We start from the raw sequence: 56,333 nt of genomic DNA on the forward strand, positions 1-56,333 counted from the left end.
TAAGGAACTCGAGGCTGAAAATGGTTCAAAAAATAAGGAATTGTTAAGGAACTGCTCAGGCTGAGAATAAGTGGATTTGAAAATAATGTACCTTATTGGGACTAATTTGACCAAATTTTGATCTTTCAAGGGGCAAAAAGTTCAAAATTTCCTATGTAGTAAGGAACTTTGAGACTGAAATTCTCTGTAAAAATAAGGAACTCCAGGCTCAGAGCAAAGTTAAGGTTCCTTATAAAAAAAAACGTGTATTGAATTTTGCTAATATCAAATCTATTTGTCATAGTGAGGTGTAACCTATTATAGCTTTGTTCCGCTTCAGTACATTGTATTAAAGAATTTCAAATCTAATACAGTGTGTTCCGCAAAAAAATATACTCAAAAAGTAAAGCGTAGCTCTGAAAAAACTATCTATATATTAAGCTTAATTTTTAAACCAGTTAAAAGCATAACCATCAAGCTTTTTGTGGTCAAAAATTCATTGCAAAAGAAAAGAATTCAAGAGATATCAAGTCATAAGTAAGCAAAGGTGTAGATTTAAAACATCGGAGATCAAGTAAATTTTTTCATAATTACTTCAGTAAAAAATAACGTTAATTTCAAATTGGAAGAATGATAAAAAAATTGCATTTTTAATGCAAAGAAAAGAAATCATTCTTCTTTCCACTGCTGAAAGAATTCCTTCGGAAAAGACTTTTGTTAATGAGATAATTAATTTCCAAGCTGCAAAGGTCAATCTTTCAAAATGCAGAGTTTCATCAAATTGACAAAAAAAACAGACCTGTCAATCAAAAATTAATTAACTCTTTGGTAGTAAAAATGATGCATCTCGACTTTTTTTAAACTCCAACAGGGTGCAGTAAAAAGCGTCATATCTCACTAAAGAAGAATTGTTCGAAATGTAATTTGGACAGTAGAAAGTTGAATAGCTGCGCTTTCAGTAGTTTTAAAAATCATTCAAAACAGATCATCATTTATTTTAAAAGTTGACTTTATTTATTTGAGTATACTTTTTTGCGGAACACACTGTAAAGAAATCCAGTTGTCAAGCAAATTTATCCTGTATATGATCAATAGCTCAGGTGAGTTAAGGCAAGTTTCAAACATATTTTGCGTGACGCACACCGCTTCCCATTGGTCCTTAACTTTCGTATATAGCTCAAAAGAAGCGTATTAAGGAGAGGATTTCGGAAAGTGCTGGGCCGAAAATTTAAATTAAGCCAATCTCAAGATATCGGCCAAAAACTGATTTTTACGTTAGGAAATACGTCGAAAAAACAAGTTAAATGACGTCATATTTAAAAATAGCGATAACTTCGATTACATTACTACAATTTACACTAAATTTTGACTGGAGACGTTGATTGTTAATTCTGAAATATTGCATGCAAAAAATTTAAAAATTTTTGATGACGTCATCATTATTTGACGTATTTTAATTTTTACCGACAGTAAATGACGTAATCAAAAAATTTTGAAAATTTCTCTGCAAATATTTTAGAATCGTTATTCCGGCCTTATAGATACCCCGGCTAGCTACGCAGAAACTTGCGTAGCGAGAAAACAATTTATCAAGCAACAGCAAACTCAAAATAAACTCAAATGAAAAACTTTTAGCACAGAAAACCACACACATTTTCTTTTTCAAGCATTTCTTTTGAGCGGGAAAAAAGTATAATTGCAATATTGGCACTTTTCTTTCGTTTGGAGTTAGTGCACAAAGGTTTCTAGACGACTAAAATTCTTCCCTCGATATTTCTACGATGTCTGAATTAGTTGTCCGGCTTGCTTGACTATTGAGTCTCCAAATCGAACCCGCTCGGGGAACGCAAATTTGTTCGAATAGCCATAGGCTAAGGTTTATAAGACATTATTAACTGAAGGGACGAGCGACAAGACAGACATTTGGAGAGACAATGAGTTATAGAGGTTCGATACTGTGATTTATTGCTTTTTGCTTTTAGTTGAAGATCCATTACATCAAGTGACACGAATATGTAGACGTCAAGGAAAAGTTATCAATTGTAATTTCTACAAACAGTAAGCCTGTTCCTTGGGAAGTTGGTATAGGTTTCTGCTCATCCTGTAGCGAAAAAGTTTCTTATAGAGGCTGCTTAATACTCGGTAGATCCTTTTTCCCAGAAAATGCCGCTTTTTGCCGAATTTCGGTGAATAACTTTTTTTAGCTGGCGAGTGCTTATAATGAAGTTTGTGGAGGAACTCTCCCCGTTACGCTTTAGATTTTTCATAGCCTGTGACAAACTAATAACAAATATTTTCATTATTGATACCTATATTGAAAATTGCACGTCTTAGCTTGATACAGGCTAGCAAGTTGGGTACTGGAATTTCAGAATAAAGATCGTTGTTTTTTACCACAAATTACAAAGTTTTTGACTTTTCGAAAGAAAAGAATAGAACTTATTATTGTATGAGTAGTCTCAACTGAAATCTTAATACTTAGGTTACACAAGTTACCGTGCAAAATCACTTACTCGGGTTGTGGAAGACCGAACCGTTCCTCATGCAAGACAACCGGTAATCGACGATCTTGTCTCCTCCGCACCAAATGTGAAAAAGTTTGCCGTAAGAGATGCAAACTTGGGTCAAAAGGCTGCAAAATGAATGTCTTCTTTGTCAGAAGACATAATTTTTTTACATTTATTTAATAATTTTGGCTTATTGAACTATTGTAAAAAAATATTTAAGAATATAAACGTTCACGCGTTATGAAAATATAAATGTTTTGAAATAAAATGAAGCCTTTCTATCGATTAAAACATGTTGTCAGTCAGAAAATAAGCCAATAAAACGCGATTTTATTTTATTTTAAAAAATTTTCATAACGTTTGAATATGGGAGAAAAATTACATCCAATGTATCTTAGTGAAATGTTCTGAGAGTTAAAGGTTTTGTTTTTACATACACGCTTTTTTTAATAAGAATATCTTCTATAAGAATATCAGGGTGAAAATTGGCCGAATCGTAAAAATACCCTAAGAACACTCTTTAGGGTGAGTTTCACAGAATCTGATAAGAATACAGTGATTTTGTATTTGGTTATCAAAATAAATAAGCTGCTTCCTTTGTTAGACTTGAATTTAAACTTTGAGGCCTAAATGTAATTTTAGCTCCAAATGTTCATTCAAAAGTCCAAAACACTCAAATTGATTATTTTTCATGTTTTTGTAAAAAGTCAAGTCTAAAAAAGTAAGAATACGTTTTTAGCAATTTATTAAGAATACTCGACCCTCATCAAAAGTACACTATTCTTATAAAAAAAAAAGCATGTAAGTGTTCCCGTTCATATCAGACACATATTTCAAATCAGGACACTGTCTACCTATTATTATATTATGCTTATATAAACAAAAAAATGGTTATTTTTCCCTCTTTCTGAATAATCTTATTCCACATCCGTGTCAATCCAATGTGAAAAGGCTTGTGAAATAAAATAGATGAGTAAGCAGACTATCACTCTTACAAAACCTTTATTATACGAGATCTATCTTCCATTATTTCAAAAAAACAATCTGTAAATTTTTGATACCCAAGCCATCTCAGGTTTTTGATGTTCCTGACATTCAAAGAGTGATTTTTTTAATCAACTTCGGGTTTGTTTCGGCAATCTCAACGAGCATAAATTTAGGCGGCGTGGCTTTTGTGGTTTTTTATCTTTGAAGCGAGCTTCGTTGCCGCCTGTATTTCAAATTTGGAATAAAAAACCCGACTTTATTCCGTCATAATTTTATTTCTTTAAATTACTTAGATAAAAAGATTGATAGAGCTTGAACATTACTCGTAATTCACATAAAAAAATTATTCTCCAATTTTTTTATAAATTTGTAATATATTTTAAAAGTATTTTTCAATGCTCAAGTGCAGAATTTCAACTGCGTGTATACTTTTGAATCTCTTTTATCGCTGGAATAAATATTTCTAAAGCTTAAAAAAAATGGCATGTTAAAGTTCAGAGCCTGTGTTATAAGAAAATCTTTATGTGTTATGTGAATCCCAATTCTCTCTAAAATTATTTCATACTTTTGAGACGAAATTTCAAAATATTAGCCGGAGTTTTAACAAATTGACGTAGTATTTTGCCTCTCTTACCTTCCTCACAATGTAAATTAAAGAGTTGTAAAGAGTTGGACCATTGAGGTTTTTGTCGAAGTTTTGTCGTCGTTAGCAAAGTATTCCCCTGAGGTATATCATGAAAATCTATTGTTTTATTTTATGATTTTAACGAGGCGGGAGTAGGAACCACAGCGCAAGCAGGCATTGCAACCCTGCAAATGTGAGCTGCCGAGCCATGGTGTATACCACGCCACTCGAAGTACACGGGAGAACGGATGTCCTCGCAGGTGTAGAACCTCCTAAGTGTCTCAGCACACCACAATGTCTGGAATATCTACACATCTACCCATACTCTTGTATCAGAGTTATGATACCCGATTCCCCTCACACGGCATGGGTTAACCTGGGCGAAGGAGCATTCACTTGCCAAGTGAATCGTAGTGCCACGGTGGGTATCGAACTCGAGCCTCCTGGACAGAAGTCAAGCACGATAACCACTATACCACTATGCCACTACGATGATAGGTATTCCACTTGTTTAAATAAGATTATGTAGTCGAATTAATGCTGGTCATCAACCATCATCAACCAGTGTCATCATTTTTCGCTATCGTACTCGCTTTTTTTTATAAGAATATCTTCTATAAGAATATCAGGGTGAAAATTGGCCAAATCGTAAGAATACCCTAAGAATACTCTCTAAGGGTGTGAATTTCACAGAATTTGATAAGAATACAGTCATTTTGTATTTGGTTAACAAAAAAACTGCTTCTTTGTTAAACTTGAATTGAAACTTTGAGGCTGAAGCATAATTCTAGCTCCCAATCTGCACTCAAAAGTACAAAAATCTCAAATTGATCATTTCTCATGTTTGTAAAAAAGTCAAGTCTAAAAAAGTAAAAATGCGTTAATAATATTTCACTCTCAATTTTAGCAATTTATTAAGATTACTCGACCCTCATCCAAAGTACACTATTCTTATAAAAAAACGTGTATTCAAAGTGAATGAAAGAAGAAAGAAAGCAAAAGAAAAGTCTACAAACTATTTCAAATTAACTGGCAGTGTTTTTTCAAACCTTAATAACTTTTGATAGAATTTGAATTAGTTAGCGGTTTTGTGCTCGTTAAAAAGATAATCCAGGGTGGAACATTACCAAAAAAGAAAACAATTCAAAGTATGGAAAAACGAAGATGAAAAATGAAGAAGAAGAAAATCAGCGTGTTTAAGGCTTATTTTCAAATCACCGTACGTGAAATGGATTTCTCAAAAATCTTAAAATTTGGATTTCATTTTTCTTTTCGTTCGAATTAAGTGCCGTATTGGAGTAGCTCAAGAAAAATTAGGTTTTGGATTTTGATAAAAATTTTATTTTTAAATCAGTGCAGTCTTGAAGTAGCTCGAGAGAAATCAGGTTTATAATTTTGATCAAGTTTTTATTTTCGAATCACCGTACGTGAAATAGATTTCTCAAAAATTTCAAAATTTAGATTTCATTTTTTTTTTCGTTCGAATTAAGTGCCGTCTTGGAGTAGCTCAAGAAAAATTAGGTTTTGGATTTTGATAAAAATTTTATTTTCAAATCAGTGCAGTCCTGAAGTAGCTGAAGAAAAATCAGGCTTTAGATTTTGAAAAACATTTTACTTTCAAATCAGTGCAGTCTTGAAGAATCTCGAGATAAATCAGGTTTTAGGTTTTGATCAAATTTTTATTTTCAAATCAGTGCAGTCTTGAAGTAGCTCAAGAAAAATCGGGGTTCGGATTTTGAAAATTTTTTATTTTCAAATCACCGTACGTGAAATGGATTTCTCAAAAATCTCAAAATTTGGATTTCATTTTTCTTTTCGTTCGAATTAAGTGCCGTCTTGGAGTAGCTCAAGAAAAATTAGGTTTTGGATTTTGATAAAAATTTTATTTTTAAATCAGTGCAGTCTTGAAGTAGCTCGAGAGAAATCAGGTTTATAATTTTGATCAAGTTTTTATTTTCGAATCACCGTACGTGAAATAGATTTCTCAAAAATCTCAAAATTTAGATTTCATTTTTTTTTTCGTTCGAATTAAGTGCCGTCTTGGAGTAGCTCAAGAAAAATTAGGTTTTGGATTTTGATAAAAATTTTATTTTCAAATCAGTGCAGTCCTGAAGTAGCTGAAGAAAAATCAGGCTTTAGATTTTGAAAAAATTTTATTTTCAAATCACCGTACGTAAAATGGATTTCTCAAAAATCTCAAAATTTGGATTTCATTTTTCTTTTCGTTCGAATTAAGTGCCGTCTTGGAGTAGCTCAAGAAAAATTAGGTTTTGGATTTTGATAAAAATTTTATTTTCAAATAAGTGCAGTCTTGAAGTAGCTGAAGAAAAATCAGGTTTTGGATTTTGAAAAACATTTTATTTTCAAATCAGTGCAGTCTTGAAGTAGCTGAAGAAAAATCGGGCATTGGATTTTGAAAAAATTTTATTTTCAATTCGCCGTACGTTAAATGGATTTCTCAAAATTTGGATTTCATTTTCCTTTTCGTTCGAATTAAGTGCCGTCTTGGAGTAGCTCAAGAAAATGAGGTTTTGGATTTTGATCAAATTTTTATTTTCAAATCAGTGCAGTCTTCAAGTAGCTCAAGAAAAATTAGGTTTTGGATTTTGAAAAAAAAAGATGTTTTCAAATCAGTGCAGTCTTGAAGTAGCTCGAGAAAAATTAGGTTTTGGATTTTGAAAAAAAATTTATTATTAAATCAGTGCAGTCCTGAAGTAGCTGAAGAAAAATCAGGCTTTAGATTTTGAAAAACATTTTACTTTCAAATCAGTGCAGTCTTGAAGAATCTCGAGATAAATCAGGTTTTAGGTTTTGATCAAATTTTTATTTTCAAATCAGTGCAGTCTTGAAGTAGCTCAAGAAAAATCGGGGTTCGGATTTTGAAAATTTTTTATTTTCAAATTACCGTACGTGAAATGGATTTCTCAAAAATCTCAAAATTTGGATTTCATTTTTCTTTTCGTTCGAATTAAGTGCCGTCTTGGAGTAGCTCAAGAAAAATTAGGTTTTGGATTTTGATAAAAATTTTATTTTTAAATCAGTGCAGTCTTGAAGTAGCTCGAGAGAAATCAGGTTTATAATTTTGATCAAGTTTTTATTTTCGAATCACCGTACGTGAAATAGATTTCTCAAAAATCTCAAAATTTAGATTTCATTTTTTTTTTCGTTCGAATTAAGTGCCGTCTTGGAGTAGCTCAAGAAAAATTAGGTTTTGGATTTTGATAAAAATTTTATTTTCAAATCAGTGCAGTCCTGAAGTAGCTGAAGAAAAATCAGGCTTTAGATTTTGAAAAAATTTTATTTTCAAATCACCGTACGTAAAATGGATTTCTCAAAAATCTCAAAATTTGGATTTCATTTTTCTTTTCGTTCGAATTAAGTGCCGTCTTGGAGTAGCTCAAGAAAAATTAGGTTTTGGATTTTGATAAAAATTTTATTTTCAAATAAGTGCAGTCTTGAAGTAGCTGAAGAAAAATCAGGTTTTGGATTTTGAAAAACATTTTATTTTCAAATCAGTGCAGTCTTGAAGTAGCTGAAGAAAAATCGGGCATTGGATTTTGAAAAAATTTTATTTTCAATTCGCCGTACGTTAAATGGATTTCTCAAAATTTGGATTTCATTTTCCTTTTCGTTCGAATTAAGTGCCGTCTTGGAGTAGCTCAAGAAAATGAGGTTTTGGATTTTGATCAAATTTTTATTTTCAAATCAGTGCAGTCTTCAAGTAGCTCAAGAAAAATCTTGTTTTTGATTTGATAAAAATTTTATTTTCAAATCAGTGCAGTCTTGAAGTAGCTCAAGAAAAATCTTGTTTTGAATTTTGATAATTTTATTTTCAAATCAGTGCAGTCTTGAAGTAGCTCAAGAAAAATCTTGTTTTGGATTTTGAAAAACATTTTATTTTGAAATCAGTGCAGTCTTGAAGTAGCTGAAGAAAAATCAGGATTTGGATTTTGAAAAAATTTATTTTCAAATCAGTGCAGTCTTGAAGTAGCTGAAGAAAAATCAGGTTTTGGATTTTGAAAAACATTTTATTTTCAAATCAGTGCAGTCTTGAAGTAGCTGAAGAAAAATCAGGCTTTGGATTTTGAAAAAAAATTTATTTTCAAATCAGTGCAGTCTTGAATTAGCTGAAGAAAAATTAGGTTTTGGATTTTGAAATACATTTTATTTTCAAATCAGTGCAGTCTTGAAGTAGCTGAAGAAAAATCAGGCTTTTGATTTTGAAAAAATTTTAATTTCAATTAGCCGTACGTTAAATGGATTTCTCAAAAATCTCAAAATTTGGATTTCATTTTTCTTTTCGTTCGAATTAAGTGCCGTCTTGGAGTGGCTCAAGAAAATGAGGTTTTGGATTTTGATCAAATTTTTATTTTCAAATCAGTGCAGTCTTCAAGTAGCTCAAACAAAATCTTGTTTTGGATTTGATAAAAATTTTATTTTCAAATCAGTGCAGTCTTGAAGTAGCTCAAGAAAAATCTTTTTTTGAATTTTGATAAAAATTTTATTTTCAAATCAGTGCAGTCTTAAAGTAGCTCGAGAAAAATCAGGTTTTGGATTTTGAAAAACATTTTATTTTCAAATCAGTGCAGTCTTGAAGTAGCTAAAGAAAAATCAGGTTTTGAATTTTGAAAAAAAAAGATGTTTCCAAATCAGTGCAGTCTTGAAGTAGCTCGAGAAAAATTATGTTTTGGATTTTGAAAAAAAAGTTATTATTAAATCAGTGCAGTCTTGAGGAATCTCGAGATAAATCAGGTTTTAGGTTTTGATCAAATTTTTATTTTCAAATCAGTGCAATCTTGAAGAAGCTAAAGAAAAATAGGGTTTAAGATTATGATCAAATTTTATTTTCAAATCAGTGCAGTCTTGAAGTAGCTCAAGAAAAATCGGGGTTCGGATTTTGAAAATATTTTATTTTCAAATCACCGTACGTGAAATGGATTTCTCAAAAATCTCAAAATTTGGATTTCATTTTTCTTTTCGTTCGAATTAAGTGCCGTCTTGGAGTAGCTCAAGAAAAATTAGGTTTTGGATTTTTGTTAAAAATTTTATTTTCAAATCAGTGCAGTCTTGAAGTAGCTCGAGAAAAATCTTGTTTTGAATTTTGATAAAAATTTTATTTTCAAATCAGTGCAGTCTTGAAGTAGCTCAAGAAAAATTAGGTTTTGGATTTTGTTAAAAATTTTCATTTCAAATCAGTGCCGTCTTGGAGTAGCTCAAGAAAAATAAGGTTTTGGATTTTGAAAAACATTTTATTTTCAAATCAGTGCAGTCTTGAAGTAGCTCGAGAGAAATCAGGTTTATAATTTTGATCAAGTTTTTATTTTCGAATCACCGTACGTGAAATAGATTTCTCAAAAATCTCAAAATTTAGATTTCATTTTTTTTTTCGTTCGAATTAAGTGCCGTCTTGGAGTAGCTCAAGAAAAATTAGGTTTTGGATTTTGATAAAAATTTTATTTTCAAATAAGTGCAGTCTTGAAGTAGCTGAAGAAAAATCAGGTTTTGGATTTTGAAAAACATTTTATTTTCAAATCAGTGCAGTCTTGAAGTAGCTGAAGAAAAATCGGGCATTGGATTTGAAAAATTTTATTTTCAATTCGCCGTACGTACGTTTAATGGATTTCTCAAATTTGGATTTCATTTTCCTTTTCGTTCGAATTAAGTGCCGTCTTGGAGTAGCTCAAGAAAATGAGGTTTTGGATTTTGTTCAAATTTTTATTTTCAAATCAGTGCAGTCTTCAAGTAGCTCAAGAAAAATCTTGTTTTTGATTTGATAAAAATTTTATTTTCAAATCAGTGCAGTCTTGAAGTAGCTCAAGAAAAATCTTGTTTTGAATTTTGATAATTTTATTTTCAAATCAGTGCAGTCTTGAAGTAGCTCAAGAAAAATCTTGTTTTGGATTTTGAAAAACATTTTATTTTGAAATCAGTGCAGTCTTGAAGTAGCTGAAGAAAAATCAGGATTTGGATTTTGAAAAAATTTATTTTCAAATCAGTGCAGTCTTGAAGTAGCTGAAGAAAAATCAGGTTTTGGATTATGAAAAACATTTTATTTTCAAATCAGTGCAGTCTTGAAGTAGCTGAAGAAAAATCAGGCTTTGGATTTTGAAAAAAAATTTATTTTCAAATCAGTGCAGTCTTGAAGTAGCTGAAGAAAAATTAGGTTTTGGATTTTGAAATACATTTTATTTTCAAATCAGTGCAGTCTTGAAAAAGCTGAAGAAAAATCAGGCTTTTGATTTTGAAAAAATTTTAATTTCAATTAGCCGTACGTTAAATGGATTTCTCAAAAATCTCAAAATTTGGATTTCATTTTTCTTTTCGTTCGAATTAAGTGCCGTCTTGGAGTGGCTCAAGAAAATGAGGTTTTGGATTTTGATCAAATTTTTATTTTCAAATCAGTGCAGTCTTCAAGTAGCTCAAACAAAATCTTGTTTTGGATTTGATAAAAATTTTATTTTCAAATCAGTGCAGTCTTGAAGTAGCTCAAGAAAAATCTTGTTTTGAATTTTGATAAAAATTTTATTTTCAAATCAGTGCAGTCTTAAAGTAGCTCGAGAAAAATCAGGTTTTGGATTTTGAAAAACATTTTATTTTCAAATCAGTGCAGTCTTGAAGTAGCTAAAGAAAAATCAGGTTTTGAATTTTGAAAAAAAAAGATGTTTCCAAATCAGTGCAGTCTTGAAGTAGCTCGAGAAAAATTAGGTTTTGGATTTTGAAAAAAAAGTTATTATTAAATCAGTGCAGTCTTGAGGAATCTCGAGATAAATCAGGTTTTAGGTTTTGATCAAATTTTTATTTTCAAATCAGTGCAATCTTGAAGTAGCTAAAGAAAAATAGGGTTTAAGATTATGATCAAATTTTATTTTCAAATCAGTGCAGTCTTGAAGTAGCTCAAGAAAAATTGGGGTTCGGATTTTGAAAATTTTTTATTTTCAAATCACCGTACGTGAAATGGATTTCTCAAAAATCTCAAAATTTGGATTTCATTTTTCTTTTCGTTCGAATTAAGTGCCGTCTTGGAGTAGCTCAAGAAAAATTAGGTTTTGGATTTTGTTAAAAATTTTCATTTCAAATCAGTGCCGTCTTGGAGTAGCTCAAGAAAAATAAGGTTTTGGATTTTGAAAAACATTTTATTTTCAAATCAGTGCAGTCTTGAAGTAGCTGAAGAAAAATCAGGCTTTGGATTTTGAAAAAAATTTATTTTCAAATCACCGTACGTGAAATGGATTTCTCAAAAATCTCAAAATTTGGATTTCATTTTTCTTTTCGTTCGAATTAAGTGCCGTCTTGGAGTAGCTCAAGAAAAATTAGGTCAGTCTTGAAGTAGCTCAAGAAAAATCTTGTTTTGGATTTTGAAAAACATTTTATTTTGAAATCAGTGCAGTCTTGAAGTAGCTGAAGAAAAATCAGGATTTGGATTTTGAAAAAATTTATTTTCAAATCAGTGCAGTCTTGAAGTAGCTGAAGAAAAATCAGGGTTTGGATTTTGAAAAACATTTTATTTTCAAATCAGTGCAGTCTTGAAGTAGCTGAAGAAAAATCAGGCTTTGGATTTTGAAAAAATTTTATTTTCAAATCACCGTACGTAAAATGGATTTCTCAAAAATCTCAAAATTTGAATTTCATTTTTCTTTTCGTTTGAATTAAGTGCCGTCTTGGAGTAGCTCAAGAAAGATTAGGTTTTGGATTTTGATAAAAATATTATTTTCAAATCAGTGCAGTCTTGAAGTAGCTCAAGAAAAATCGTGTTTTGAATTTTGATAATAATTTTATTTTCAAATAAGTGCAGTCTTGAAGTAGCTCGAGAGAAATCAGGTTTTGGATTTTGAAAAACATTTTATTTTCAAATCAGTGCAGTCTTCAAGTAGCTCAAGAAAAATCTTGTTTTGGATTTTGATAAAAATTTTATTTTCAAATCAGTGCAGTTTTAAAGTAGCTCAAGAAAAATCAGGTTTTGGATTTTGAAAAACATTTAATTTTGAAATCAGTGCAGTCTTGAAGTAGCTCAAGAAAAATTTTGTTTTGAATTTTGATAATAATTTCATTCTAAAATCAGTGCAGTCTTGAAGTAGCTCAAGAAAAATCTTGTTTTGGATTTTAATAAAAATTTTATTTTCAAATCAGTGCAGTCTTGGAGTAGCTAAAGAATAATCAGGCTTTGGATTTTGAAAAAAAAATTATTTTCAAATCAGTGCAGTCTTCAAGTAGCTCGAGAAAAATTAAGTTTTGGATTTTGAAAAACATTTTATTTTCAAATCAGTGCAGTCTTGAAGTAGCTAAAGAAAAATCAGGCTTTTGATTTTGAAAAAATTTTATTTTCAATTAGCCGTACGTTAAATGGATTTCTCAAAAATCTCAAAATTTGGATTTCATTTTTCTTTTCGTTCGAATTAAGTGCCGTCTTGGAGTAGCTCAAGAAAATGAAGTTTTGGATTTTGATCAAATTTTTATTTTCAAATCAGTGCAGTCTTGAAGTAGCTCAAGAAAAATTTTGTTTTGGATTTTGATAAAAATTTTATTTTCAAATCAGTGCAGTTTTCAAGTAGCTCAAGAAAAATCAGGTTTTGGATTTTGAAAAACATTTAATTTTCAAATCAGTGCAGTCTTGAAGTAGCTGAAGAAAAATCAGGTTTTGGATTTTGAAAAACATTTTATTTTCAAATCAGTGCAGTCTTGAAGTAGCTCAAGAAAATCTTGTTTTGAATTTTGATAATAATTTTATCCTAAAATCAGTGCAGTCTTGAAGTAGCTCAAGAAAAATCTTGTTTTGGATTTTAATAAAAATTTTATTTTCAAATCACCGTACGTGAAATGGATTTCTCAAAAATCTCAAAATTTGGATTTCATTTTTCTTTTCGTTCCAATTAAGTGCCGTCTTGGAGTAGCTCAAGAAAATGAGGTTTTGGATTTTGATCAAATTTTAATTTTCAAATCAGTGCAGTCTTAAAGTAGCTCGAGAAAAATCAGGTTTTGGATTTTGAAAAACATTTTATTTTCAAATCAGTGCAGTCTTGAAGTAGCTAAAGAAAAATCAGGTTTTGAATTTTGAAAAAAAAGATGTTTTCAAATCAGTGCAGTCTTGAAGTAGCTCGAGAAAAATTAGGTTTTGGATTTTGAAAAAAAAGTTATTATTAAATCAGTGCAGTCTTGAAGAATCTCGAGATAAATCAGGTTTTAGGTTTTGATCAAATTTTTATTTTCAAATCAGTGCAATCTTGAAGTAGCTAAAGAAAAATAGGGTTTAATATTATGATCAAATTTTATTTTCAAATCAGTGCAGTCTTGAAGTAGCTCAAGAAAAATCGGGGTTCGGATTTTGAAAAATTTTTATTTTCAAATCACCGTACGTGAAATGGATTTCTCAAAAATCTCAAAATTTGGATTTCATTTTTCTTTCGTTCGAATTAAGTGCCGTCTTGGAGTAGCTCAAGAAAAATTATTTTTGGATTTTGTTAAAAATTTTATTTTCAAATCAGTGCAGTCTTGAAGTAGCTCGAGAAAAATCTTGTTTTGAATTTTGATAAAAATTTTATTTTCAAATCAGTGCAGTCTTAAAGTAGCTCAAGAAAAATTAGGTTTTGGATTTTGTTAAAAATTTTCATTTCAAATCAGTGCCGTCTTGGAGTAGCTCAAGAAAAATAAGGTTTTGGATTTTGAAAAACATTTTATTTTCAAATCAGTGCAGTCTTGAAGTAGCTGAAGAAAAATCAGGCTTTGGATTTTGAAAAAAATTTATTTTCAAATCACCGTACGTGAAATGGATGTCTCAAAAATTTCAAAATTTGGATTTCATTTTTCTTTTCGTTGGAATTAAGTGCCGTCTTGGAGTAGGTCAAGAAAAATTAGGTTTTGGATTTTGTTAAAAATTTTATTTTCAAATCAGTGCAGTCTTGAAGTAGCTCGAGAAAAATCTTGTTTTGAATTTTGATAAAAATTTTATTTTCAAATCAGTGCAGTCTTGAAGTAGCTCAAGAAAAATTAGGTTTTGGATTTTGTTAAAAATTTTCATTTCAAATCAGTGCCGTCTTGGAGTAGCTCAAGAAAAATTAGGTTTTGGATTTTGAAAAAAAAGTTATTATTAAATCAGTGCAGTCTTGAAGAATCTCGAGATAAATCAGGTTTTAGGTTTTGATCAAATTTTTATTTTCAAATCAGTGCAATCTTGAAGTAGCTAAAGAAAAATAGGGTTTAATATTATGATCAAATGTTATTTTCAAATCAGTGCAGTCTGAAGTAGCTCAAGAAAAACGGGGTGGTTCGGATTTTTGAAAAATTTTTATTTTCAAATCACCGTACGTGAAATGGATTTCTCAAAAATCTCAAAATTTGGATTTCATTTTTCTTTTCGTTCGAATTAAGTGCCGTCTTGGAGTAGCTCAAGAAAAATTAGTTTTTGGATTTTGTTAAAAATTTTATTTTCAAATCAGTGCAGTCTTGAAGTAGCTCGAGAAAAATCTTGTTTTGAATTTTGATAAAAATTTTATTTTCAAATCAGTGCAGTCTTAAAGTAGCTCAAGAAAAATTAGGTTTTGGATTTTGTTAAAAATTTTCATTTCAAATCAGTGCCGTCTTGGAGTAGCTCAAGAAAAATAAGGTTTTGGATTTTGAAAAACATTTTATTTTCAAATCAGTGCAGTCTTGAAGTAGCTGAAGAAAAATCAGGCTTTGGATTTTGAAAAAAATTTATTTTCAAATCACCGTACGTGAAATGGATGTCTCAAAAATCTCAAAATTTGGATTTCATTTTTCTTTTCGTTGGAATTAAGTGCCGTCTTGGAGTAGCTCAAGAAAAATTAGGTTTTGGATTTTGTTAAAAATTTTATTTTCAAATCAGTGCAGTCTTGAAGTAGCTCGAGAAAAATCTTGTTTTGAATTTTGATAAACATTTTATTTTCAAATCAGTGCAGTCTTGAAGTAGCTGAAGAAAAATCAGGCTTTGGATTTTGAAAAAAATTTATTTTCAAATCACCGTACGTGAAATGGATGTCTCAAAAATCTCAAAATTTGGATTTCATTTTTCTTTTCGTTGGAATTAAGTGCCGTCTTGGAGTAGCTCAAGAAAAATTAGGTTTTGGATTTTGTTAAAAATTTTATTTTCAAATCAGTGCAGTCTTGAAGTAGCTCGAGAAAAATCTTGTTTTGAATTTTGATAAAAATTTTATTTTCAAATCAGTGCAGTCTTGAAGTAGCTCAAGAAAATTTAGGTTTTGGATTTTGTTAAAAATTTTCATTTCAAATCAGTGCCGTCTTGGAGTAGCTCAAGAAAAATTAGGTTTTGGATTTTGAAAAAAAAGTTATTATTAAATCAGTGCAGTCTTGAAGAATCTCGAGATAAATCAGGTTTTAGGTTTTGATCAAATTTTTATTTTCAAATCAGTGCAATCTTGAAGTAGCTAAAGAAAAATAGGGTTTAATATTATGATCAAATGTTATTTTCAAATCAGTGCAGTCTTGAAGTAGCTCAAGAAAAATCGGGGTTCGGATTTTGAAAAATTTTTATTTTCAAATCACCGTACGTGAAATGGATTTCTCAAAAATCTCAAAATTTGGATTTCATTTTTCTTTTCGTTCGAATTAAGTGCCGTCTTGGAGTAGCTCAAGAAAAATTAGTTTTTGGATTTTGTTAAAAATTTTATTTTCAAATCAGTGCAGTCTTGAAGTAGCTCGAGAAAAATCTTGTTTTGAATTTTGATAAAAATTTTATTTTCAAATCAGTGCAGTCTTAAAGTAGCTCAAGAAAAATTAGGTTTTGGATTTTGTTAAAAATTTTCATTTCAAATCAGTGCCGTCTTGGAGTAGCTCAAGAAAAATAAGGTTTTGGATTTTGAAAAACATTTTATTTTCAAATCAGTGCAGTCTTGAAGTAGCTGAAGAAAAATCAGGCTTTGGATTTTGAAAAAAATTTATTTTCAAATCACCGTACGTGAAATGGATGTCTCAAAAATCTCAAAATTTGGATTTCATTTTTCTTTTCGTTGGAATTAAGTGCCGTCTTGGAGTAGCTCAAGAAAAATTAGGTTTTGGATTTTGTTAAAAATTTTATTTTCAAATCAGTGCAGTCTTGAAGTAGCTCGAGAAAAATCTTGTTTTGAATTTTGATAAAAATTTTATTTTCAAATCAGTGCAGTCTTGAAGTAGCTCAAGAAAAATTAGGTTTTGGATTTTGTTAAAAATTTTCATTTCAAATCAGTGCCGTCTTGGAGTAGCTCAAGAAAAATTAGGTTTTGGATTTTGAAAAACATTTTATTTTCAAATCAGTGCAGTCTTGAAGTAGCTGAAGAAAAATCGGGCATTGGATTTTGAAAAAATTTTATTTTCAATTCGCCGTACGTTAAATGGATTTCTCAAAATTTGGATTTCATTTTCCTTTTCGTTCGAATTAAGTGCCGTCTTGGAGTAGCTCAAGAAAATGAGGTTTTGGATTTTGATCAAATTTTTATTTTCAAATCAGTGCAGTCTTGAAGTAGCTCGAGAAAAATTAGGTTTTGGATTTTGAAAAAAAAGTTATTATTAAATCAGTGCAGTCTTGAAGAATCTCGAGATAAATCAGGTTTTAGGTTTTGATCAAATTTTTATTTTCAAATCAGTGCAATCTTGAAGTAGCTAAAGAAAAATAGGGTTTAGGATTATGATCAAATTTTATTTTCAAATCAGTGCAGTCTTGAAGTAGCTCAAGAAAGATCGGGGTTCGGATTTTGAAAATTTTTTATTTTCAAATCACCGCACGTGAAATGGATGTCTCAAAAATCTCAAAAATTAGATTTCATTTTTCTTTTCGTTCGAATTAAGTGCCGTCTTGGAGTAGCTCAAGAAAAATTAGGTTTTGGATTTTGTCAAAAATTTTCATTTCAAATCAGTGCAGTCTTGAAGTAGCTCGAGAGAAATCAGGTTTATAATTGTGATCAAGTTTTTATTTTCGAATCACCATATGTGAAATAGATTTCTCAAAAATCTCAAAATTTGGATTTTGAAAAACATTTTATTTTCAAATCAGTGCAGTCTTGAAGTAGCTGAAGAAAAATCAAGATTTGGATTTTGAAAAACATTTTATTTTAAAATTAGTGCAGTCTTCAAGTAGCTCAAGAAAAATCTTGTTTTGGATTTTGATAAAAATTTTATTTTCAAATCAGTGCAGTCTTGAAGTAGCTCAAGAAAAATCAGGTTTTGGATTTTGAGAAACATTTTATTTTCAAATCAGTGCAGTCTTGAAGTAGCTAAAGAAAAATCAGGCTTTGGATTTTGAAAAAAAATTATTTTCAATTCGCCGTACGTTAAATGGATTTCTCAAAATCCTCAAAATGTGGATTTCATTTTTCTTTCGTTCGAAATAAGTGCTGTCTTGGAGTAGCTCAAGAAAAATTAGGTTTTGGATTTTGATAAAAAATTTATTTTCAAATAAGTGCAGTCTTGAAGTAGCTCAAGAAAACAGGTTTTGGATTTTTGAAAAAACATTATATTTCAAATCAGTGCAGTCTTGAAGTAGCTAAAGAAAAATCAGGCTTTGGATTTTGAAAAAAAATTATTTTCAATTCGCCGTACGTTAAATGGATTTCTCAAAAATCTCAAAATGTGGATTTCATTTTTCTTTTCGTTCGAAATAAGTGCTGTCTTGGAGTAGCTCAAGAAAAATTAGGTTTTGGATTTTGATAAAAAATTTATTTTCAAATAAGTGCAGTCTTGAAGTAGCTCAAGAAAAATCAGGTTTTGGATTTTGAAAAACATTATATTTTCAAATCAGTGCAGTCTTGAAGTAGCTAAAGAAAAATCAGGCTTCGGATTTTGAAAACATTTTATTTTCAATTCGCCGTACGTTAAATGGATTTCTCAAAAATCTCAAAATTTGGATCTCATTTTCCTTTTCGTTCGAATTAAGTGCCGTCTTGGAGTAGCTCAAGAAAATGAGGTTTTGGATTTTGATCAAATTTTTATTTTCAAATCAGTGCAGTCTTCAAGTAGCTCAAGAAAATGAGGTTTTGGATTTTGATCAAATTTTTATTTTCAAATCAGTGCAGTCTTGAAGTAGCTCAAGAAAAATCAGGTTTTGGATTTTGAAAAAAAAGATGTTTTCAAATCAGTGCAGTCTTGAAGTAGCTCGAGAAAAATTAGGTTTTGGATTTTGAAAAAAAAGTTATTATTAAATCAGTGTGCAGTCTTGAAGAATCTCGAGATAAATCAGGTTTTAGGTTTTGATCAAATTTTTATTTTCAAATCAGTGCAATCTTGAAGTAGCTGAAGAAAAATCAGGCTTTGGATTTTGAAAAAAATTTATTTTCAAATCACCGTACGTAAAATGGATTTCTCAAAAATCTCAAAATTTGGATCTCATTTTTCTTTTCGTTTGAATTAAGTGCCGTCTTGGAGTAGCTCAAGAAAAATTAGGTTTTGGATTTTGATAAAAACTTTATTTTCAAATCAGTGCAGTCTTCAAGTAGCTCAAGAAAAATCTTGTTTTGAATTTTGATAATAATTTTAACCTCAAATCAGTGCAGTCTTGAAGTAGCTCAAGAAAAATCTTGTTTTGGATTTTAATAAAAAATTTATTTTCAAATCACCGTACGTTAAATGGATTTCTCAAAAATCTCAAAATTTGGATTTCATTTTTCTTTTCGTTCGAATTAAGTGCCGTCTTGGAGTAGCTCAAGAAAATGAGGTTTTGGATTTTGATCAAATTTTTATTTTCAAATCAGTGCAGTCTTCAAGTAGCTCAAACAAAATCTTGTTTTGGATTTGATAAAAATTTTATTTTCAAATCAGTGCAGTCTTGAAGTAGCTCAAGAAAATTCTTGTTTTGAATTTTGATAAAAATTTTATTTTCAAATCAGTGCAGTCTTAAAGTAGCTCGAGAAAAATCAGGTTTTGGATTTTGAAAAACATTTTATTTTCAAATCAGTGCAGTCTTGAAGTAGCTAAAGAAAAATCAGGTTTTGAATTTTGAAAAAAAAAAGATGTTTCCAAATCAGTGCAGTCTTGAAGTAGCTCGAGAAAAATTAGGTTTTGGAGTTTGAAAAAAAAGTTATTATTAAATCAGTGCAGTCTTGAAGAATCTCGAGATAAATCAGGTTTTAGGTTTTGATCAAATTTTTATTTTCAAATCAGTGCAATCTTGAAGTAGTTAAAGAAAAATAGGGTTTAAGATTATGATCAAATTTTATTTTCAAATCAGTGCAGTCTTGAAGTAGCTCAAGAAAAATCGGGGTTTGGATTTTGAAAATTTTTTATTTTCAAATCACCGTACGTGAAATGGATGTCTCAAAAATCTCAAAATTTGGATTTCATTTTTCTTTTCGTTCGAATTAAGTGCCGTCTTGGAGTAGCTCAAGAAAAATTAGGTTTTGGATTTTGTTAAAAATTTTATTTTCAAATCAGTGCAGTCTTGAAGTAGCTCAAGAAAAATCTTGTTTTGAATTTTGATAAAAATTTTATTTTCAAATCAGTGCAGTCTTGAAGTAGCTCAAGAAAAATTAGGTTTTGGATTTTGTTAAAAATTTTCATTTCAAATCAGTGCCGTCTTGGAGTAGCTCAAGAAAAATAAGGTTTTAGATTTTGAAAAACATTTTATTTTCAAATCAGTGCAGTCTTGAAAAGTAGCTGAAGAAAAATCAGGCTTTGGATTTTGAAAAAATTTTATTTTCAATTCGCCGTACGTAAAATGGATTTCTCAAAAATCTCAAAATTTGGATTTCATTTTCCTTTTCGTTCGAATTAAGTGCCGTCTTGGAGTAGCTCAAGAAAATGAGGTTTTGGATTTTGATCAAATTTTTATTTTCAAATCAGTGCAGTCTTGAAGTAGCTCGAGAAAAATTAGGTTTTGGATTTTGAAAAAAAAGTTATTATTAAATCAGTGCAGTCTTGAAGAATCTCGAGATAAATCAGGTTTTAGGTTTTGATCAAATTTTTATTTTCAAATCAGTGCAATCTTGAAGTAGCTAAAGAAAAATAGGGTTTAGGATTATGATCAAATTTTATTTTCAAATCAGTGCAGTCTTGAAGTAGCTCAAGAAAGATCAGGGTTCGGATTTTGAAAATTTTTTATTTTCAAATCACCGTACGTGAAATGGATGTCTCAAAAATCTCAAAATTTGGATTTCATTTTTCTTTTCGTTCGAATTAAGTGCCGTCTTGGAGTAGCTCAAGAAAAATTAGGTTTTGGATTTTGTTAAAAATTTTCATTTCAAATCAGTGCAGTCTTGAAGTAGCTCGAGAGAAATCAGGTTTATAATTTTGATCAAGTTTTTATTTTCGAATCACCGTACGTGAAATAGATTTCTCAAAAATCTCAAAATTTGGATTTTGAAAAACATTTTATTTTCAAATCAGTGCAGTCTTGAAGTAGCTGAAGAAAAATCAAGATTTGGATTTTGAAAAACATTTTATTTTAAAATTAGTGCAGTCTTCAAGTAGCTCAAGAAAAATCTTGTTTTGGATTTTGATAAAAATTTTATTTTCAAATCAGTGCAGTCTTGAAGTAGCTCAAGAAAAATCAAGTTTTGGATTTTGAAAAACATTTTATTTTTAAATCAGTGCAGTCTTGAAGTAGCTGAAGAAAAATCAAGATTTGGATTTTGAAAAACATTTTATTTTAAAATTAGTGCAGTCTTCAAGTAGCTCAAGAAAAATCTTGTTTTGGATTTTGATAAAAATTTTATTTTCAAATCAGTGCAGTCTTGAAGTAGCTCAAGAAAAATCAAGTTTTGGATTTTGAGAAACATTTTATTTTCAAATCAGTGCAGTCTTGAAGTAGCTCAAGAAAAATTAGGTTTTGGATTTTGAAAAAAAGTTATTTTCAAATCAGTGCAGTCTTGAAGTAGCTCAAGAAGAATTAGGTTTTGGATTTTGATAAAAACTTTATTTTCAAATCAGTGCAGTCTTCAAGTAGCTCAAGAAAAATCTTGTTTTGAATTTTGATAATAATTTTAACCTCAAATCAGTGCAGTCTTGAAGTAGCTCAAGAAAAATCTTGTTTTGGATTTTAATAAAAATTTTATTTTCAAATCAGTGCCGTCTTGGAGTAGCTCAAGAAAAATTAGGTTTTGGATTTTGAAAAAAAGTTATTTTCAAATCAGTGCAGTCTTGAAGTAGCTCAAGAAGAATTAGGTTTTGGATTTTGATAAAAATTTTATTTTCAATTCGCCGTACGTAAAATGGATTTCTCAAAAATCTCAAAATTTGGATTTCATTTTCCTTTTCGTTCGAATTAAGTGCCGTCTTGGAGTAGCTCAAGAAAAATTAGGTTTTGGATTTTGAAAAAAAAGTTATTTTCAAATCAGTGCAGTCTTGAAGTAGCTCAAGAAAAATCAGGTTTTGGATTTTGAAAAAAAAGTTATTTTCAAATCAGTGCAGTCTTGAAGTAGCTCAAGAAAAATTTGGTTTTGGATTTTGTTAAAAATTTTATTTTCAATTCGCCGTACGTAAAATGGATTTCTCAAAAATCTCAAAATTTGGATTTCATTTTCCTTTTCGTTCGAATTAAGTGCCGTCTTGGAGTAGCTCAAGAAAATGAGGTTTTGGATTTTGATCAAATTTTTATTTTCAAATCAGTGCAGTCTTCAAGTAGCTCAAGAAAATGAGGTTTTGGATTTTGATCAAATTTTTTATTTCAAATCAGTGCAGTCTTGAAGTAGCTGAAGAAAATTCAGGCTTTGGATTTTGAAAAAAATTCATTTTCAAATCACCGTACGTAAAATGGATTTCTCAAAAATCTCAAAATTTGGATTTCATTTTTTTTCGTTTAAATTAAGTGCCATCTTGGAGTAGCTCAAGAAAAATCAGGTTTTTAATTTTGATAAAAATTTTATTTTCAAATCAGTGCAGTCTTGAAGTAGCTGAAGAAAATTCAGGTTTTGGATTTTGAAAAAAATTTATTTTCAAATCACTGTACCTGAAATGGATTTCTCAAAAATCTCAAAATTTGGATTTCATTTTTTTTCGTTTAAATTAAGTGCCATCTTGGAGTAGCTCAAGAAAAATCAGGTTTTTGATTTTGATAAAAATTTTATTTTCAAATCACTGTACCTGAAATGGATTTCTCAAAAATCTCAAAATTTGGATTTCATTTTTTTTCGTTTAAATTAAGTGCCATCTTGGAGTAGCTCAAGAAAAATCAGGTTTTTGATTTTGATAAAAATTTTATTTTCAAATCAGTGCAGTCTTGAAGTAGCTGAAGAAAATTCAGGCTTTGGATTTTGAAAAAAATTTATTTTCAAATCACTGTACCTGAAATGGATTTCTCAAAAATCTCAAAATTTGGATTTCATTTTTTTTCGTTTAAATTAAGTGCCATCTTGGAGTAGCTCAAGAAAAATCAGGTTTTTGATTTGATAAAAATTTTATTTTCAAATCACTGTACCTGAAATGGATTTCTCAAAAATCTCAAAATTTGGATTTCATTTTTTTTCGTTTAAATTAAGTGCCATCTTGGAGTAGCTCAAGAAAAATCAGGTTTTTGATTTTGATAAAAATTTTATTTTCAAATCACTGTACCTGAAATGGATTTCTCAAAAATCTCAAAATTTGGATTTCATTTTTTTTCGTTTAAATTAAGTGCCATCTTGGAGTAGCTCAAGAAAAATCAGGTTTTTGATTTTGATAAAAATTTTATTTTCAAATCACTGTACCTGAAATGGATTTCTCAAAAATCTCAAAATTTGGATTTCATTTTTTTTCGTTTAAATTAAGTGCCATCTTGGAGTAGCTCAGAAAAATCAGGTTCTGAATTTTGAAAAAAATTTTATTTTCAAATCAGTGCAGTCTTGAAGTAGCTCGAGAGAAATCAGGTTTTAGGTTTTGATCAAATTTTTATTTTCAAATCAGTGCAGTCTTGAAGTAGCTGAAGAAAATTCAGGCTTTGGATTTTGAAAAAAATTTATTTTCAAATCACTGATTTTTAACCTGAAATGGATTTCTCAAAAATCTCAAAATTTGGATTTCATTTTTTTTCGTTTAAATTAAGTGCCATCTTGGAGTAGCTCAAGAAAAATCAGGTTTTTAATTTTGATCAAGTTTTTATTTTCGAACCACCGTACGTGAAATAGATTTCTCAAAAATCTCAAAATTTAGGTTTCATTTTTTTTTTTCGTTCGAATTAAGTGCAATCTTGGAGTAGCTCAGAAAAATCAGGTTCTGAATTTTGAAAAAAATTTTATTTTCAAATCAGTGCAGTCTTGAAGTAGCTCGAGAGAAATCAGGTTTTAGGTTTTGATCAAATTTTTATTTTCAAATCAGTGCAGTCTTGAAGTAGCTGAAGAAAATTCAGGCTTTGGATTTTGATAAAAATTTTATTTTCAAATCAGTGCAGTCTTGAAGTAGCTCGAGAGAAATCAGGTTTTAGGTTTTGATCAAATTTTTATTTTCAAATCAGTGCAGTCTTGAAGTAGCTGAAGAAAATTCAGGCTTTGGATTTTGAAAAAAATTTATTTTCAAATCACCGTACGTAAAATGGATTTCTCAAAAATCTCAAAATTTGGATTTCATTTTTTTTCGTTTAAATTAAGTGCCGTCTTGGAGTAGCTCAAGAAAGATCAGGTTTTTAATTTTGAAAAACATTTTGTTTTCAAATCAGTGCAGTCTTGAAGTAGCTGAAGAAAAGTCAGGTTTTGAATTTAAAAAAAAACTTTCAAATCAGTGCAGGCTTGAAGTAGCTCGAGAAAAATTAGGTTAAGGATATTGATCAAATTTTTATTTTCAAATCACCGTACGTGAAATGGATTTCTCAAAAATCTCAAAATCTCATTTTTCTTTTTGTTCGAATTAAGTGCAGTCTTGAAGTAGCTCAAGAAAAATCAGTTTTCGGATTTCGAAAAATTTTTATTTTCAAATCACCGTACGTTCTTAAAAATCTCAAAATTTGGATTTCATTTTTTTTTCGTTCGAATTAAGTGCCGTCTTGAAGTAGCTGAAGAAAGATCAGGCTTTGGATGTTGAAAAAATTTTATTTTCAAATCACTGTACCTGAAATGGATTTCTCAAAAATCTCAAAATTTGGATTTCATTTTTTTTCGTTTAAATTAAGTGCCATCTTGGAGTAGCTCAAGAAAAATCAGGTTTTTGATTTTGATAAAAATTTTATTTTCAAATCAGTGCAGTCTTGAAGTAGCTCGAGAGAAATCAGGTTTAGAATTTTGAAAAATTTTTATTTTTTCAAATCACCGTACGTGAAATGGATTTCTCAAAAATCTCAAAATTTGGATTTCCTTTTTTTTTCTCAATCGAACTAAGTAAGAAGGGTACCTAATAGCCGTCCCCCTGCTGATCAATTTTTTGAAAATTTTCCACCAAGGACATTGTTATTTCACCCCCCCCCCCCAACACTCATTTATTTTTGGGAAAAATGTTTTTGAAAGTTTTCTTTTTTGTCCCGATTATACTTACTGTATTAATTTCTTTTTCAAAAACTTTCCACCCAGGACATTTTTATTCTAACCCTCTCCCCGCTTATTAAGTTTTGAGATATTTTTCAACCCCCCTTGCTTATTCCAATCCTCCCAGCTATACCCGAGAGTACGTATAACCACCGACTAAGAAAACTGCATATTAATATATTACTAATATCAAAAAGTATCGTTTTTTGTTATTTGCATGAAAATGACCGTTGATGTAGCTATTTATTGTACATATAAGGTTAAGTGTTCGTTAATTGCTTCTTTGTCTTTCTTACAACAACAACCACATCCAACGACTGTCGATGGGCGTTCGCAAGAAGTACCGCCATTGTTTTTCTCATCCGCCTCTCCAGATATTGAAGGACACCATCTCATTTTCAACAGGGACGCCAATGGCAGTGATCAAAACCACGCCCAATAGCGATAAAATGGTAATTATGCCGCCCGATAGGCCGCCCTCTTTATCCTTAGCCTTTGAATGGTCGTATCCGTTGATGTTATTTCCTTGTTCTAGAAAGAAATTTGATCAATGCTTGATTATATTCATGATATGCACCACTGCAATATCTTCTGACATTACATCATGGACCCAATAGCTCATTGGTTGTAAGTGACGTAAAAGCAGTCAATACGTCACCAATCAGCTATTGGGTGGAACGGAAGACATTGCAATGGTGCATATCATGAATTAGTCTGAAATAATTTTAGGAGAAAATTCTATACACGTTGTTAACCCTTCAAGCATATCTTCCTATTTTTTTTGTTAGGGGAAGTATCTTAGGGGGGAGGGTGTGCTCGAGGCCCCTTAATTTCTCAAGATTGACAAGTGCTATGACCTTGAAATTTTGACCATATATGGATAATTGAAGATGACTCGCAAAATTTTGGTTCGGCCACCTGTCTGGTTGATGTTTTATAGACCAGAATGTAAACTTGAAAAAAATCATGTATTGACTGATTGACTCTTCGATTTGACTAAAACTTGTTCCTGAAGGCTGATTTGTCAAATAAAAGAGCCTTGTAACAGAAAAAATAAATTCGTTATCCCATGAGTATTTGGTACTTTGCAGACCGGTCTGTAAAATACACGTTGACTACCTGCCCGAACTCAGGAACTAAATTTCAATTTAGTCATGTGTACGGTTGGTATATTACAGACCGGTCGGTTTTTTAGCTAAAATGCTCACTTTCAGCATAACCACTCGTCCGAATTTTGCTGAAATTCTGACCGCAGGCTTGTATTATCAACACCTAACACTTGCCAGAATCTCAGGTCAATTGTATTTCCTAATCACTAGATACAGTATCCTAAGGCTGTTTTGGGAAAAAAGGCCAATTTTGGGCCGGTCTGTAAAATACACGATACCAACAGGTGGCAAAAATTGACCCTCTGCCTCAAAGATACATGTCACATGGAGTTACCTCACAAAATTTGAGCAAAAAAAGTTAAAGTGAAAAAAAGTTTGAGCAGGGGTCCTATTTTCGGTATTTTCAAAGAATGATGACGTCATCAGTTGGCGATGACGTCATCGATGATGTCAAAATTTTACCAAAGATGCTAATTCATATTGAGTGCACTCACACTTGCCAAATTTCAAGTCAATTGGATAAATAGTTATCAAAAAGCTTTTTTTTGATCGCCGACTGATGACATCATGACGTCATAAATTTTTGAAAATACCGAAAATAGGACCCCTGACCAAGTTGCTCGAAGAGTTAATAGAACCAGTCAATCTCTCTTATATTCAAACCTCTACTATTCTAATCTCTATCAGGAGAAAGTTTTGGTACATAAATTTCCTAGTTCTCCCACTTTTCCCATCAAAAAGTCAAAGTTTTGGCCAGAAAAATTGGAGAGTTTGTAAAAATTGTAAAATACCTTCCCATTTTTCCCATCTCAAAAAAGCATCCTTGAAAGTTGTAAAGATGTGAAAAATAGGACTTTTCCAAACTCTCCCAGCAAACAACAGCAATCATTTGGATTTGCAAAGTTTTGGTATTTTGGTGGGAAAATGGGATCTATGATGTCATAATTAATCCAGGCTCAAATGAAAATTATGCATACCATCCTCCAATAGCAATCGAATAAAGAACTTTCACTTTCGATTTCATGAATAAATAAATTATAGCGGGCGCATAAATTACGATTTTCCAAGGTCACCTTTACTTGAAAAAAATTATGGAAATATTTTCTATTTCGTGCTACCATGTTGCAACCATGGAAAATCCCCCATTTTTATAAACATTTACAAAGTCTTGGTTAGGAAAGTTGTAAAAGTGTGAAAGATTGGAAAAGTGGTAAGTTTTTTTCCCAAAACTTTCTCCTGTATATAATTCAAACTGAAGTATAAATCCCCTCAGGTGGAATGTATTATAAAATACTCTCTGTACTCTTAGGTGCTAAATAAACGGGGGGGTTCGTCGAATAAACATGGGGCCTAATTGCCGGGGGGGGTTTGAAATTGTACTTCTGAAAACCCAAAAATAAGGTAAATATAGGCTAAAATCAGGCTATTTAGAGCAAAGTAAGGTGCCTTCTCTTTGACAGCTAACAATTTTCTTTAAAATCAATAAACGGGGGGGTCCTAATAAGGTCCGGCGGGGTTAGAAAATTTTCGAAAAATTAACAAGCGGGGGGCTCGTTTATTTGGCACTTAAGCTCTTAGGTGCCAAATAAACGGGGGGGGGGGGAAAAAATATTCAAATCAAATAAACGGGGGGGGCCTAATTACCGGGGGGTTGGAAAATGGACTTTTAAAAACCAAAAAAAGGGTTAAAATAGACTAAATATAGGCTTTTTAGAGTAAAACAAGAAACTTTCCTTTTGGTAGCTGGGAATTTTTTCAAAAATTAATAAACGGGGGGGTCCTAATAACGTCCGGGGGGTTGGAAAAAATCGAAAAATTAACAAGCAGGGGGGGGGCCGTTTATTTGGAACCTAAGAGTAACGCTAACGAAGTTTCCATGGATTTTTTGGAAACAAAAACAAAGGAAATCTCTTTTACAAAGCGGGTAGTAATTAAGCATAGTTATAAACTTTCTGTCCATTTTCATAGGGTTACCAAATACATATTTTTTTTATAATAAGCATATGAAGGCTCGGGACAAGCTGGAGTTTTTACAAGCTCTTATTTGATTTGGTTGGTCGTTAAGATGTAATAAAAGAATCTTATTACTTTTTCTAAACAACGCGTCATCTCTATCACTTTAAATGACCAATTAGTGAAGTATCTTATAAAAACTCCAAGGCATCTCGACAGGGGGGGGGGTACAGCCGCAGGGTACTAACCCATAGGGTACTAACCTGATTTTTAAGAAAAATTGTCTTAGGTACCACCACCCCCTTTTTAGTACCGGGTACTTACTTTTTCTTAAGGAAAAAGGGACCCCCACCCCCCTTTTAGTACCGGGTACTTACTTTTTTTTAAGGAAAAAGGGACCCCCACCCCCTTTTTATTACCGGGTACCGGCTTTAAAATTACCAAGGAAAATAGGAGACACCACCCTTAAAACTTGCCAAGCATGGTCCCAGTCTTTCAGAAGCCAGCAAAAGCAGCTCTTTGTTGTTATTATGACTTGTATATACCATGTTTTTAACTCAGATCCTCTTAAAATTTCTTTAAATCAAACACAACTTTTGATTACAAAGGTAAAACAAGGAAATTCCTTGGCAAAAGTAAAATATTATATAGCTGTAATAACGGCAGAAGAAGTAAAATCAAGTTGATAAAAATTGAAGAATTTTTTCTTCAATAGATTGGTAATTTATTCAAATTATTCAAAACTGTGTCAATCTTATGAAAGAAGTTGAAATAGAAAATAGTTGCATTGTTGGTTCTGGTTGGCTTTGCTTAGTTGACCTGCTTCCGTCTTAATTGTCATAAACAGACAAACAATCAGACAAACAAACAAATATAAACAGAAATAAGCTATAGGGTATAATATAAACTGTAATAAACTAAAATAAACTAACCCCTCTAACAAAAACCAGGCTGTAAGAATCATCAGTTTGGATAAGAATTTTATTGTTTAAAAGACAGATTGTATCACTTTGGATGCAACAGCTTGTAATTCTTTTCATCAGAAGGCAATGACAAACATATACCTCGTTCTAACTTGAGATATCAAAGACGAACTATCCTTCTCACTAATACTGATTTTGAACAATAGCTTTCTTTACATTAGCTATTTCAATATTTGTATAACTTAGTGGTCATAAAATTCTCCTCTTAGAAAGTAGGGAAAGTACCCATGAATTTGAATAAAATAATTCTTTATTGATAGAAACATAACAGTTCTTTTTCTGAAACTAGTGAACTAACAACCTCCAAAACTTCCCTACATACTTGATAAGCAGGGAAAGTACCTTCAATTGGAAGGGGGAACTTTTCAATACTGTCAGATACTGTAAGCCATAACAAGGAAATCTTTTCTCATCAAAATCCTGAAATTTGAAGACAAAAAATTAAACAAATGTACCATATTCAGGGCCTGAGTACTTGAAGAAAAATTGAAATGATACCCACCCCACCCTAAAATTGGTACCGGGTACTAACTTGAAATTGGAGATATACCCACCCCCACCCCAAAATTAGTACCGGGTACTAACTTTTTTGAATTTCCAAATTAGACACCACCACCCGGCTATGGGTTAGTACCCTGCGGCTGTACCCCCCCCCTGATCTCGAAGGCTCAGATCTACAGATTTCCTAAGCATAACACAAGCATATACGTCAGCCTGAAATATTTTTTTCATGTGGTCAATCTTTTTCTGTTCAAAAAGGTTTGGAAGTGGTCAAGTAAAAAAAGACATTCCACGACTACAATCTCGGACAAAAGGTTTGTAAACTTTTCAAAAATTTATCAATAGTGCCAAGAATAGCCTTTTTGACACCTGGGAAATTCCCCAAATGAACGCAAGCGGTTCTAGCTGTCTTTGTGGCTTGTTTCTGTGTCATCATTTTTTCCATTGGTTTCAGTCAATCGAATTGTTTCGCTATCCTCCTCATTCTCCTCCTTGTCGCCACAACAACACGAACAACACTTGCCGCACTCAAGTGTAGTCTCAATCCCCTCGCCGCAATTCAGACCAAGTCCTTCACCCATGAGAAGCTTCTTTGCAACCAGTAATAAGCCTGAGAAACCACTGACGCCCAATAAACTGAAGAGAGTGATTCCACCAGCTGATTTAGCGAAGGGCGTAGCTGTGCTGTTTCCCGTCTCGTTGTTACTTTGTTCTGGTAGAGAAAAATATTATTTGTTCAATCACCAATTAAAAGACCACCAATATTTGATTGAAGAGTTGATTGTTTGAGATATGTGGTACGAAAAAGCTTTCTATGATCCTGAAATTAAAAACCTCGACAAACATTGGTACTCTCTGAATCTCTAGATTTGAGAAGAAGCCTAGCCAGCCAAACTGCGTACATACTATCAACGCCCTAAGCTGGTTTTTCCATCAATTAATTCTTAATCTATTTTGGTTAGTTCGACATTTCGTACCCAAAAATTCTCTCGCACCTTGTTTATATTTTAAAGGAATTGTTAAGGAATTAAAATAATTTAAATTTTAATAAATGTTTAGTATAAGCAACTGTACCTTTCAAACCTTTTGTGAGATCATTGATTCTCTTTATTTTCTTTGTCACCATCATTCACCAAATATTTCTTTCTTTTCGGGACATTTTTGTTTTATACGCTCTTTAGTTATGTGCATTGATTTTAATCCGTGTCATTTCATTCGTATCTTTTACCATAACTTTGAATCTTATTTGCCAGATCTGTTCTTCTTTTAGTTGATTCGACCCTTCGATTGATTGACTTCTCCTCGGTTAACACGACTCTTTTCGATTGGAAAAGTTTCTTCTCAACTAATTCGATTTTTCAAAACCAGAACATTCACAAAATTATCATTGGTCTTGTTATGGGCAATTTCCAGAAAAAAACGCTAACAGCGTCCCAGAAAAAAGACTACACGATTTTTTTATAAGAATACACTTTATAAGAATGTCCATGATGAAAATGGCCAAAAAATTAAGAATAATGCTGAGAATATCATCATCATGGAATTTTTCATTTTCAATTATAAATTGTCAATTACCCCCAAGTAAGGCTTGCTCCTTTCACAAAAATGCCATTTTATGCTTGGGGCGTATGTACTAGTCTGAATTACGATCCTAACCTAAGAATGCTGTGAGAATATTTTAGGATGATTTCGACCAAAAAGTTAAGAATATCCATGTTGAAATGGATTTACACCATTCTTTAAAAAAAGCGTGTAATCAGCATTCTTGCAAGCGCAGCTGTTATGATTATTTATACTTAAAACTATTTCAAAAGGCAGGAGTGCAAATTCCTTCTTGGGTACGTAATGTAAAAAAATATTAGTTGAAAAAATATTAGTTGAAAAAAGATTAGTTGTATCTTTTTTTTAAATTTCTCTTTCATCCCCAATTTCTAAAAATTTTGGTTTCTATTTCTATCAATTTATTTGCATAAGCCTAAAAAAGCTAACATCGCAAATACTAACATCGCATATATACTATATACTATACACCCCCTTCTCACAGACCCACTGGGGCCCATTCCCAAAATATCATCCCCGGTGGTCAATTTTTGACCCCACTGAAAATAATCAAATGAAATAATCCTCACTGCAAAACATGACGACCTTTTTCCCATCCCCACTGGATTTCTTGAATTGAAATCCCCAGCCATAAAAAATAGTTTCAAAAAAGTGAGTTTCAGTCCGTTATTTTTGTCCCCACTACTGGCTGAAAAATTCCTACCGGGTCTGTGAGAAGGGGGTATTACTATATACAGTAAACTAGCTAAAGTTTGCCTTGAATGATGAATATTTTACTTGACTGATGTTATAAAAACCTTTGTGTTTAGTATTTGTAGTTATTAGTTTGTGAGCTCACGATACGTGGAAGCCAAATAATGGCTTTCAAACTTTCTGGTGAGTAATAACTAAGTTTATGACTACATTCGAGGCCAAAATGAAGACTTTTCTTCCCTATAGCTGTCTACCATAGGGCCGAGGAATCCCACTTGGCACACAACGTTGTTTCAACGTCCATCTAAAGTTATATAGACGTTGTGAATGTTAGATAAACGTTAAAACAACGTTGTGTGCCAGCTGGGATGGTGTTATTGTTCTCCATAGACTCCTCATTTTTGGAACCACTTGGTCTTTTTCTTTATTTGCTGACCTTTAAACTTTTCGTACTGCAGCTAAATGTTCTACGTTTATGCTACGGCCTATTGACTATCTTGCTCGTCCCTTTTTATAGACAAGAGAGTTTACCTGCTTTGCTAGGACAAGACAGGTTCGACCATTGAGTTTCAAGCCCGAAGGGCTAGAGGTCAATCTCCTTGGTAGGATTTGAAGCCAACAAATCCTACCAAAGTTGCGCGGCCTTGAGCGACCCGCCTGGTTTTTACACAAATGACGGATTGAAACTAAATTTTCCGCTTAATTTCGAAAAATATATGACTCGAAAACAAAGGAATTGCTAGATTCAATCCGTCATCAAAAATACGGCGCATATTTTAAGGCTTCAATTTTTCTTGCCTGAGAAAGGTTAGAGATTGACATCTAGCCCTTCGGGCTTGAAACTCAATGGGTTCGACCTGTGAGGCATATTTTGGACTTACTTACTAAGATAAAAAAGTTTGGGAAGTTATGTTTTTTTTCTAAGGATGTGTAACCAGTGAAAGAATAACAAAATTTGTTTGGTTGTGTTATCAACTGACATTTGACGGTGGGAAATTCAAACTCATAGCCCAAACCATTTATTTGCTTTAAATATAAGAAATCATAGCATGGATCTCCAGGCTAGCCGTTTTAAGACAGATCCATAAATCACAGGTTGCAAAATTAAAGTCTGAAGACAAACCACGCTTTTACTCGAAATTTTTTATGTGCTTGTTACATGACATTTATTTCTGATTGGTTTAAATTTATTGACACTGACAAAGTTATCAGCTGTAAGTTGAACTTTTTTGAGTAATCACATGTTTTGACTGCATTGATATAATTTTGCAACCCGTGCATTGAAATTACAAAACGAAAATAAGTACTTACGGGCAATTTTTGGCGGTACAGTTTCTGCTTCTATCTTTGGAATAACTGGGTCGGTCGAGTCGACGTTTGGTATCTGCGTCGCCTTTGGTGGTATATAACTTGGATCGGGTTTCAAAGTTTCTTCAGAGGTTTCAGAGTTATCTTGAGGTGTGACACCTAAACATCTTTCTATCTTTTCAGAACGATATGTTATGGTTGTTTTGTTGCATTTACGATCTGAAAATGAAAGAGTAAGAAAGGAAAGTATAGATTGAAGTCGTTTATAATGTCGTCTACCATGTTAAAGGTTTTATTTTTACATAAGTGTTCCCGTTTCATATCAGACACATATTTTATATCAGGGCAGTGTCTGCCTATTGTTATATTATGCTGATATAAACAAAAAATGTTTCTCTTTCCCTCTTTCTGATCATCTTACTCGTGTCAATCCAATGTTAAAAAGCTTCCAAATTAAAATTGATGAGTAAGCAAACGATATTAAGTTTAAAAACAAAACCTTTAAACGTTGTTGTAAAGACGGTATGGACGCCGAAATGATAATGCACAAAATCATGGTGGGCCTCGTTTCCAAAATATGATTCCCAAGATATCGAGACGTCATTTACCTTACTTTCAAAGACACTTTGCTCTAGAGTCTTTGAGATCAGTCCTTGCCTCTGATACACCCCCTTCCCACTGGAAAAATTGGCCAAAATATCGTCCCCAGTAGAAAATTATAGTCAAATTTTTGTCCCCACTAAAAATAATCAGGTAAGTAAATCCTCACAGCAAAATGCTGTGCTATTTTTTCCATCCCCACTGAACTTTTTTGGCTAGAAAACAATGGAACTCAAACCCTCAGCCATAAAAAAAGATATGGGAATATCAATCCCCATCGAATTTTGATCCACTATTTTTTCCACCACTGGCCGATAAAATCCCACCGGGAAGGTGTTCTGATTCTGTCTGATTTCAAAGTTGGCTAAAAGCATACTGACAGGTCCTTTTAACCCTTTGACCATTTTCCCATTTTGTCAAACGCTGATTGATTACTGTATATCGAGGGGACTTGTATCTTAAGAATGGCATGTGCTACAAGCTGTGTTTTGACAAGGAATACTGACAAATGAAAATGATTTGCAATTTTATCCATAACTTGACCACTCTAGGCTAGGTTGGACCTCCTAGATAAAGCAATTAAATAAAAATTAAATTTTCTTCAAAGTTTTATAGAGTCTATGGTAAAAAAAAGAAGATTTGCCATTCCGACATTGGAGTAAGGAAACATGAAAAAGCCTTAGAATAGATTAAATCCGTCATCCGAAATAAGACAAGAATAAGAAAAAAAGTTTTCACTTTTTCTTGCTTGGGAAAGCTTAAAGATTACCCACAAGTCTTCAACTTCAAACTCAATATCAATGGAAGGGTTAGCCACTGTTTTATTGACCTGGTAAGAATTCTATAGTAAAAACTATATATTTAAATTTTCGAGATGTTGGAGGAACCGAAACGGGTCAGCAATAGATTGTCTATACACCAACCCAGTAACTACGGCTAATTTCAAAATTCACTGCCGTAGAGGGTCTGTTGTCATTGTCTTTTCTCATTTGAGATTTTTCAAACCGACCGGCGCTGCGATGGAGTGTTGATGAGAGAAAGGAGATGACAAGAGAAATGTTGCTATTTATAAATCATACTTCATCGCAGAGGTCTCCGTACGTGAATTTTTTTCATCAAACAGACAATGCGCACAGAACGTACTACGAAGCGATAAATATGAGATACGCTATGGTACAGAGTACAATAGAGGGGTCTTTAATAGGATACTCAATAGTTTAGAACTTAATTGCAAACAACTCTCCTTGCAGCTTGTTCTTGTTTTGATGCTTCGAATCAGATTCAAGAAATAGGTTTGCAAACTCTTAGTATTTGATCCTTCCCTTACTTGCTGAGCATCAAGCAGAGAGCCATCAAGTACCATTTTGAAAATCTTTGGTATGACCGAGCTGGGGTTGAACCCATAACCTTGCGAACCGTAGTCGGATGCTCTACCATTGCACCACGGTTCGCAATACAGTCAACTCTCTCTAATTCGAACCTCTACTATTCGAATCTTTTTATAACTCGAACTAAAATATTTTGTCCCCTCAGCTAGAAATTAGTATAAAATATTTTCTGTAATTCGAATCTTTCTCTTATGCGAAGAAAATCCTTGTTTCCTTGTAGATCGAATTAGAGAGAGAGTCAATTGTATTAGAATCTTACCGATAGGGTTTTCCATGTCGAACTGACACGTTTGAATGCCGACTTTATGAACAACAGATGGATATTGACCAATCACGCAAAAGCATTTCTTACTTCCCCAAACGTATTTTACACCTGACAGTTTCTTAGTTTTGTAAAAGCTGTGCCTATAAAAAAAATATTTTGATGATACAATGGAGTCTCTATAACTCGAATCTCTTTCACTCGAATGTCTCCTTAACTCTCCTTGAATAGAAAGAAAACTTGGCAGATTTGGAGAATTTACCCGAAATCCAAAAACTTTTCTTTCCCGAAAATTTAAATTTATTTAATGTATTGAAATTTCCGCCCAAAATTTCTTCCTCTAAGGTACTGTAAATTGATAACCTTCGAAAAGATGCTAGAAGCAACACCTATAAATATCGACGTTTGTTTCTATAATAAATCGACGCCAGTGAAAAACGATAAATATCTTGATAAAGCAAAGAGATGTGCCCTAATGTAAACAGTGGCAGGTAGGAATCGTATAAAACTAAACAGTAAACCTTATCGGAGTTTTTGATTTTTCTAAAACAGCAATGCATTGTGAAATTGTTTCAGGGGTATTACAATAGAATTCCCTCGAAGAATTCCTAAGAGATTTCTATTGTAATACCCCCGAAACGATCCCACAATGCATCTCTTTTTTTTTTAAATCAAAAACTCCGATAAGATCTATTATGCGAATCTATGCTAACCTTCGTTCAAGACAAGCCAATTTACAATGGAGGCGAGTAGACTGTGTTCCAATCAGGAAGACGTCCGGGCCATCTAATATGTTGGTTTCTTTCTTGAATACACATTTGAACCAAACAGCTAAATCAGAAAAATTTTAGATGCTTTCAAGTCTATACACATCAGCTTTTGCGGATAGATGTTCTCTGAACGCTCTCAGTAGCGTAGCCAAGAGGGGCGCAAAATTTGTGTAGGAAAGCATATTTTTATGTCATTATAGTGATCTTTTAATACCATGAATAGATAATTACAGTGTCAAGAATCAGCTCTCCTACACAAATTTTGCGTCCCTCTTGGCTACGCTACTGCGTTCTGGGACCTTCCATACCCCTGCAAAGTAAAGTAAGTCTTGCTCAGCTCCCCAAATTCCCTAATACGCCTTTTCGACCGTAGTCGCGCGGTAAGGCTCCAATCCTTTTTTTGACACATTTTTCTATTGTCTATAGGTGCGAAAAAAGGACTGGGAAGGTTTAAAGTGGGATAAAGGGACAAAAAATACCCTTGCGGCAAATGGGGGCTATACGGTTGAAAAGGTGTATTTCAGCCCCTTGTAGAATCGCATTTGTAGGAAGAAGGATATTTTTCAAATCTCAAGGAAAAAACTCTACCCAGGGACAATTCATATTGAGAGTGGAAAACTTACGTTCAATTCCAGAGATATTTTCCACCAAATCACAGGCCTCGGTTTTGGCATAATTAGCAGTCTTCAAGTCAGGTGAGTTTTGGTAGCAGAAACATTCTGTTGACCACTTTCGATATGTCACCTTCCAAATGGGAACAAAAAATATTTGATACATCAATTAAGGTTACCCGGTTAAGTTTGTACTCTCAGGGGGAGGGGAGGATTGGGAAAAACGGGAGGAGGTTGGAAAAATCTTCTAATTTTAATAAACAGGGAAGGGGGCTATTTTCCAGAAGGTTGGAAAAATCTTTTAATTTTAATAAACAGGGGAGAGCTATTTTCCAGGAGGTTGGAAATTGTACCTCCAAATACTCTCAAAATAAGGTATCTATGGACTAAAACAAGGCTATTTAGAGCAATAAAAGAGATTGATATTTTTTGAGTGCTGACAATATGTTTCTATTAACAAGGACCTTTCCGTTGTACCCTTTGAGCTTTCTTTGTTTAACGTTGTATAAACATTTAGAAAGAAATCTGGCGATATATTTTACTTTCGATCCGGTGTTTGTGCGAAAACCACGCGTTTTCGATGGGAAATAAATAGTTTCATTTCCCATTGCAAGACTTTAAACATCTCTAATTCATTCAGTGATTTGAACTAAATGGTTGTACCTGATTAATACTCTGGTCACCGTCTTCTTTCATCTTTGCACACTTTTGAAAGCATGATTGTCCATCAGGGAATTTGCCGACATTGAGACGGTGACCTCCTGATGATCGAGTCTTCTTCGAGAATTGACATTTGTAGTCTGCAATTGAGTGAATGTGAAACAGATGAATGAATGTCATGATATGCACCACTGCAATGACTTCACGAAATTATGCAACTTTTCTGTTTTTGTTCCAGCAAATACGTCACTTTTTCTATTGTTTAAGTGACGTATTGGGTGGAAAATTAATTTAAAGTCCTCAGAAGACTCTCCAGTGGTGCATATCATGAATAGTGGCCTGTTCATATGAAGGAGGACTGGCCCGCTTAGATGAGATGGAAATTTCTTGTGTTCATAATAATGATATGCACCATTGCAATTTCTTCCACGGAGCCAACAGCTGATTGGTTGCAAGTGACGTATTGAAGGATTTTTCGTCACTTACAATCAATCAGGTGTTGGGTTTGTTGAAGACATTGCAGTCATGATATGCACCATTGTAATGTCTTCCACGGACCCAATGGCTGATTGGTTGAAAGTGACGTATTGACTGATTTTACGTCACTTACAACCAATCAGCTATTGGTTCCGTGATGTAATGTAAGAAGACATTGCAATGGTGCATATCATGAATAGTGCATATCATGAATGGGAGGTGAGCCATATAATCTTTCATTGGCGTCACAGATAGAAAAGCGTCAGTGATGACGTAACATTACAACGTCGCGTGATCTATTTTTAGAGTCTTCATTCTTCAAAACCACTGACCTTTATATATTCCTGGACCGAACTATATCTACCACCTTTGATCGAAGTTTTTTTCGAAATCGGTACCCGAGAAGAAGCGCCATTGCAATGTTAAAAATCTAACGGCGTCAAACGGCGCTACATCATCAAAAGTATTTGAGGAAAAGTAGATCTAGCGCTCTCGATGCATTTTCACCGCTATTGGGTAGTGCATGGTAGTGCCGCTTTTTTAATTTTTGAAAAAAAATTGTAACTTACCTCTTTTCGTTTTGAAACGGCAGAATTGAGCCTCACGAGAAAAACAAGGGATTTGAAAGATTTTTGAGCAGTGATGGGTGATTTGGACTTTTTCAAAAGGATGCGTGGGTATTCAATTTTTTTGCTGATTTTCATGATTCTGATTGAAGACAAAAATTGCGTGATATCGTGATCAGAGTTACCGCTGGGGGGCTCTCTGTATAGCTAACGAAGTTTCCATGGATTTTTTGGAAACAAAAGCAAAAGAAAATCTCTTTTACAAAGCGGGTAGTAATTAAAAAAAGGAAGCATAATTATAAACTTTCTGCCCATTTTCATAGGGTTACCCCAGGAGGATTACCAAATACCCCTTAAATATGGGGGGTCTTAAGAGCTTAAAATATGACAGTTTTTTCTTTGCATTCTTAAATAGGATACTTCTACAATTTCAAAAGGGTTTCGAAGCCTAGAAATTTATTTTTTTCTAACAAATAATAATAATAATAAAATCTACATCAGATTGAAAAATAAATCCCACAAATTAAATTTTTTTTACTACCAAAACTTAGTCGGCCTTAATTTTAGTCACCTCGTCAAAATTTAGTCACTAAGGGCCAACTAATAACTAAGTTTTGGCCATTTCTAAATTTTTAGTCGGTCCAAATTTTAGTCGGCCCAAATTTTTAGTCGGCCCTAATTTTAGTCACCAAGCCAAAATTTAGTCACTTAGGGCCGACTAAGTTTTGGTCGATAAGGTATGCAGTTTCTTGATTTTAACTAAATCATTTTCAACAGAATGCTGAAAGGTTTGGTTGAAATGGTTTCATTTTGGTTATCAAACCCTGACATATATATCACTTACTCTTAGGTTCCAAATAAACGCTTGTTAATTTTCCGAAAACTTTCCGACCCCTCCCCCCCAGACCTTATAAGGTCCCCACCATTTACTAATTTTTAATATTTTTGTTTCAGCTTCCAAAAGAAGGTCCCTTATTCTGCTCTAAATATCCTGATTTTAGCCTAGCCATATTTACCTTATTTTGGGGTTTTAGTAATTACAATTTCCAACCCCTCCCCCGGCAATTATGTTAAAATTTTGAAAGTTTTCCAACCCTCCCCGTTTATTTGGAACCTTAGAGTACACCACTATTAATTATTTTTAATAAAATCAAAAAAACTTGAAAAATTCCTTAGTTTAAGGAATAATGAGAAGGTTTGAGATATTTCCCCAGCTGGCACACAACGTTGTTTTAACGTTCAAATAACGTTATTTGGACGTTATGAATGTCAAATGGACGTTGTTTTGACGTTGTGTGCCGGCTGGATCGCCTATAGAAAACCTTTGTGGTCCAGAGTAAAACATCCAAGTTTTTTTGTTAAACTAGTTCCCAAAGTCGAGATATCACAATTTCAAAAATCTTATTGTTTTCTTGCTTAAAAGTCAAAAACTTGTAAATTGAGTATCTTGATAAAAGTTAGAAAAAAAGATTTTGCCAAGAAGCATGGGAGGAATCTGCATGTCAAATATCTCAAACCCGGGGGAGGGGGTACTAGAGTTGGAGGACAAAGGGTATGTGCGAACGTGTCCTTCGAAAACCCACCCTTAGAGAGACTTTTCTGAAAACTTTTCTTCGATTTTTGAAAAAAGTACAAAAAAGATTTCCTAAAATCGTGAATTTTCCGACTCTTAAGAGACAAATTTAAAACGTTCTGATTTTTCCGAACCTAAGAGGGACTTTGGAGGGTGAAAAAACCGACCCTTACCGTCCACACATACCCAGCACCCATTTTTGCCTCAAGTTTTAAGCTTCTACTATTCGAATCTTTCCATAATTCGAACTTATTTCTAGTCCCCATCAAGAATATACCGACTTAAATATACTTTGTGTAATTCGAATCTCTCTGTAATTCGATCAAATAGTATTCCCTATTTGAGTTGGAATTAGAGAGAGTCAACTGTAGATGTATTTAACTGAGTGTAAATCCATCCAGTTTTATTTGTGTTTGTGTCCATCTTCATTGTCTGTGTCATCATTGGCTGCAGTCAATCGAATTTTTTCGCTATTCTCACCATCATCCTTCTTGTCGCCACAACAACACGAACAACACTTGTCGCACCCAAGGGTAATCTCAATCCCCTCGCCGCAATTCAGACTAAGTCCTTCACCCATGAGAAGGTTCTTTGCAACCAGTAATAAGCCTGAGAAACCACTGACGCCCAATAAACTGAAGAGGGTGATTCCACCAGCTGATTTAGCGAAGGGCGTAGTTGTGCTGTTTCCCGTCTTGTTGTTACTTTGTTCTGACGGTAGAAAAAAATATTATATGTTCAATCACCAATGAAAAGACCAGCAAATGGGCTTTTCCAGAAAGAAATTGAATATGGGGGAAGGAGGATGTTAGGCTTTTTGGAAATTTACCCCCCCCCCGGACATAGTGAATTATGACAACATATCTTACTTCCCGGACAATCATCAGTTGACCCCTCGGACATTCAAAATTACCCCTAAGCAGAGCAAATTTGCCCCCAAAACAAGGCAAATTTTGCAGACTTTTCACTTCCCCGGACATAATCTCCAATAATCCTCCACCCCCATATACAAAAATTTTCTGAAAGAGCCCAATATTTGATTGAACAGTTGATTAGATTGTTTGAGATATGTAGCTTGAAACAGCCTTCTATGATCCTAAAATTTAAAAGAACAAGCCTAGCCTGCCAACCTGTGCACATATTAATTATTAATCTATTCTGGTTAGTCTGACATCTTCGTACCCAAAAATTCTTGCACCTACTTTATATTTTAAAGGAATTGTTAAGGAGTTAAAATAATTTAAATTTTAATAAATGTTTAGTATAAGCAACTGTACCTTTCAAACCTTTTGTGAGATCATCGATTCCATTTATTTTCTTTGTTACCACCATTCACCAATTATTTCCTTCTTTGTTTTACAATTGGTGTTATCATTAACGCTTGAAAATCTTCAGTCGTTCTTATAAAGGGTTTTATAATTATTTTTCTTCATCTTTCTCTAATCTTATTCTTATCAATTGAATTCAATTACTTCCAGAAAACTCTTTTAAGATTTGCATATTGATTCTAATGCCAGGTCTGATTCGATCTCGTCTTGGTTGATTTGATCTTTCGTTTGATTTATTTCGAATCTTCTCCATTGAAGAAGGCTTATCTCGATCGAATCGATTCGATTCGATTCGATTCGATTCGATTCGATTTGTACCACTTGATGTCGTTTCCAAAAAAATAAAATCGATATGTGCCAGAAAAGCGAATTTAGACCAGCGTTCTTATAATGGAAGCTGGTGTAATTTAGATTTAGATTTATTTTAAAAGACGTATAAATGCCTTCTTGGGTACGTAATGCCAAAAAGTATTAGTCGAGAAAAAATAGCTGACTAATGTTATGAAAACCCTTAGTGCCTAGAATTTTAGTAGTTATTATTAGTTTGTGAAGCGTAGATACTTAAAATTCAAGGGATGTCTTTCAAACTAACTGGTAAGTATAATTTAGTAAGTTTATGACTACATTCGAATCTGAAATGAAAACTTTCTTTCCTATAGCTGTCTACCTAAAGCCCGGGGGGGGGGGGGCAGCCAGGCAAATTGACTGACGGGTATGTGCGGCGGCTAAGGGTCTATTTTTCAAGATAGCAGAAATGCACTGTAAAGGTAGACTTTTTGTTAAATGCACTGTAAGGGTGGAAATTTTAGTAAATCAAGGAAAAATTAAGATTTTTTGCCCAAAAAGTCTAATTATTTTGCTCTAAAAGGGTTGAAAATTTGAAGAAAATGCACTGTAGGGTATGAATTTGACGGAATTTCGCCGATTTTTTGCTGCACTGTAAGGGTGCGATTTTAAAAGCCAATTTTTTTGCCGCACATACCGTCAGTTGGCAAACCCAGTGCCCCCCCCCCCCCCGGGCCTAAAGCCGAGGAGGGGTGTTATTGCTCTCCCTAGAATTCTCCTTTTTCGACATCGAGACGGTGACCTCCTGGTGATCGAGTCATCTTCGTAGTCTACAATCGAGTGAATGTAAAACGAATGAATGAAATATAACTTATTACTTTCATTTACGCATTTATAACCTGAATTAGTGAAACATAAAAAAGCCTTGTGATGTGCAACCAAATCAAAATAAAACATAACACATTTTTCTTTAACGATATTTCGACCACCTTACGTGTCTTTTTCAAGTTATAACCTGAATTAGATTTTCACGCTGAAGCTCTAAAGGGATGTGTGAATAATCCGGCGAATAATCTCGATTGCGTAAGGAGAACTCTCTCAAGAATTAGAAGTAGAATTTCGTTTGAAGCGAGGACAGATTATTACTGGTAAACTCAGTTAGCACACAACGTTGTTTCCACGTTCATCTAACGTTATATGGACGTTGTGAACGTTAGATAAACATCGAAAAAACGTTGTGTGCCAGCTGGGAAGGAGCTTGACACAACCCACACTATTGTTATGGTAAAAAATCCTACCCCTTCATGTTGAGTAAGTCATATTTTCATAAGAGGGTATCCCAAGAGGGGGTTTCGAAAAGACTTATAATCTGAAGGCTTCTTGAATTGTCGGCAAAAGTCTTCAAAATGAAGAGTGAAAACTTTCATGTTTTCTGGATTAGGCCATTTGAAAACTTTCTGCTGAAACAGCAAACCTTATCGGGGTAAAAATGTCGGGGAAGTGAGGACAATTTTGAGAGGGTGATGAAATTTTTTCCCCAACGAAATTTTTTTCCCAACGAAATTTTTCCCCGACATTTTATCACCTGATCAAAAATTTTACTGTTTTTTTTATCCCCGACCAAAACTTTTACCCGAGTTTTTTTCCCAACCAAAATTCAAATCCAATTTTTTTGCGCCTTTAATAACCGAAATTAGTGCTTAAATTAATGCATTAAATGTTGAATTACAAGGTCGATTTTCGAACGATGAAGGAAAGCATTTCATTTGGACAATTTAGTCGGTTGGAAGTACCTGAATTGAAAATTTGGTCGGGAAAAAGTGACGAAAATACCTTTAGGTGACGAAATTTTTCCCCGACGAAATTTTCTCTGACTAACTAAAATTCCGACGACATTTTTTCCCCAATAAGGTAAATCGAACAAACAGTTTACGACCCAATACACATTAAACTCCCTATGATATGGGGCTAAGTACGAATAAATAAATTTGATATAATAACACCATAAGACTAACCTTCTGATTTGGATATCAATGGTTTCTCATTGTTGATGGTGGGCGGAGGGTGGGTGGTGACTGCTGGCGGGTTGGTCACCTGATTCGTTTATAAGAGGAACAATTAGCAATATCAATAAAACACAATATACGATCAGGGAAATGATAGAGTGAACGATACGATAGATAGCTGAGCTTTGGTCGAAAACCTTAAGAACAAATTAAGAACAATCATAGATTCAGGCACACCGCGAGATTCTTGTTGTAGAATTTTCCGCGTGAGGATTATTTTCAGATGGTTAATTTTCAAGCGACTTCAGAAGTTTACCGTGCTAAAGTAACCACTCATTGGGTGCTCCCCGATAAGCTACTACAATCAAGGTCATAATATTTGAGAAAAAAGGAAAATTCACCAGGAAGTTTTGAAACCACGATCGATTTGTAAGCGCTCTAACTTAGGTTGGAAGATTAGAGTTTTAACTCTAGGATCTGAGGATCCAAAAGTTCAAAAATACTCCAAAAAGGCTCAGAATATAGTCTGGAAGTCTGCCAACCCCTCCCAAATAGAAATATTCGATTAAGTTAAAATCGACTTTCTCGCCGGAACTTTAATTCTTGAAAAACGTTAAAGTAACCAGAATTCTCAATATATTTCATCAACCATGATTGTAGTCGCTATCCCTTCCAGTTATGACAGAATCCCGTCCCTATTTTTTTCCTCGTCCGTCGTAATACACAACGTTATTTCCACGTTCTTCTATAGACGTTATATGGACTTTAGAGATTATTCAACTCAAAGAAATTTACCGCTTGTTCAGTGGTTGATTCTTGAGTGGTCATTGCAATCACCGGCACTGTCGGTTGGGGTGTCATCGTCGGCACTGGAGCCGCCGTTGTTGTAGTCGTCGTCGGCACGGGAACTGTCGTTGTTGTAGTTGTCGTCGTTGTCACTGGAGCTGCCGTTGTTGTAGTCGTCGTCTGCACTGGAGCTACCGTTGTTGTAGTTGTCGTCGTCACTGGAGCTACCGTTGTTGTAGTTGTCGTCGGCACGGGAGCTGTCGTTGTTGTAGTTGTCGTCGTCGTCGTTACTGGAGCTGCCGTTGTTGTAGTCGTCGTCTGCACTGGAGCTGCCGTTGTTGTAGGAGGTGCAGGAGTGGTGACTATCTTTAGACCAGGAGGAAGTGCAAGAGTGTATGTAGGGTCCACTTTCACAGTTTCTGCCTTACCTTGGGCGTCAACGGGCGTGTAACCAAGACAACGCTTAACTTGACGACCATAGTAATCGATCGTTGTGATATTGCATTTACGAGCTGAAAAGTATTAAGGAAAGAGTTTTTTGAGATACGTTGCATTTTTTCCATCCGATCAGGTTTTGACGGATAGAATATACAATAAACTCTCGCTTATTCGAACTTCTATTATTCGAATTCTCAGTTCCCGTCAACAAAAAAACTCCCTTAAAAAAACTTTCTATATTTCAAATCTCTCTGTAATTCAAAGAAATTCTTGATATGCGTAAGTCAATATGACGTCATATTTTTTAACGGAAGCACTCGAAAAAAACCAGATTTTGACCCCCGTGTCTCTGTTTTTAGTAACAGAGAGGGGTCAAAACCTGGATTTTTTCGGGTGTTTCCGCTGGAAAAATTACTTACGGGGGTTCGAAACAAAAAATTATAGGGGAATTTCGCATATCAAGAGTAAGTTTCCCGGTCGAGTTCGAATTAGCGAGAGTCGACTTTAATTTACCTTATCGGGGAAAACTTCGTCGGGGAAAAGTGACGAATATTTTTGGCCAAGTGACGAATATTTTTGGCAAAGTAACGAAAATTTTTCCCCGACGAAAATTTTCCCCGGCCTTAATGCGTTTACCAACTACCAGCAAGTGACCAATATTTTTCCCCGACGAAGATTTTCTCTACAAAAATTTTTCCCGACGAAAATTTTTCCCGACGAAAATTTTTCCCGACGAAGTTTTCCCCGACGAAAATTTTTCCCGACGAAGTTTTCCCCGATAAGGTATACCTCGTGGTTTCCAGTTGAATTTACATGTCTGTATTCCATTGCCAGGTTTATTCTTTATGGTGAAAGGACCGAGGATGCAGTAACATCGTTTGCTAGCGGCCACATATTTCATACCAGTCAAGTTCTTACCAACCTGAAAGAAGAAAAATAATAATAGTAATATTACCTTATTGGAACTAATTTTCGCGGGAATTAATTTTAATTATCTAATTAATTTTAGCGTTTGTCGCGGTATTTCGTCAAAATCGCGAAAATTTGAGGCCGCGAAAATTTTTTGAGAGTTAAAAACCGCGAAAATTAATTCCCGCGAGTAACAATTTTTTCCAATTCTATCGAAAAATTTGAAAAATCCCTAGGAAAATGAAAGAAATTTGTCCAAAAAAGGGCAGAACCGCGAAAATTAAAACCCGCAAAAAGTCCAGAATGAAAAAAACCGCGAAAATTTAAACCCGCAAAATGCAATTTTGCGGACATTTTTTTCGACCGCGAAAATCAGCTCCCGCAAAAATTAGTTCCAATAAGGTAATAACATATGTTTTAAGTGGCATGCTCCGAAAAATTCAAAAACTTTTAGGCAGCTGGAGAATTGTTTCCACAAAGGGCCACTAAACTAAAGAAAAAAAATAATTCATTTGGAGTTAGTTCATGTAATGTTTCCAGATCACCCAAATAGAGACTTATACGCTCGCGTAGTTTGTGGTTCTTTTAAACCATAATGCAGTTAATTGTCCCGTGATAAACAAAAAGGAATGAATCTAGTAGTGATGGTATAGTCACTTTCGGCCGGGGTTGTGGACGGCGAAATATGTTGTTCTTTGATAGTTAGGGTTTGTCGTTCTTTTTGACGCTTTTTAATAGTTATTTGTCGTTCTTTTTAGATGGTATGTGAACGTTAGATGAACAGTCTCTTTGAATCAGCGAAGAATACCAAGCTAAAAACAGCTGAAAAAAAGGCCTAATGCTACTCAAATGGCGCTACTCGAATGGTAGCATTGTTCAATGTAGGTCTATAGTTCAATTCAATTTTTCATTAGAAAAAGTGTCGCCTGCATCAAGTAGTAAGTACAATTAGAGACGACAATTTTTCTACAAATTCTAATCAAATCATTTAATGTCAGTTATAAATTTCTGACCCCTTAGCTTCTCATCAAGCTGAAAAGGTAAAAAAAAGATAGGAATATCAACCGCTGACCTATACTTGTTGCCCTGGGCAATGTTGTGCATGGAATCTTTGCTCGCAATTTTTAACCTAATGATACCACAGATCTTTATTAACCATGGACTAAGTTTTCTCCGTCATCTTTGATCGGGATTAAACTCCAACCAAAAAAATTATCTCACGAGTTTCTTTTGAACGAGCTAAAATAATTTCACTCAATGTTGTCAAGCATCCTAAATTATGGAAGACCCCTCAACATATCATTTATTAGAGCACTTTTCGGACATTGCTTATTATATCCAAGGAGAGAATCAAGAAATTTTACAAAGCGACTTTAAATCTGTTGAGAACGAAGGAGTTTCTAACCTTTTCGTAAAATTGATCTTTCCTTATCACATTACTTATCAAGAAAAGAATCAAGAACTTTTGCAAAGCGACTTTAAATCTGTTGAGAACGAAGGAGTTTCAACCTTTTCGTAAAATTCATTTTTCCTTATCACATTACTTATCAAGGAAAGAATCAAGAAGTTTTACAAAGCAGATTTAAATCTGTTGAGAACGAAGGAGTTTCTAACCTTTTCGTAAAATTGATCATTTTAACCTTTTCGTAAAATTGATCATTCCTTATCACATTACTTATCAAGGAGAGAATCAAGAAGTTTTACATAGCGACTTTAAATGTGTTGAGAACGAAGGAGTTTCTAACCTTTTCGTAAAATTGATCTTTCCTTATCACATTACTTATCAAGGAGAGAATCAAGAAGTTTTACATAGCGGATTTAAATCTGTTGAGAACGAAGGAGTTTCTAACCTTTTCGTAAAATTGATCCTTCCTTTCCAAGCACCTCAACTTGCAAAATAATCTGGTTTTTGTTCTTGCAATGTAGCTGGAGGTACCCCCTGATCCAAGATTAACATTCGAGCCAGAGTTGTAATCACAGAAATACCAGTTCACTAAAGAATATAATGTAATAATATGATGATATTGTGACCGGGTAGCTCAGTCGGTAGAGCATTCGCCTTACAATCTAAGGGTTTTGGGTTCGATCCCCGGTCACCGCCAACTCAGCGGATGAGTAGCTTAGATTGGGTAATCTGATCTAGGCGGTAAGTTGCTGGGAGCTGAGAGTAGGTGTGGCGCTCCACCTAAGCATCCGATCTCCCAGGTCTAGCGCAAATAGAAAAGGGGATAGACTCCCTCTGTCCCGGCTCCGCCGACAGCCACCAGATGAATATACTTACGGGCCATGGCCCAACCCCCCCCCCCCAATATTTTGCAAAGTAATTTTTTTTTACTTTAAAAAAGCCTATATATACCGTTTAGAGGGGTGAAATAAGGGTGAAAAGTCGAAAACTTTCTTCGTCGCCCAACCATGGTGGGTAACATATTTTTTTGGCCCCTCAATTCGATTCGCACGCCGGGGGCCATGAATGGAAGCAGAGCTAAAGAGGTCTTCTAATCAGTCTAGGGAATTTTCGGCTCCTATCAGACCAACCTATCTTGCAACCTACTCGTAGGCCATTTTTCTGATCAACTTTAAAGCTATTTTGTTGAGATTTCAGTTGGAAACATATACGTAGGATTTGTTTGAATTGTGTATACTGATGATCCTTTATTCGATCTACAACTTACTGTTGAGGCCCGGAATATTTTCCAAAACATCTTTAGTATATGGCAAATTTTATCACAAACAAGAAAATTGTGTGTATTGGGGATGAAAGTTATCAAGAAAAAAAATAAACAAAAAATAAAAACTTCCGTAGCATAACTTACCACTGAGGCCAGGAATATTCTCCAAAATATCACAGGTTTTCGTGGTTGTTGGTTTAACTGATTTCAACCCAAGACCTGCTTTCACACATTGGCAATAATTAGCCTCAGAATGATAGGTGACCTAAAAAGATATATGAATAAATTATAGAGTTATACGCATTTTCAAAGATGTTAAGAACATTTTAAAGCTTTGCGGATTCTAAAACACCCGATGTTTTTTAAAGATGGACAAAAATTTTCTCATTATGCTGATACTAATAACATTGTTAAGAAAAACTTTGAGACTTAAAACTCAAAAAATTAAAAACGTCCGAAAACTTCAAAAATTTGTATCTTCATATAAAAAATGTGTATGAGGAAAATTTTGAATTAATGCCGGATGTAATTTTTGAAGCGTTTTTTTTTACCTACAACACGCTTTTTTTATAATAATGGTGTGAATCCATTTCATCATAGATAGTCGTAACTTTTTGGTCAACATTAGCTGGGAGACCCGTCTACTCTGTTCGGGTGGTTTCGAAGTATAGCATTTAGTTAAAACGAATAATAATGTAGAAATCTCGATAGAAATAACATGGAGTAGCCGGGTATTTTTTTAGATGCCAAATCTGTCCGCAGAATTCTATTGGCTGTTAAACAATTGTTGAAACCACGTGATATTATTGTTTTGATTGAAAGTGCGCGAACCTGATTGGCTAACCTTATCAAGGGCTTTTTTGGCACGAAATTCAAATCAAATGTAAACAAATTCAAACTGGGTCAAAAATACCATACTCTCAATGAGTAGCTTTTGATGGGATTTTTGCTTATGTGTTGTAAGTTTGAATAGAGAGTATGGATCTCCAGACTAGGTCAATATCATCATATAATATTCTTAACATATTCTCAAGGTTAATATTTAGATTTTACCAGTCATTGTCTCAAAATCATTGAAAAATAGGTAAAAACAGAAAACTTTCTTATGTGTATGCATAAAAAACAAATGAATAAATACGATGTATTAAACAGCAATGAGCTATCCCATTTTATAACCATACTTACAAAGGGACGAACTTTTCCAGGGGGTAAATTGAAAAGAATTTCCAGGAGGTCTAAGGAAGTGTTTTTTTTCATGTTTCCAGGGGGTAAAAAGCTATTCTTAAACTTCCAGGGGGTAAACGACTGATATTAGTTCGTCCACCGTCACTTTAAGTTATGAAAATAATTTTTTCCAGGGTCTATTTTAAAAATTTTGCTATCTTCTAGGGGGTATCCACACATTTCCAGGAAATTTGTTTTGACTTGAAAAGGTTCGTTCACCCCCCCCCCTGTATGGAAATTTTTTACAACAAAGTAAATGAAATAGAAAATTATAAAAGCAGAAATAATATTCATAGAAAAAAAGTTGGCGACATTTTTACGATATTCTTAATTTTTTGGCCGTGTATTTTTACGTCAAAAATCATTCTAACCTGGTTAATTTCTTTGATAGTTTTCCTCCTTTGCATGCAAGTATCAAAACATTTTTGAGGCGTATCTTGTGTTCCTGCTGACAATATTTGTATGGATGAGTCTGTGATGACTGCTGCTGTTTGGTCTTTGAATGCACATTTGTAGCCTATTTTAAAGAAAGAAATACACTTTATCGGCGATCCAAAAAATATCTGCAATCTGATTGGTTAAAAAGAGTACAATATATCTTGTATTTTACATGTACAAAATATAAATTGACGAAAAGATGTTGCTGCATTGTAGCGGTAGAAGCAATCTAACGTCACTTTGCTACAAAAGTGTCCTCCAACACAAAAAGTGCATTTTTTGGGTCACCAATAAACCAGTTATCAGACAATTGCTCGTACAATATGGAAATATTTCACTCGTTCCGGATTTTCCGTATATCGCAACTGTCCGATAACTATTACTTATAGGTTATATTCATGATATGACCAATGGAGAGTCTTCTGAGAACTTTTAAAATTTTCCACCCAATACGTCACTTAAACAATAGAAAAAGTGACGTATTTGCTGGAACAAAAACAGAAATATTTCATAATTTCGTAAAGTCATTGCAGTGGTGCACATCATGAATTGTCTGCCTATTGTTATTGTTATATTATGCTGATATAAGCAAAAAAATGTTTTTCTTTTCCTCTTTCTTGCCAATCTTGCTCCACATCCGTGTCAATCCAATGTGAAAAAGCTTGTGAATTAAAATTGATGAGTAAGCAAACGATATATTAAATAACCCTCTTATTTAAAAACAAAACCTTCAAAGCAAGAGGGCTAGAGAGGAATCTCTAACACAGCTGGCACACAACGTTGTTTTAACGTTTATCTAACGTCCACAACGTCCATATAACGTTAGATGAACGTTGAGACAACGTTGTGTGCCAGCTGGGTAACCTTTATAAATCAATTAAAAGCAAAGTGTTGTAAGATTTGCGCCGCATTTAGAATGAAGAATCGAATCTAGCATTTTCTTTGTGTTTTTTAAGGGCTCTGACCATAGTGAGTTTTTCATATTTGTCATGTATAGAATAAAGATTTCTGCCTGATGTAGCCAACAAAACTATGGTGTGTTATACATTTTCTGTTAGGTCAACTATTCCTGAATCTGAAAATTTAAAAAACGCAATGAAAATTAATGAAGAATAAAATGAAAACTTTTGCGAAGTGCTTTGAAGACCTCTTATTTTTGACGAAGAAAAAAAAATTGAAAAAGTTTTTCTATCAGAAGGTGTTTCTTTTACCAAACGATAACAAAGTTTTCAGAAATCTTTTGTAAAAGCTTTGTCTCAAAATCTTGAAAAAGCGGTTTTTGACCAATTTTTCATCCCAATTTTTTTGTAGAAAAACAGTTATAATTTTTGATACATCGATTTAGAAAATTTTTTCGAAAAATTTCAAATAGCTCAATTCTTTACGGACAATTTAAAAAAAAGTTAATTATCCATTGAAACTTAGCATTTTTTGTAATCACAACGTCATTTTTGTAATTAAATTCTTAATTATTCTTGAAAGAATAAATTACCAAACAACTTGTAAAGGCAATTTTTTGTTGAAAGTGTCAAGGAACCCAAAACGAAAGTTTTATCTTCAAATCCTTTAACAAATTTTCTGACTATGATCAGAGCCCTTAAGCGGTATTTGAAATCTGGCGATAGGTTTTATTTTCAATGGGCTTTCCAGAAAATTTTCGTATATGGGGGGATATATTGGATATATTGTCCGGGGGTAGCGAAGAACCTACAAAAGTTGCCTTGTTTGGGGGGGGGCAAATTGCTCTGTTTGGGGGCTGAAGATCCGGGGGTCAACTAATGCTTGTCCGGGGGGTCAAAAGTCACAATGTCCGGGTGTAAACTTACAAAAAATGTTATATATCCTCTACAACTAATGCTTGTCCGGGGGGTCAACTAATGCTTGTCCGGGGGGTCAAAAGTCACAATGTCCGGGTGTAAACTTACAAAAAATGTTATATATGCTCTACCCCATATTCAAATTTTTTCTGGAAGAGCCTAATCTAGCGTTTGTGTGAAATCCATGCAAGTCATTCATTTTGGATCGGAAATAAGTGGCATCAATTCCCATTTAATTTATATGTAACTCACAAATTCACAAAAATACCAGTTTTACAACCGGGGGGGGGGGTACTTAGGCAAAATGAGTGCCGGGTATGTGCGAGCCAAAAGGGTCCCTTTTTCCGGTCCCACACTCGAAAATCTCTCAAAGGGGTACAAAGACCATTTAAAAAAATTGAGTCACTGTAAGGGTCCAAAAATCATGAAATTCAAAATTCGTCATTTTCCAAAATTTGAACAAAATTGAGTGAAAATCGACACAAATTTTGAGAAAAGTCTGTCTAAGGGTCCCAAAAATACCAATTATTCCTCTCTCCAAGGGTCGATTTTCGATTTTTAGCTCGGACATACCCGTCACACCTCGCAAACCGACCCCCGGGTTTTACAATTAAGGCATTTTAGCTATACAAAAGGAATAAAGGTATTTTCACATATACAGGTGGAAGAGTCTTATGGCAAATATCGATCGATTATTGTCATCATAGTAGGGGGAAATTTGTAAAATCGCTCAATTTTTTTAGTCAAAGCACTTGTTATACATTATTGGAAAGCTAAGAGGTAGGGAAATAACTTGGGTGCCAATTTTTTTTCGGACACTCAGGTGTGATTTTCGGACGGAAATGACGGTCTCAGGCAAAAATTATAGGGTCAAAAATTAATGAACATTTCAGCTTGAGAAAATAGACCTGTTGTATATTTTTGGAAAGCTCTCAAAAAATTAAGATTAGAGCTATATTGCGAGTATAGGTGAGTTCAGTACTTAACTCGAGATATTGAGCTTCAAAAAGCGCAAAAACCGAACAGAAATAAAAACGAACAAATTTCCCCATACTATCAGAAATCAAATCGAATTACAGTAGAGAGACTCACTAACCTCCATTCTCAACAACCACTGACGCAGATGAAAACACCACACACAAAACAAAAAACAAAAGCTTTAATCCCATTTCTTCATGTACCAAAAGAAATATATCAAAGAGTTTCCAAAAACTAAAAAAATTACCGAAATAAAAAAGAATCGATGAAAACATGAAATGCTTTGAAATCTTGCTCAGAATTTTTAATCTCAGTTTTTCCTTTCATTTAACAACATTTGTTAAAGAAGATTCCGGGGGTTAAAATATGTTGATTTCCTAAGTCTTTAAACCCCGGAAAATTAAAAATTTCAACAGCCAACTGGCACATATCAAAGAATCAACGCTCAAACTAAATCGATAGGAAATTGTTGTTAGTTAAGTACTTTGAACATTAAAAAGATGTTAAAAAGATGTACCAAGTAAATACTTGATTAAAAATCTCTTCTTATAGCAGTTGCTATAGTGCTATAGTGACCATGTAAACTGTAGTTAAGAATAATCTAAGATACTTTGTAAATAGTGTGCAGGATTTTATTTTCAGTTTATTCTGCGGTCAGAACGTAGGCACGACAATTATCTATTGAATCCTTGTTCTAAGTACTTCGCGGTATTTAAAACAGTGTTACCAAGAAATTAAAGTAGAAACAATCTTAATTTAGTGAAGAATTTCGCAGAATTCCGGTTAAGGAGTTTCTTAAAATCAGTGTAATCATTTGTTATTGTGCGTAAATCCGATCAATAGCGATAGTCGGGTTCGATTTCCCCATCTTTCCGGTTTGATTTCCCGATTTGGTTTGCATTTGCACTCGCACTTACTAGGATATACTCTTTTTAATTGTATGTTAGATTTGTTAAGAAAGGCTGACCACGATAAAGATGTTAACATAATGGTTTGCTATTCAAAAATGACAATTACCGGAGTTTGCAGCCGTCATTACGGCTGTTTTATTAAAGATTCAAATTAGCAATATTTTTGGATTTAATACCGGTTTAATCGCAGTTTAACTTTTATTTGATAAGCACTACGTCATTCTAATGGCTGGGTGGCCACCCTCCGCCAACTGAGCCTACTTTGCCCATAACCATGTGACGATCACAACTTCTTGTCCAGTCGACGGACTAGTAAGTCTACTTCTGGCTGAACTTACTTTTGCTGATTTTTGACGCTGTTCAGTGAAGTAGCTAGGAGCGTGTGGCGAGGTCCCGCCATTTGAAAAAGAATGTTTAAAATCCAAATAACAAATAAACTAATTTGAGTTGAAAGATTTAATCAAAAATGAGAAACAAACATCAATAACAGATTTGCAATCCCTTTTATTCTCAAACAAGAGCCACAAAGATGTGGTTAAATATTTCCTCCAATAGCTCAGAGCATAGATTGTAGTCGCAGTCGAACCCCACAGATTACCTTAAAGGAAGAAATTTTGGCAGAAAGAAAATTTGGCGGATTTGGCAGATTCCGCCAAAATCCGCCAAATTAAGTTCCCGCCAAAATTTATTTTTTCCTCCATCCGCCATATTAAAATTCCCCCAAATTTATTTTTCCGCATCCCCAAATTTGTGCTATTCAAGCCTTAAACAGTTTTTTTTGTTATTTGTAACGCTTTTGGTCAAAAAATATCCTGCAAACCGCCAAATTAAATCCCGTCAAATTTACTTATCCAGCTATCCGCCAAATTAAATTCCTCTGAAAAAACTTTTCGGCCATCCGCCAAATTAAATTCCCGCCAAAATTCTTCCTTTAAGGTATCCTAAAGCCCCAACTTGTAACTTAGATTTATTAAAGCCTTATATATATAAGCCATTCCGATGCAAACAAAAATAACCATTCCTGCTAAAATTGTCGTTATTTCATAGACATGTTCACAGATATAAGTCTAAATTTTAAAAAATTTGCATGCAAATGATAGCCATTTTAACACAAAAAATGTATTTTATTCACTAATGTGGTTTTTACCTTCATTAAGGAAAAAAATCTTAGATTTTACAGTTGATTTATTTCTAAGACTCATCGAGAAGAAATGCCAAAATATCTTTGGATGTTACTAGGACTAATATGGAAATATGGCAATATGAATTTGGGAGATATCGAATATGTTGTACACATTAGTTTCATATGAAAAACTTCCTTGTCATCAAATATTTAAAGCACCATATTATACCATTCACAAATAAAAAGTTACTTAAATGGATCTCCTTCTTTACAGATTTAGATTTCCATGCACAACATCTGTTACATAGTATTCATGTGTAATATACCAAATTGTCAACCTTGAATTGTCAATTAGTTACAGTATTGCTAAATATTTACAACACTTTCCAGCAAACTTTTTTTGAAATTTGTGTCTTGATTAAACTAAACTCCATGACTTTGTATCATTGATTTAATCACATCTTGACAATAGAGTTCCTTGTTCAATTATGCAAGCATGTTAATCTTTGTCATATTCTCATTATGTTGCACATATTCATTACATCATTGCCAGCAAGTTACATTGTATTGTCAGCTTTAGAGGTCGTCAAACTTGTTTGAATGTAATCCTGGCACTGAATGTGAAAGGAAAGAAAAATTCAAAATTCATAATGGGAAATCTGTTTCCAGTAATCAATGCCAAATGTGTGGTCATTCACTGAAATCTCCCAAAAAAAAACTTTAAAAAAGTGAGACTCTGCTGATGGTTTGAGCTATGTTTGCATACATACTGAGCCATTAAAGAAGGTTTACGGGAACGTACAAAAGGACCACAGGGTACGTACAATAGGTACCTGGGAAATACAATAAGGTTGACGGGAAATGCCAATAAGGTTCACGGGGAACATACCTAGGTTACAGGGGTACAATAAGGTACAAGGGGAACGTACCATTAGACCTTTTTTCAAAGAGGCCCCCTGTTGAATAATTATTAGTCAGCAGAAAAACAATGATTAAAACCAGTAATTATGCATGGCTCTATCTGTTTGTATGGTGGAGTCATAATTATTCAAGGACGTCCTCTTGAAAGTCTATAAGGTACAAGCGGAACGTACAATAAGGTACAATGGGAACATACGATAAGGTAAACGAGGAACGTACAATAAGGTATATACACGGGGAACATACAATAAGGTACTGGGGAACGTACAATAAGGTACATGGGGTACGTACAATAATGTATACGGGGAACTGCACAATAAGATACACTGGAACGTACAATAAGATACACTGGAACGTACAATAAGATACACGCAGGGAGCGTACAAAAAGGTACCCAGCCAGGAACACACAAAAAGGAGCAATGGAGAGCGTACAAAAGGCACCCTGAAAGCATTCAAAAAGGACCATGGGTTAGTGTAACAAAAGGAACGTACCAAGGATCCCAGAGAGCGCACAAAAGTTAAAGGGAGGGGGAGCATACAAAAAGGTAACAGGAGTTAAAAGCATCTATTATGATCTAGTTTCCTTTTTAGCATCTGGCCAAGGGCTAAAAATGGGGCACTGAGGAAAGTGCAAGCTCTTCCAAGTTTGACCATCTAACAATATATACATGATGGAAATCAGAAGAAATTATGCTCACCTCTTCTCAAGTCAAGATAGGAATGGATTGGATTTCAATGTGTGCAGCTTCTTTTCTCCGCCCTTCTTCTCTCCTTAGGGGAAAACAACAAATACCGCCCACACGAGAGGCAGTCCTCTGAGCTTTACACACAATCATTTTTTATGAAAGTGGTAAAAACCTCTGCAAAGGATCCTATTTTTTTCCCCGCTAAATCTTCGCGACGATTTTTAGTCACGTGACGAAGAGCCTAGTCATAATGTGCAGCACGAATAAAGAAAACATTAACATCGAAAAATGGAAGAAACGGAAAAAGGCCGTTTTTAAATATTCCCCTATAGTAGGGAAA

At 33.6% G+C, this 56,333-nt stretch overlaps 1 protein-coding gene across 1 annotated transcript; it reads right to left on the minus strand.

The window, feature by feature from the left end:
* Positions 1-29,358: 29,358 nt before the first annotated feature.
* On the minus strand, positions 29,359-49,634 carry LOC136806362 (uncharacterized; the record flags this gene model as incomplete). The annotated part of the gene is given in 12 exon segments (XM_067062925.1): positions 29,359-29,716; positions 32,569-32,784; positions 34,813-34,958; positions 35,529-35,646; positions 36,209-36,329; positions 36,860-36,996; positions 43,101-43,179; positions 43,887-44,389; positions 45,105-45,237; positions 47,075-47,217; positions 48,038-48,158; positions 49,489-49,634. Coding segments are annotated over 12 exon segments (2,174 nt in total), but the record flags the coding sequence as incomplete, so codon positions are not given.
* Between the last annotated feature and the right edge of the window lie 6,699 nt (positions 49,635-56,333).

Source organism: Clytia hemisphaerica, unplaced genomic scaffold (genome assembly GCF_902728285.1).
Source record: "Clytia hemisphaerica strain Z4C2 unplaced genomic scaffold, Clytia hemisphaerica genome assembly, whole genome shotgun sequence".
NCBI classification, from domain to species: Eukaryota; Metazoa; Cnidaria; class Hydrozoa; order Leptothecata; family Clytiidae; genus Clytia; species Clytia hemisphaerica.